Source organism: Triticum aestivum, chromosome 4A, assembly GCF_018294505.1.
Source record: "Triticum aestivum cultivar Chinese Spring chromosome 4A, IWGSC CS RefSeq v2.1, whole genome shotgun sequence".
NCBI lineage: Eukaryota > Viridiplantae > Streptophyta > Magnoliopsida > Poales > Poaceae > Triticum > Triticum aestivum.
The window spans coordinates 75,149,282-75,221,370 of record NC_057803.1 but is presented as its reverse complement, the minus strand read 5'-3'; the positions used below and the strand labels follow the sequence as shown (position 1 = coordinate 75,221,370).

General features: G+C 47.5%; 2 protein-coding genes and 1 long non-coding RNA gene across 3 annotated transcripts in view; 1 reads left to right on the top strand and 2 right to left on the bottom strand.

The window, feature by feature from the left end:
• Positions 1-9,088, bottom strand: part of LOC123081780 (protein NRT1/ PTR FAMILY 8.3) — an 11,446-nt gene extending 2,358 nt beyond the window's left edge. Inside the window, exons 1-3 of the mRNA XM_044504310.1 lie at positions 8,986-9,088; positions 8,162-8,271; positions 257-356 (exon numbers count right to left, since the gene is read on the bottom strand). Coding sequence (XP_044360245.1) covers positions 257-356; positions 8,162-8,230 — 169 coding nt within the window. The 5' untranslated portion in view covers positions 8,231-8,271; positions 8,986-9,088. The remainder of the gene's footprint in view (positions 1-256; positions 357-8,161; positions 8,272-8,985) is intronic.
• Positions 9,089-39,805: 30,717 nt separating this feature from the next.
• On the top strand, positions 39,806-42,189 carry LOC123085230 (glutamate decarboxylase 1). Its single transcript, XM_044506855.1, has 6 exons — positions 39,806-40,047; positions 40,165-40,369; positions 40,467-40,667; positions 40,749-40,963; positions 41,049-41,355; positions 41,450-42,189. Exons 1-6 carry the CDS (start codon positions 39,962-39,964, stop codon positions 41,936-41,938), a joined length of 1,503 nt encoding a protein of 500 aa, XP_044362790.1. The 5' UTR covers positions 39,806-39,961; the 3' UTR covers positions 41,939-42,189.
• Positions 42,190-44,197: 2,008 nt separating this feature from the next.
• On the bottom strand, positions 44,198-45,441 carry LOC123081779 (uncharacterized). Its single transcript, XR_006438787.1, has 2 exons — positions 44,993-45,441; positions 44,198-44,861 (listed from the first exon to the last, which is right to left on the bottom strand). It is a non-coding gene; the product is annotated as an uncharacterized lncRNA (long non-coding RNA).
• Between the last annotated feature and the right edge of the window lie 26,648 nt (positions 45,442-72,089).

Sequence of the window (72,089 nt, the reverse complement as noted above, 5' to 3'; positions counted from 1 at the left end):
TTCTATTAGATCTTGCACGTAAAATTCTAGTGTCACATTCAACAAGAGTTTGGTTCAGTATCTGAAGAGGCAAAATATCTTCACAAACAGTATGTTGGGACTGGATGTATGTATATCAGTATATGAAACTTTTAGTATGAAATATGAGTGTGGCTGTTCAAGTATTTGTTCTTTGGCAAAATGTATAGAAGTATCTAACCATCACATTTCTATGCTCTCACAGTAGAATTATGCACGCGCATTGCGTTTTACTGACCTATGGTTAAGGAGGAGGCCTTCCAGTTCCCTGTATGTTTTCTGGAAGCAGGATGTCCACTGATGCCAACAGATCCATCACCTGTATATTCTGTGGTACTCTGCATTTCACAGTAAAGCAACAGTAACCATAATGATAAGAAAATCTCGTCCATCTAATTTTGCAAAGATGTTGCAATAGAGAAATGTGAATTGAAGTAATTTAATGGCAATGGCCGACAAATTAATATGAACAGAAGGAGGACTGATAATTGAGAAAAAAAAACTACTAATACAATTACGAATTGGGAGTAGTTAGTCTCAAAACAGATTTGCTTCAAAAGCAGAAAAGGTAAAAATGTGTCTGTTTTTTTTTGCATTTTATCCCCCATGTACTGTTTCTATAACACATCCAAAATCCACTTAAGAATATATAACACTGAATTTAACTTTGGAACTTTATTCCAACAGAACAGTTTTCATCTTTTATTTTGACTTGCAACAACGTGGCACCAAATTCTAAAATTTATTCGGACACCGACTGAAACCAGTATTTTCCCAGCATTTGATGCGGTCAGCAGGATAAACTGCGTGCACACACCGTACCAAAATAATCATGTGCTTATGAACTATCATGGACAGAGGCTGAATCAATTCATGTGAACAAATGAGTACATATCTGACAACAAAGATTGGCACAAGCAAGGCTGGTAAGTTGTAAGCACTTGATCGACGAGCAAGGGAGATGTCTCCTTGCCGCGTGCGCACGCTCTTGTCTGGCGACTCGGGGGGCGATTCCGCGGGCGACGACGCTAGCGGCCCCGCGGCGGAGGCGGAAGGCTGGACGGTGGTGCGACCTGCTCAGGGGTGCGCGCGGTGGAGCGCGCCGTCTAGGGAGCGGCCCCCCGCCCCATCCCTCTCCGGCAGCAGGTTCTAGGCTCTGGAGGGGATCGACTCCGACGGCGACGACGACGAGGTAAGTAGTGAGGTAAGTGATGGTGGTGGTGGTTCGCCGAGGCCCCGTGCGGGATGCTCGGTGGGTGACTTTGTCGCCCGTGCGGAGGAGCTGGGGGGCTCTCTCATGGCTGGTCGCCGGCGTGCGTTCGCCCCTGGTGGACGTGGCAGACGCTGCCTTGCACCGCGGATCTGGCGCCTGCCGAGGGACGTGGATGCGGGCCCTGAGGGTCGCTCGTGTGCCCTGCCGGAGGAGGGGCGCCTCGATCTGGCATTGGCCGCGCCGCCTTCGGGCTCGGTGAGCTCGCCGGAGCCGACAGGGGTCGGCGACGGCGGCGGGGTTGACCCTGCAAGGGAGACGCGGACCCTGGCGTCGCCCGGGCCGGCTCCTCTGCTGGGCCTGTCGGACTGGCCCAGTTTGCCAGTGCGTGGGCTAAGGGGCCCATTGGCCGACCCAATTGCGTCTTTGCCAGTAGGGACGCAGGGGCGCTCCTCAGCGCTTGGGCCTGGTCAGCCTGGCCCGGTAGCTTTACGCCCGCAAGGGGTTAGGCCCGGGCCCATTGCGACGGTGGATGCGCGGCCGCTTCCACCTATTAATAGGTGGCTGTGGCTGCCGAAGGGTGCCCTAGATCTGTCGCTAGGGTTTCCCGCATCACATTCGCAGGTGCGGCGATTCAGGCATCTCGCTCGTCGTCTGCTCCGCTCCGCCACTCCCCTCCCACTCACTTGCTCGTTCACAACCGCGGTGCAGATGGGATCCCGCCGCATGGAGAAGCCACCCATGTCACCTCCGATCCCGGCGGCTGAGCGTCAGCGTGAACAAGATCTGAGGGCGAAGGCGCTCTCCAAGGTCTCGGCGCCTCCGGCGGAGGAGGCGGGCTGGGGGCTGCCGTCCCCCTGGTGGCTCGCGGAGCAAGAGCGGAAGAAGCTGGAGGAACGCGAGCGCAAAAAGAAGAAGAAGGAGGAATATCGGCGCCGTGGGCTGGAGCAGAAGCAAGAGCGCAAGAGGAAGGAATCCCTCCTTCCTCCGAGCGGCGAGCGGGCTAGGGATCCAATCGCCAAGAAGCAGAAGCAGAAGGGGGTTGGCTCGGCGCTACCGCTGCTGGTGGCCGGGCCGTCGGCGTCGAAGGGTTCGGCCGACGCCCCGATCCCAGTGGAGGAGTCCGACGAGCCAGAGTGCTTCAAATGTGGTCGGGTGGGCCACTACCAGAACATGTGCCACTTCAAGCCTTTGTGCGTCGTCTGCCACGAGGAGGGGCATGCGTCGGCGCACTGCCCCACGCGCGGGCGGCCTTTGCTGCTGCAGATCATGGGCAACGCCATCCCCGGCGAGGGCTTCTTCTGCCTTCCCTACGTGGAGACGGAGGGCGAGGAGGTCTGTGCCCCGGTGGTGATGGACGCGGCGTTCATCTCGGCGGCGCCCGGCGAGCTGTCGATTCCCATCTTGGAGGCGGAGCTCCCCCACCTCTTCGAAGGGGAATGGGTTTGGCAGGTGACGGCCGTCGGGGACGACATGTTCTCCGTCGTCTTCCCCAACAAGGTCATGCTGCGAATGGCGACGCGAAGCGGCAAACTATACCTCTCTCTCAACGACATCATGGCGGAGATCAAGGAAGCGATTCAGGAGACGCCCAAGGCCGAAATCATGCCGGATGTGTGGGTCAAGCTCTGGGGAGTGCCGCCCAAGCACCGTCGTGTGGACCGACTTATGGCAGGGACAGTGATGATCGGGCGCCCGATGGAGGTGGACAAGGCGTCGTTGGCGGGGCTGGGTCCCGTGCGGATGCGCTTTGCGTGCCGCTCCCCGGCTAAGCTCAAAGGGTATGTCCAAGTGTGGTTCAATAGTGAGGGCTTCAACATTCGGCTGGAGGCCGAGGCGGGTGGCAGGCAGGGGGGTGCCCCTCCTCCCCATTCCCCTGCAAACGTGGACAAGGGGCCTGATGACATGGACAAGGACAAGGACAAGGACAAGGACAAGGACAAGGACACGAGCATGGGTGATGACTCCATCGACACCGCGACTTGGGACAAGCTGGGCCTCAAGGACAAGACTTCCGAGGCCGTGGCCCCGACTTCGGGGGCCGCAAAGGATCTGGAGGAGCGCCAAGTGATCGTGGGCAGCAACTAGACGGGCTTCAATCAATATGGCTCCAACATGTCCCTCGGCCTCGACCTCGACAAGGGCATTTCGGCTTCGTGCGATTCGGAGGGCCGCTTCATGCTCGTCTCCCCGGTGGCTACGGAGGTGGGTGGGCTACCCATGTCTGCGCGCGGTCTTGGCAGCGGCGGGGTGCGGCTCCACAAGAAGACGTCGGGCCACAAGACTCCCCCGGTGGCGCCGACGAGCCCTCCCTCGGCTCGTGCGGGCACGCCTGTCTCACACCGGCCGGTGGTGATGGCGTTGGCCTCCCCTGGGGGTCCGATTGGTGGGCCCTCGCCGGCGGCCCCCCTCCTCCCTCCGACGCGCTCCGGGCGGAGGTGACCAAGGAGGTGCCCATCTCCACGGCCAAGCGCTCCAAGGCGGTGGTGTCGACCCCGGTGGTGCAGGAGCGGGCAAGTTCGCGGTCAAAGGGCGCCAAGGGCAACCTCCCTGCTCTCCAGCGCGCTCAACTCTTGGTGGCCCAAAAGAACATGGAGACCAAAGGTAACCCCCTACCCCGCTTTACGATTTTTGATGATTATTCGGATGAGCGCCTAGGGGGTATTTTAGCGGATAGTGGGGTTGACCTGTCTGATGAGGGGGAGGCTCGAGAGCTTTTATCTCTCATCCGCTCTAAGGAGATCGCGCAGGCCGCGCTCGCCCAGGCAGCGGCGGCCCGTGTTGCGCCAGTCCCAGAAGAAGCAGGGGCTTCTCTGGTGCCAGTTGCGCGGCCCGATCGGGTGGACACAGCAGCAGGGGTTGCGCCGTCCCCCTCAGCCCGTGGTCCTGTCAAGACACGGCGTGTGGCCAAAGCGGTTACCGCTCGCGGTATCCGCCTCCGCAATCGCATAATTTAATGCATTTCATCTTCTGGAACATCCGAGGCTTCGGCCACGTTGGGAGGCGGACCCAGCTAAAAGAGTTCATTCGCGCTGAGGATATCGATGTAGTTGGCTTGCAGGAAACCATCAAGGCTGAATTCTCTCATCGAGACCTGCTAGCCATCGACCCGCTCGAGCGCTTCGCGTGGCAATGGGTACCTGCGGTGGGCCACTCGGGGGGTCTGCTCCTTGGCATCAGCCATGTTTGCTGCGAAGTGGTGGCATGGGATGCCGTCTGTTTCTTCGTGTCGGCACACGTCCGCCATCGCGCGACACTCCGCGAATGGGAGGTCATCGTGGTTTATGGCCCGGCCGATCACTCGCACTTGCATGAGTTCTTGGGGGAACTGCAGGAGAAGGTAGCGGCCTTGGGTGTGCGTAACTTACCACTGATAATCGGTGGGGATTTTAACTTAATCCGTTCGGGAGCGGATAAGAACAACGGGATTATTAACTGGACAAGGGTGTCCATGTTCAATAACGCAATAGCATCAATGGCCCTTAGGGAAGTAGCCCGCGTGGGCGCACGTTACACTTGGACAAACAAGCAGCTTACACCAGTTCGGTCAGTGCTCGACCGAGTTTTTATGTCCGCGGAGTGGGAAATGCTTTTTCCCATGTGCTCCCTACACGCTGAAACGAGGATCGGGTCGGACCACGTCCCTTTAATCCTCTCCTCGGGGGAGGATCGGTTTAAAACGAAGCCCACGGTTTTTCTTTGAAACTGCGTGGTTTGAGCACCCGGAATTTGAGCAACTCTTCCTCTCCAAATGAGAGACTTGTGTTGCCCGGATAGGGCACACGCGAGGGCCCATGAATTTCTGGATTGCCGCAGGGGCGGGGATGCGGGCGGCTCTCAAAGGCTGGGGGGCCAACCAGGGTCGTGAGGATAAGCTGCTCCGAGCGCGCTTGGCGGACCTCGCCGTGGATGCTGCGGACTCACAGGTCTTCTCGGAGCAAGACTGGGCTCAGCGATACGCTGTAGAGGCCCAAGTTGAGTCCCTCCTACGTGCGGAGGAGGAGTACTGGCGTAGGCGGGGTGGAATCAAGTGGACGCTCAAGGGGGATGCGAATACAAAATATTTCCATGCCTATGCTAACGGCCGGCGACATAAGTGCGCCATTCTGAGACTGCAATCTAAGCAGGGGCTCCTTTTGCGGCAACAGGATATTGTACGTCACATTTATGACTTCTACATCCAGTTGATGGGCTCTAGGGAGGAGTCCAGGGCTCGGCTGCGGTCGGATGTTTGGGATCCCGCTCTGCGGGTCTCGGACGAGGAGAATGAAGGCTTGGGCCTCGCCTTCCTTCCCCAGGAGATCGACCAGGCGGCCCTTGGGATGAAATCTGACACAGCCCCGGGTTCGGATGGGTGGCCGGTGGCGATGTTCAAAAGGTTCTGGCAAGTACTCAAAGGCCCTATTTTCGAAGTATGTAATGGGTTCATCCGTGGCACAGTAGACATCTCTCGCCTTAACTTTGGGGTTCTTTCGCTTATCCCCAAAGTTCAGGGCGCGGACAACATTAGACTTTTTCGCCCAATAGCGCTTATCAATGTCCCGTTTAAAATTTGTTCTAAGGCTTGTTCTACGCGCTTGTCTCCGGTGGCTCATCGTATTATTAGTAGGAACCAATCGGCTTTTATTCGTGGTCGCAATATCTTGGAGGGGCCGTTGGCCCTCCAAGAGATCGTTCACTCGCTCAAACACACTCGCCAGCCGGCAATTCTTTTGAAATTAGATTTTGAGAAGGCGTACGATCGAGTGAACTGGGAGTTTCTCCGACAAATCCTTCTGGATCGAGGATTTTCATCGGTTTGGGTTCACTGTATGATGCAATTGGTCTCGGGAGGCCAAACGGCGATAGCGGTGAATGGAGAAGTAGGGAACTTCTTCCGCAACAAGCGTGGGCTGCGTCAAGGGGACCCAGCCTCACCGTTGCTTTTCAACTTTGTGGCGGACGCCTTGGGCGCCATGCTAGACAAAGCTCGCGATGCTGGCCACATCAGGGGAGTGGTTGGTAACCTGATCCCTGGAGGGGTGTCACACCTGCAGTATGCGGATGACACTCTACTCCTTTGTGAGCCGGACACACACAACATAGCAACGGTTAAGGCCATCTTGCTGTGTTTTGAACTCATGTCTGGACTAAAAATTAACTTCCACAAATGTGAAGTGATGTCCATAGGGATGGACGCGGCCGAAAGTGAACGGGTGGCCAACTTGCTCAATTGCAAACTTGGAAAGTTCCCGTTTACCTACCTCGGCCTCCCGATCGCAGAGAAGAAATGCTCGACTGCCGATTGGGAACCTCTCAACACTAAGGTGGCGGACTGGGTATGTCCGTGGAGAGGTCGATTTATGTCTTCAGGGGCAAGACTAATCCTTACTAACTCCAGCCTCTCGTCCCTACCCATGTTTGCCATGGGTATGTTCTTGTTGGCTGATGGGGTCCACACGAAAATGGACACACCGCGGGCACGTTTCTTTTGGGAAGGAGCGGGTCCAAAACGGAAGTACCACATGGTTAAGTGGCAAGCCGTATGTAGACCTAAAGCCCAGGGGGGCCTCGGGATCATCAACTCTAAGCTGATGAACATTGCACTTATGTGCAAGTGGATCTGGAAGCTGTCCCAGGGAGGGACCGGCCTCTGGATTGACCTCCTTCGTGCCAAGTACTTCCCGCATGGGAATTTCTTTGAGGCAACACCTCATGGGTCCCCCTTCTGGACCTCCATCCAATCCCTCAAACCATACTTCGCCAGGGGCGCGAGGTTCACGGTTAATAACGGCCACTCCATACGGTTTTGGCACGACGTTTGGATCGGCCAGCAGCCTCTTTGGTCTGAGTTCACCCTTCTCTATTCCATCGCGGTTGAGCCCAACCAACTGGTCGCTTCGGCTCTTAGTACCTCTCCGCCTCCCATCTACTTCAGAAGGGAACTTTTGGGGCCGGAGCTGCCAGAGTGGGATCGCCTGCGGGCTCTGATAGCGAATGTGCGTTTGTCGGACTCCGCAGACGAGGTCTCCTGGAGACTTTTGGGCTCTGACAGGTTCACTGTCAAGTCCCTGTATAGAGAGTTGTGCCGCGGCCATGCCTCTATGGCAGCCACGGGGCTTTGGAAGGCGCGAATCCCGCTAAAGATTAAGGTCTTCCTATGGCAATTATGCCAAGATCGCCTTCCTACCTCTATCAATATTGCTAAGCGCAATGGCCCTGCTTCCGGCCCTTGCGCTTTGTGTGATAACGCGGAAGATGCTGACCACGTGTTCTTCCGGTGTCCTTTGGCGCGCTTTTCTTGGAGCGCGGTCCATGAGGCCGCTGGGGTGGATTGAGATCCACGCTCACGCTCTGAGCTTGTGTCATACCTATCTTCGATCCCGGGCTCTTTACGCCGGATAATGTGGACGTGTGCCTCGGCCATGCTGTGGGCCTTATGGCATATTCGTAACAAGTTTACTATTGAGGGAGTGTTTCCCTCTCACCCCGCTGATGCTATTTTCAAATGCATCTTATTCTTGCAGCAGTGGGCACCGCTGGGAAGACAACAGGACTCTGATCTCCATCGACAAGCTATCGCACGTCTCCGCTCCGTGTACTCGGCGTCCCGAGCCCCGTCACCTCCGTTTGCTGCTTCATAGGGATGAGCAGCTCCTTTGGTCTTGGTTAACCTTGAGCCTGCGTGCTCGTTAGTCTGGCTGGCTATGCCATGTAATGCACTCTATTTCGTCGTCTTCGCCATTTTGGCATGCCTTAGAACATGGTTGCCTAGCTTCGGTTTCGTTCGTTTATTTGGTTTGTTCCATTTGTGCACGCTGCCTATGTTGAGGGCTTTATTAATTTAAAGCCGGACGTCTCTGACGTCTATGTTTTAAAAAAAAGTTGTAAGCACTTGCACTTGCAAGGGAAGCGCACGCGGGGGAGAGGGAGGGAGAGGGAGAGAGCACAAACCTCCTGTAACGAGCTGCCTCCATCCAGCAGAGGGCTCTTGTCAAATCGATCCGTGGAGTCCATGACCATGTTCTTCTTGCAGATGCAGGGGAAGAAACGAGCTTGATGTCCTGAGAAAGCAAGAGGAAGGAGAAGATAACATGAAAAGGATGGAGGAGCTGCAGGTCGGATGCCTCAATCAACATATATCTGGCCCTACAATGATGCACCGAAATAGAGTAAGCAACAAATGATCGCCAGCGGCTCCAACAGCAATGGAACCGTGTGAGGAGGATGCTCGTTCCAACCGCTTCACACGTCGCAATCATCGAGTATAGTATAGTCAAACGTGCTGCACATCATGGGACATATATAATTATAATGTACTCCTACATGAAGATATGGGCGATGAAACATACAGCTGGTACATATCTCTAATTTTTATGCCGGGTATCTATAAACATGCATTTCTCTTTTGACATATGGAGCTCATTTTTCTTTTTGTTTTACTCTTAAGAAGGGGCTATCATTGGTACTATGGTGTTGGCAGGTGTGCCAGTGCCACCCAACCCCCCTCGAACCCCATCGTGGTGGGTCTCACAAGTCACAAGTCAGCTGAGAGACGACCAACGAACTACTCTCTACTTCGAAAGGAAAATTACGGCATGCTGCTGCCCGGATTTCTTCCAAACCGAGGAAGAAGATGCAGCAGCGAGCGCCGTGGAGTTCCCCACTGCACCACGCAGCACAGTCGGAAGAGCCTTGCCTTGCCAGATCAACGAAGAAGCACATGGAAATAGTACGTACTCGGAGAAGAACTGCTACAAGCTTGGTGAGTTGCTCACCGCGTGGGCGCAAGATCGAACTGGATTGAGCGGAGAGACCGGAGCGCGAGCGACTGCAGGACGAGGCGTGGGGCGAGAGGACAAAGGGGGCGCGGGGCGAGGAGACGCGCCACGCAGCACTCCCCCGAAATATCTGTTGACCCTGACCTTCATCCAACAATGTATATGCGTGGATGACGTGTCGTCTGACCTATGGTACATCATGGCAACACTATAGGCTACACAACGTATAAAGCAATATTGAGTAAATGAATGAATCAATGAAAAGCATAGCAAGAAGAAACAAAACTTACTTTCTCCATGGTTGCCGGGCGCAATGGCCACATTGCCTCCAATCGATCAACCGCGGCATAAAACTTCATCTCGGAGTTCTGAATAGTGTACCATCGATACGCTAACGGCCTCACATTGCGTTGATGGATGGTGTGCATGTCGTAGGGCATAAAGTGATTTCGTGCACCATGCACCCGCTACCAAAAGACCCCGTCCCTTGCGCTCCTGCCTAAGAAGTTTGCAGATACGGCCAACCATGCATTGCACAAAAACTCATCCTCCTTCAGTACCCCGCCATCTTTCTTACTCTAAAAAACTACATGAAGTTTGAAAATAAGCTCAATGGCATTCCATCGAACACCTGTCGGGCGTGGTATCCGCCCTGAATGGTGTCGACAGGGAGGCGGAGCATACCTTACCGTGGACGGATCCTGGGTGGAAGATGTTGTGGTACAAGGCGAGCGGGCGCGTGGGTGGTGGTTTCGGACGTCCGGCAATACCTTAGTGGCGACCGGAGAGGTACAACGACGGCGTCGAAGGAGGAGGGCGCGGATGCAAAACAAGGGGGGTAGGGGCGAAGTGGAAGAAAATAGGACCGAGAGGGGGTTTGAGTGGGCCAAGGGCGTCGTCCTGCGTGGCGGTGGTCCGGACTCCCACAAAGCCCCTCCCCCCAGTTTGCGGGAAAACGAATGTCCGGACCACTTCGCAGATTGATAGGATACCTCGTTGGATGACATAATGGGTCTGGATTGACGCACGCATTTTTGAGGGTCGACGTTGGAGATGCCCTGATGAATCACTTTCAAAAAAGTATTTGGGAATGCCCTCTGGTGTTGGTACTTCAAAAAATGGGTCTTTCAAATATTTGAAGGGTATAGTTTGGAGCAAGGTCAAGGGATGAATGGAGAAGTTACGTTCTGCGCAAGGGAAAGATGTCCTCATTAAGTCTGTCATTCAAGCAATGTATGTTTATTCTATGTCTTGCTTCAAATTATCTCGAGGGCTATGCCAACATATAAATTCTCTAATATGTAAGTTTTGGTGGGGTAGCCGACAAGGCAAAGAAAGACGGCGGCTTGGGTTTCTTGTGAGGTCATGACTAGACCTAGATTTCTAGTGGGTCTAGGATTCAAAGATATTGAGCTTTTTAACCTGGCTCTCTTAGGATGACAGACATGTAGTATTCTTCAGGATCTCGAGTCCCTTAGTGAAAGAATTCTCAAGGCTCACTATTTTCCTTTTACAGATTTTTTGCAAGCTTTTGGGGATCTATCATTGAGGGATATATTGTTGCAAGGCTTGATTCGAAGGATCCATGACAATACATCAACAAAAATTTGGCACCACAATTGGCTCCCACGTGATCTTAATATGCGGCATATTACATACTTGACGAACGACCGCCCATCTCTGAATTGATGATCCCACACACGGCTTATTGGAACTGGGAGAAAATCATGAGCACCTTCATCTCCTTCGATACGGAAGCAATCTTGTCAATTCCATTATGTACAAGACCGATCTTTGATTTCTGGGCCTGAAATTTGGACAAGAAGGGTATCTTCTCAGTCAAATCTGCTTACCGCATGCTAGTGAACACAAAAATGAGACGGGAAGCTTGGCTAAATGAGAGAGCAAATTCATCAACTTCAGACGCCGAGATCTTAGTGTACCATGTGGAAGATCCAAGTGTCGGCAAAAATCAAAATTTTCCTTTGATGCATGGCCAGATTATCTCTGCTACCGTCGACGTTGTGTGGCATCGCAACATGGCGTCGGTTAATAATTGCAAACTTTGTGGCAGACCGAATTCTTGGAGGCACTCTCTGTTGGAATGCAACATGAAAAGATGTGTGTGGGCACTAGATGATTCAGACCTCATTGATCTTCTACAAAACACCGAACCCATGCGAAATGATGGATCGTTTCACTGTCTGACTCATTGTCGCATGATGTCTTTGTTTCGGTTCTACTCCCTCCGTTCCAAAATAGATGACCCAACTTTGTACTATCGTTAGTATAAAGTTGGGTCATCTATTTTGGAACGGAGGGAGTAGTAATTCTCTGGGTAATTTAGCATGCCTGCCGTAAGGTGATAACGAGGAAAATTTCCAAAGCCCTCAGGCGACACATAATTTTAGTCGAAGCTATCTACGTGACCTGGAGGCATCAAGGACACCCCAAAACCCCTCCTCAAGTGACAACTACTGTTGGTCGTGCTCGCTGGATCTCACTACCAGCGGGTTATACAAAGTTGAAAGTAGATGGGGTTGTGTCCGGAACACTTGCATCCGGTGCATCAAGTGCAGTTTGCAGGGATGCCGATGGCATTTTATATTGGAGCTGCAGCTCTTATTCGAGCGGGTGTAGGTGATCAGTCGGTCCCCAAAGCAATGGCGTGTCAGGAAGCTCTGACACTTGCTAAAAGATCTTTCACTGAAAAACATAATTATAGCGACTGATTGCAAGGAGGTGGTACAGAACATCACATCAGGCACGGGCGAAGAAATGGAAGCATCATTCGGGAGATCGTTGTGGCAGCTCGGGAATTTACCTCTTGCTCTCTTTATCTTTGAGGGTAGAGAGGCGAATACAAAGGCTCATATCCTCGCAAAACATGCTCTAGGAATAAATTAATAAAATAGTGTGGTTTGCCTAAAAAATCCGAGCTAATTCATGGCTAACAGCATTCGAGCTAAGCTGCAAGAACCGTCTCCGTCATCACAGTTTCATCCTCATATCCGTCTTGATCTGATGAGGATAGATCCATGAAGTTCTTGTAGAAGTACCTCGATTGTGTCTGAATCCATGTTGTTTGCCTCAGAGTAAGGAAAATTCAAAAAGTGGCTATGGCATTTGGTTGAACAATTGTCCGGCGTGGTATGCACCACGGACGACATCTGCAAGGGTGGAATGGCATTGACAGAGCGAGCATGTCGCCCTGGTCTAGCGGTGGAGGTTCGTCAAGGCCTGAGCGGGCAGCCGGAGTGTCACAACGACGGTGGCGGGCTGGAAGGGAGTGGAGACATAGAAGGGAGGAGAGACAGAGTGCGGAAAACATGGATCCATGTGGGTTTTTTTGGTAGGCCGGGTGTGTGAGAGGCCTATGCGGCGGTGGTCCGAATGCCTGCAAACTTCCTCAGCTTTGCAACTGGTTTGTTGGATTTGGGACATGCGGATACGTCCGCGGATATTTTAGGCCCGTCGTTGGATGGAACAATAATCTGAGCATCACGGTCCACATATTTAGAGCGGTTTGATACACAGAGTTGGAGTTGCCCTAAATGCGTGGGTAAATTTTCATGTCATCAACCATGGAATGTGGCATTTTTCATCATTGTTTTCATATTATTAATATAACTAAATCTCATTGTAATATACTCAAAACCGTGCAGATTTAATATACTGTTATATAGCCAATTCCCACAGTGTAAGAGCAACTTCAAAGGGCCGACTCATTTCGTCTGCCTGTGTCCGTTTGGATCGGCGCGGACAAAAATGGCGGCCCATCGCGCCGACCCAAAGCCAAATCACGTCCGCGTCGCGTCCGCGCCGACGCAATTGCGGCTCAAATTTACGCCTCAAATGCGTCGGCGCGGACGCCGAACTGACGCTTCGCACGCCCATTCGCTATCCGTCGCGTCCCCACATGGCGGCCGTTCAACTACCCGCTGCCCATGCGGTCAGCTTAATTTATGACCTCGGGCCCACACGTCAGTGACGGCGCTCGTTCTTTTTTAAGCCGACCGTGCGGCGGGATCGTCCTCATCCAAACTCGGCGTCCACATCTGCCAACCTTTGCTCCCTCGTCGCCGGCAAACCCTAGCCACCACAACCACAGCGAGATGGGCCTCTTCTCCGACACCACCGGCAACAAGGCCAAGGGCAAGGCCACCGCCACCCCTTTCCCCTCAGAGTTCCTCCCGCCGGCGCCGGCGCCTCGCCGGCAGAGGCAGCGTGTGAACGTGCCAGTGCAACGGGCGGAGTGGCACTGGCAGCACCGCCAGCCTCTGTCGTATCCCGACGTGATGCTGCCGCACGACTGGCATCTGGATCCAGATAGGATCCCAGTGCCGGCGGCGCCGCGATCGGCTCGGGCTCACGCGGAGGAGGTGCGGCTGTTGGAAATATGCCCTAGAGGCAATAATAAAAGCATTATTATTATATTTCCTTGTTCATGATAATTGTCTTTATTCATGCTATAATTGTGTTATCCGGAAATCGTAATACATGTGTGAATACTTAGACACCAACATGTCCCTAGTAAGCCTCTAGTTGACTAGCTCGTTGATCAACAGATAGTCATGGTTTCCTGACTATGGACATTGGATGTCATTGATAACGAGATCACATCATTAGGAGAATGATGTGATGGACAAGACCCAATACTAAACATAGCACAAGATCGTATAGTTCGTTTGCTAGAGTTTTCCAATGTCAAGTATCTTTTCCTTAGACCATGAGATCGTGTAACTCCCGGATACCGTAGGAGTGCTTTGGGTGTACCAAACTTCACAACGTAACTGGGTGACTATAAAGGTATACTACGGGTATTTCCGAAAGTGTCTGTTGGGTTGACACGGATCAAGACTGGGATTTGTCACTCCGTATGACGGAGAGGTATCAATGGGCCCACTCGGTAATGCGTCATCATTATGAGCTCAAAGTGACCAAGTTTCTGGTCACGGGATCATGCATTATGGTACGAGTAAAGTGACTTGCCGGTAACGAGATTGAACAAGGTATTGGGATACCGACGATCGAATCTCGGGCAAGTAGCATACCGATTAACGAAAGGAATTGTATACGGGGTTGCTTGAATCCTCGACATCGTGGTTCATCCGATGAGATCATCGAGGAGCATGTGGGAGCCAACATGGGTATCCAGATCTCGCTGTTGGTTATTGATCGGAGAGCAATCTCGGTCATGTCTACATGTCTCTCGAACCCGTAGGGTCTACACACTTAAGGTTCGGTGACACTAGGGTTGTAGGGATATGTATATGCAGTAACCCGAATGTTGTTCGGAGTCTCAGATGAGATCCCAGACGTCACGAGGAGTTCCAGAATGGCCCGGAGGTAAAGAATTATATATAGGAAGTGCTATTTCGGCCGTCAGGACAAGTTTCGGGGTCACCGGTATTATACCGGGACCACCGGAAGGGTCCCGGGGGTCCACCGGGTGGGGCCACCTATCCCGGAGGGCCCCATGGGCTGAAGTGGGAAGGGATCCAGCCCAAAGTGGGCTGGGGCGCCACTTCCCCTAGGGCCCATGCGCCTAGGGTGGGGAAACCCTAAAGGGGGGGCACCCCCTTGCTTGGGGGGCAAGCCCCCCACCCCTTGGCCGGCGCCCCCCCCCTAGGCCCCCCTATATATAGTGGGGGGATGGAGGACCTCTTACCTTTGCCTTTGGTGCCTCCCTCTCCCTCTCCAACACATCCTCCTCCTCCATAGAGCTTGGCGAAGCCCTGCCGGAGTACTGTAGCTCCATCATCACCACGCCGTCATGCTGCTGCTGGAGCCATCTTCCTCAACCTCTCCTTCCCCCTTGCTGGATCAAGAAGGAGGAGACGTTACGCTGACCGTACGTGTGTTGAACGCGGAGGTGCCGTCCGTTCGGCGCTAGGATCTCCGGTGATTTGGATCACGTCGAGTACGACTTCCTCATCCCCGTTCTTTGAACGCTTCCACGCGTGATCTACAAAGGTATTTAGATGGAATCCAATCACTCGTTGCTAGATGAACTCCTAGATGGATCTTGGTGAAACCGTAGGAAATTTTTTGTTTTCTGCGACGTTCCCCAACAATGGCATCATGAGCTAGGTCTATGCGTAGTTCTCTTTGCACGAGTAGAACACAATTTGTTGTGGGCGTAGATGTTGTCAACTTTCTTGCCGCTACTAGTCTTATCTTGCTTCAGCGGTATTGTGGGATGAAGCGGCCCGGACCAACCTTACACGTACGCTTACGTGAGACCCGTTCCACCGACTAACACGCACAAGTTGCATAAGGTGGCTGGTGGGTGTCTGTCTCTCCCACTTTAGTTGGAGCGGATTCGATGAAAAGGGTCCTTATGAAGGGTAAATAGAAGTTGACAAATCACGTTGTGGCTTTCACGTAGGTAAGAAAACGTTCTTGCTAGAACCCTATTGCAGCCACGTAAAAAACTTGCAACAACAATTAGATCACATCTAACTTGTTTTTGCAGCAAGTGTTCTATGATGTGATATGGCCAAAGTTGTGATGAATGATGAATGATATATATGTGATGTATGAGATGTTCATGCTATTGTAATAGGAATCACGACTTGCATGTCGATGAGTATGACAACCGGCAGGAGCCATAGGAGTTGTCTTTATTTTTTTGTATGACCTGCGTGTCATTGAGAAACGCCATGTAAATTACTTTACTTTATTGCTAAACGCATTAGCCGTAGTAGTAGAAGTAATAGTTGGCGAGCAACTTCATGGAGACACGATGATGGAGATCATGATGATGGAGATCATGGTGTCATGCCGGTGACAAGATGATCATGGAGCCCCAAGATGGAGATCAAAGGAGCTATGTGATATTGGCCATATCATGTCACTATTATTATTTGATTGCATGTGATGTTTATCATGTTTCTGCATCTTGTTTACTTAGAACGACGCTAGTAAATAAGATGATCCCTCATAATAATTTCAAGAAAGTGTTCCCCCTAACTGTGCACCGTTGCGATAGTTTCGTTGTTTCGAAGCACCACGTGATGATCGGGTGTTAGATTCCAACGTTCACATACAACGGGTGTAAGACAGATTTACACATGCAAACACTTAGGTTGACTTGACGAGCCTAGCATGTGCAGACATGGCCTCGGAACACAGAAGACCGAAAGGTCGAGCATGAGTCGTATAGAAGATACGATCAACATGAAGATGTTCACCGATGTTGACTAGTCCGTCTCACGTGATGATCGGACACGGCCTAGTTAACTCGGATCATATTATACTTAGATTACTGGAGGGATGTCTATCTAAGTGGGAGTTCATTGAATAATTTGATTAGATGAACTTAATTATCATGAACTTAGTCTAAAATTTTTATAATATGTCTTGTAGATCAAATGGCCAATGTAGTCCTCAACTTCAACGCATTCCTAGAGAAAACCAAGCTGAAAGACGATGGCAGCAACTACACGGACTGGGTCCGGAACCTGAGGATCATCCTCATAGCTGCCAAGAAAGATTATGTCCTACAAGCACCGCTAGGTGACGCACCTGTTCTCCCTGCAGAACAAGACGTTATGAACGCTTGGCAGGCACGTACCGATGACTACTCCCTCATTCAGTGCGGCATGCTTTACAGCTTAGAGCCGGGGCTCCAAAAGCGTTTTGAGAGACACGGAGCATATGAGATGTTCGAAGAGCTGAAAATGGTTTTCCAAGCTCATGCCCGGGTCGAGAGATATCAAGTCTCCGACAAGTTCTTCAGCTGTAAGATGGAGGAAAACAGTTTTGTCAGTGAGCACATACTCACTATGTCTGGGTTGCATAACCGCTTGACTCAGCTGGGAGTTAATCTCCCGGATGACGCGGTCATTGACAGAATCCTTCAGTCGCTTCCACCGAGCTACAAGAGCTTTGTGATGAACTTCAATATGCAGGGGATGGAAAAGACCATTCCTGAAGTATTTGCAATGCTGAAATCAGCAGAGGTAGAAGTCAAAAAGGAACATCAAGTGTTGATGGTGAATAAAACCACTAAGTTCAAGAAGGGAAAGGGTAAGAAAGCTTTCAATAAGGACGGCAAGGGAGTTGCCGCGCCCGGCAAGCAAGCTGCCGGGAAGAAGCCAAAGAATGGACCCAAGCCCGAGACTGAGTGTTTTTATTGCAAGGGAAGTGGTCACTGTAAGCGGAACTGCCCCAAATACTTAGCGGACAAGAAGGCCGGCATCACGAAAGGTATATGTGATATACATGTAATTGATGTGTACCTTACCAGTACTCGTAGTAGCTCCTGGGTATTTGATACCGGTGCGGTTGCTCACATTTGTAAGTCAAAACAGGAGCTGCGGAATAAGCGGAGACTGGCGAAGGGCGAGGTGACGATGCGCGTCGGGAATGGTTCCAAGGTCAATGTGATCATCGTCGGCACGCTACCTCTACATTTACCTTCGGGATTAATTTTAAACCTTAATAATTGTTATTTAGTGCCAGCTTTGAGCATGAACATTGTATCAGGATCTCGTTTAATTCGAAATGGCTACTCATTTAAATCCGAGAATAATGGTTGTTCTATTTATATGAGAGATATGTTTTATGATCATGCTCCGATGGTGAATGGTTTATTCTTAATGAATCTCGAGCGTAATGCTACACATGTTCATAGTGTGAGTACCAAAAGATGTAAGATTGATAATGATAGTCCCACATACTTGTGGCACTGCCGCCTTGGTCACATAGGTGTCAAACGCATGAAGAAGCTCCATGCTGATGGACTTTTAGAGTCTCTTGATTATGAATCATTTGACACGTGCGAACCATGCCTCATGGGTAAAATGACCAAGACTCCGTTTTTAGGAACAATGGAGCGAGCAACCAACTTATTGGAAATCATACATACTGATGTGTGCGGTCTAATGAGTGTTGAGGCTCGCGGTGGCTATCGTTATGTTCTCACCCTCACTGATGACTTGAGTAGATATGGGTATGTCTACTTAATGAAACACAAGTCTGAGACCTTTGAAAAGTTCAAGGAATTTCAGAGTGAGGTTGAGAACCAACGTGACAGGAAAATCAAGTTCCTGCGATCAGATCGTGGAGGAGAATACTTGAGTCACAAGTTTGGCACACACTTAAGAAAATGTAGAATAGTTTCACAACTCACGCCGCCTGGAACACCTCGGCGTAATGGTGTGTCTGAACGTCGTAATCGCACTCTATTAGATATGGTGCGATCTATGATGTCTCTTACCGATTTACCGCTATCTTTTTGGGGCTATGCTTTAGAGACTGCCGCATTCACTTTAAATAGGGCTCCGTCGAAATCCGTTGAGACGACACCGTATGAATTATGGTTTGGGAAGAAACCTAAGTTGTCATTTCTAAAAGTTTGGGGATGCGATGCTTGTGTCAAGAAACTTCAACCTGAAAAGTTCGAACCCAAGTCGAAAAAATGCGTCTTCATAGGATACCCTAAAGAAACTATTGGGTATACGTTCTACCTCAGATCCGAAGGCAAGATCTTTGTTGCCAAGAATGGATCCTTTCTAGAGAAAGAGTTTCTCTCGAAAGAAGTAAGTGGGAGGAAAGTAGAACTTGATGAAGTATTACCTCTTGAACCGGAAAATGGCGCAACTCAAGAAAATGTTCCTGAGGTGCCAGCACCGACTAGAGAGGAAGTTAATGATGATGATCATGAAACTTCAGATCAAGTTGCTACTGAACTTCGTAGGTCCACAAGGACACGTTCCGCACCAGAGTGGTACGGCAACCCTGTCTTGGAAATCATATTGTTAGACAACGGTGAACCTTCGAACTATGAAGAAGCGATGGCGGGCCCGGATTCCGACAAATGGCTAGAAGCCATGAAATCCGAGATAGGATCCATGTATGAAAATGAAGTATGGACTTTGACTGACTTGCCTGTTGAGCGGCGAGCCATAGAAAATAAATGGATCTTTAAGAAGAAGACAGACGCGGATGGTAATGTGACCATCTATAAAGCTCGGCTTGTCGCTAAGGGTTATCGACAAGTTCAAGGGGTTGACTACGATGAGACTTTCTCACCAGTAGCGAAGCTAAAGTCAGTCCGAATCATGTTAGCAATTGCCGCATTCTATGATTATGAGATATGGCAAATGGACGTCAAAACGGCATTCCTTAATGGTTTCCTTAAGGAAGAATTGTATATGATGCAGCCAGAAGGTTTTGTCGATCCTAAGAATGCTGACAAGGTGTGCAAGCTCCAACGCTCGATTTATGGGCTGGTGCAAGTATCTCGGAGTTGGAACATTCGCTTTGATGAGATGATCAAAGCGTTTGGGTTTATGCAGACTTATGGAGAAGCCTGTGTTTACAAGAAAGTGAGTGGGAGCTCTGTAGCATTTCTCATATTATATGTAGATGACATACTTTTGATGGAAAATGATATAGAACTCTTGGATAGCATTAAGGCCTACTTGAATAAGAGTTTTTCAATGAAGGGCCTTGGAGAAGCTGCATATATATTAGGCATCAAGATCTATAGAGATAGATCAAGATGCCTCATAGGTCTTTCACAAAGCACATACCTTGATAAGATATTGAAGAAATTCAATATGGATCAATCTAAGAAGGGGTTCTTGCCTGTGTTACAAGGTGTGAAATTGAGCTCAGCTCAATGTCCGACCACGGCAGAAGATATAGAAGAGATGAGTGTCATCCCCTATGCCTCAGCCATAGGTTCTATTATGTATGCCATGTTGTGTACCAGACCTGATGTAAACCTTGCCGTAAGTTTGGTAGGAAGGTACCAAAGTAATCCCGGCAAGGAACATGGACAGCGGTCAAGAATATCCTGAAGTACCTGAAAAGGACTAAGGAAATGTTTCTCGTTTATGGAGGTGACGAAGAGCTCGTCGTAAAAGGTTACGTCGACGCTAGCTTCGACACAGATCTGGATGACTCTAAGTCACAAACCGGATACGTGTATATTTTGAATGGTGGGGCAGTAAGCTGGTGCAGTTGCAAGCAGAGCATCGTGGCGGGATCTACATGTGAAGCGGAGTACATGGCAGCCTCGGAGGCAGCGCATGAAGCAATTTGGGTGAAGGAGTTCATCACCGACCTAGGAGTCATACCCAATGCGTTGGGGCCAATCAAACTCTTCTGTGACAACACTGGAGCTATTACACTTGCCAAGGAGCCCAGGTTTCACAAGAAGACCAGGCACATCAAGCGTCGCTTCAACTCTATACGTGAAAATGTTCAAGATGGAGACATAGATATTTGTAAAGTACATACGGACCTGAATGTAGCAGATCCGTTGACTAAACCTCTCCCTAGAGCAAAACATGATCAACACCAGAATTCCATGGGTGTTCGATTCATCACAATGTAACTAGATTATTGACTCTAGTGCAAGTGGGAGACTGTTGGAAATATGCCCTAGAGGCAATAATAAAAGCATTATTATTATATTTCCTTGTTCATGATAATTGTCTTTATTCATGCTATAATTGTGTTATCCGGAAATCGTAATACATGTGTGAATACTTAGACACCAACATGTCCCTAGTAAGCCTCTAGTTGACTAGCTCGTTGATCAACAGATAGTCATGGTTTCCTGACTATGGACATTGGATGTCATTGATAACGAGATCACATCATTAGGAGAATGATGTGATGGACAAGACCCAATACTAAACATAGCACAAGATCGTATAGTTCGTTTGCTAGAGTTTTCCAATGTCAAGTATCTTTTCCTTAGACCATGAGATCGTGTAACTCCCGGATACCGTAGGAGTGCTTTGGGTGTACCAAACGTCACAACGTAACTGGGTGACTATAAAGGTATACTACGGGTATCTCCGAAAGTGTCTGTTGGGTTGACACGGATCAAGACTGGGATTTGTCACTCCGTATGACGAAGAGGTATCACTGGGCCCACTCGGTAATGCATCATCATGTTGGGGAACGTAGCAGAAATTCAAAATTTTCCTACGCGTCACCAAGATCTATCTATGGAGAAACCAGCTACGAGTAGAAGGAGAGTGCATCTACATACCCTTGTAGATCGCTAAGCGGAAGCGTTCAAGTGAACGGGGTTGATGAAGTCGTACTCGTCGTGATTCAGATCACCGATGATCCTAGTGCCGAACGGACGGCACCTCCGCGTTCAACACACGTACAGCTCGACGATGTCTCCCACGCCTTGATCCAGCAAGGAGAGAGGGAGAGGTTGAGGAAGACTCCATCCAGCAGCAGCACAACGGCGTGGTGGTGGTGGAGGAGCGTGGCAATCCAGCAAGGCTTCGCCAAGCACCATGGGAGAGGAGGAGGAGGGAGAGGCAGGGCTGCACCAACGAGAGATCAAATCGCGTGTTATGGGCAGCCCCATGCCTCAATATATATAGGGGGGAAGGGGGCTGCGCCCCCTTTAGGGTTTTCCCACCCCCTAGGGGCGGCGGCCAGCCCTAGATGGGTTTTGGGGTGCGGCCAAGAGGGGGGGAGGAGTCCATCCTCCCCAAGGCACCTCGGAGGTGCCTTCCCCCTTGAGGACTCTTCCCTCTAGGGTTCCCTAGGCGCATGGGCCTCTTGGGGCTGGTGCCCTTGGCCCATGTAGGCCAAGGCGCACCCCCTACAGCCCATGTGTCCCCCCCGGGGCAGGTGGCCCCACCCGGTGGGCCCCCGGGACCCTTCCGGTGGTCCCGGTACAATACCGATGACCCCGAAACTTGTCCCGATGGCCGAAACAGGACTTCCTATATATAAAGCTTTACCTCCGGACCATTCCGGAACTCCTCGTGACGTCCGGGATCTCATCCGGGACTCCGAACAACATTCGGTAACCACATACAAGCTTCCTTTATAACCCTAGCGTCATCGAACCTTAAGTGTGTAGACCCTACGGGTTCGGGAGACATGCAGACATGACCGAGACGTTCTCCGGTCAATAACCAACAGCGGGATCTGGATACCCATGTTGGCTCCCACATGTTCCACGATGATCTCATCGGATGAACCACGATGTCAAGGACTCAATCGATCCCGTATACAATTCCCTTTGTCTAGCGGTATTATACTTGCCCGAGATTCGATCGTCGGTATACCGATACCTTGTTCAATCTCGTTACCGGCAAGTCTCTTTACTCGTTCCGTAACACATCATCCCGTGATCAACCCCTTGGTCACATTGTGCACATTATGATGATGTCCTACCGAGTGGGCCCAGAGATACCTCTCCGTTTACACGGAGTGACAAATCCCAGTCTCGATCCGCATAAAACAATAGATACTTTCGGAGATACCTGTAGTGCACCTTTATAGTCACCCAGTTACGTTGTGATGTTTGATACACCCAAAGCACTCCTACGGTATCCAGGAGTTACACGATCTCATGGTCAAAGGAAGAGATACTTGACATTGGCAAAGCTCTAGCAAACGAACTACACGATCTTTTGTGCTAGTCTTAGGATTGGGTCTTGTCCATCACATCATTCTCCTAATGATGTGATCCCGTTATCAACGACATCTAATGTCCATAGCCAGGAAACCATGACTATCTGTTGATCACAACGAGCTAGTCAACTAGAGGCTCACTAGGGACATATTGTGGTCTATGTATTCACACGTGTATTACGATTTCCGGATAATACAGTTATAGCATGAATAAAAGACAATTATCATGAACAAGGAAATATAATAATAATACTTTTATTATTGCCTCTAGGGCGTATTTCCAACAGTCTCCCACTTGCACTAGAGTCAATAATCTAGTTCACATCGCCATGTGATTAACACTCACAGGTCACATCGCCATGTGACTAATACCCTAGAGTTTACTAGAGTCAGTAGTCTAGTTCACATCACTATGTGATTAACACTCAATGAGTTTTATGTTTGATCATGTTGCTTGTGAGAGAGGTTTTAGTCAACAGGTCTGAACCTTTCAGATCCGTGTGTGCTTTACAAATCTCTATGTCATCTCCTAGATGCAGCTACCACGCTCTATTTGGAGCTATTCCAAACAACTGTTCTACTTGGAGCTATTCTAAATTGTTGCTCCATTATACGTATCCGGTATCTCTACTCAGAGCTATCCGGATAGGTGTTAAGCTTGCATCGACGTAACCCTTTACGACGAACTCTTTTACCACCTCCATAATCGAGAAAATTCCTTAGTCCACTAGTTACTAAGGATAACTTTGACCGCTGTCTTGTGATCCATTCTTGGATCACTCTTGTACCCCTTGACTGACATGGCAAGGCACACCTCAGGTGCGGTACTCAGCATGGCATGCTGTAGAGCCTATGTCTTAAGCATAGGGGACGACCTTCGTCCTTTCTCTCTATTCCACCGAGGTCGAGCTTTAAGTCTTAACTTCGTACCTTACAACTCAGGCAAGAACTCCTTCTTTGACTGGTCCATCTTGAACACCTTCAAGATCATGTCAAGGTATATGCTCATTTTGAAAGTATTATTAAGCATTTTGATCTATCCTTATAGATCTTGATGCTCAATGTTCAAGTAGCTTAATCCAGGCTTTCCATTGAAAAACACTTTCAAAATAACCCTATATGCTTTCTAGAAATTCTACATCATCTCTGATCATCAATATGTCAACAACATATACTCATCAGAAATTCTATAGTGCTCCCACTCACTTCTTTGGAAATACAAGTTTCTTATAAACTTTGTATAAATCCAAAATCTTTGATCATCTCATCAAAGCGTACATTCCAACTCCGAGATGCTTACTCCAGTCCTTAAAAAGATCGCTGGAGCTAGCATACCTTTTAGCATCCTTAGGATCGACAAAACTTTTCTGATTGTATTGCATACAACCTTTCCTTACGAAAACTAGTAAGGGAACTTGTCTTGACATCCATCTGCCAGATTTCATAAATGCAGCTAATGCTAACATGATTCCGACGGACTTTAAGCATCGCTACGAGTGAGAAAATCTCATCGTAGTCAACTCCTTGAACTTGTCGGAAAACACTTCGCCACAAGTCGAGCTTCATAGATGGTGACATTACCATCCACGTCCGTCTTCTTCTTAAAGATCCATTTATCTCAATGGATTGCCGATCATCGGGCAAGTCCATCAAAGTCCATGCTTTGTTCTGATATATGGATACTATCTCGGATTTCATGGCTTCTAACCATTTGTCGGAATTCGGGCCCACCATCGCTTCTCCATAGCTCGTAGGTTCATTGTTGTCTAGCAACATGACCTTCAAGACAGGATCACCTTACCACTCCGAAGTAGTACGTGTCCTTGTCGTCCTACGAGGTTTGGTAGTGACTTGATCCGAAGTTTCATGATCAATATCATAAGCTTCCACTTCAATTGGTATAGGTGCCACAGGAACAACTTCCTGTGCCCTGCCACACACTAGTTGAAGAGACGGTTCAATAACCTCATCAAGTCTCCACCATCCTCCCACTCAACTCTTTCGAGAGAAACCTTTCCTCGAGAAAGGACCTAATTCAAGAAACAATCCTTTATTGCTTTTGGATCTGAGACATGAGGTATACCCAACTGTTTTGGGTGTCCTATGAAGATGCATTTATCCGCTTTGGGTTCTAGCTTATCAGCCTGAAACTTTTTCACATAAGCGTCGTAGCCCCAAACTTTTAAGAAACGACAACTTAGGTTTCTCTAAACCATAATTCATACGGTGTCATCTCAACGGAATTACGTGGTACCCTATTAAAGTAAATGTGGTTGTCTCTAATGCCTAACCCATGGACAATAGTGGTAATTCGATAAGAGACATCATGGTACGCACCATATCCAATAGGGTGCAACTATGATGTTCGGACACACCATCCTCCTACGGTGTTCCAGGCGGTATTAATTGTGAAACAATTTCCACAATGTCTTAATTGTGTGCCAAAACTCGTAACTCAGATATTCATCTCTATGATCATATCATAGATATTTTATCCTCTTGTCACGACGATCTTCCAACTTCACACTGAAATTACTTGAACTTTTCAATAATTCAGACTCGTGATTCATCAAGTAAATATACTCAACATCTACTCAAATCATCTGTGAAGTAAGAACATAACGATATTCACTACATGCCTCAGCACTCATTGGACTGCACACATCAAAATGTGTTACTTCCAACGAGTTGCTATCTTGTTCCATCTTACTGAAACCGAGGCTTTTCAGTCATCTTGCCTATGTGGTATGATTTGCATATCTCAAGTGATTCAAAATCAAGTGAGTCTAAACGATCCATCTGCATGGAGTTTCTTCATGCATATACACCAATAGACATGGTTCGCATGTCTCAAACTTTTCAAAAACGAGTGAGTCCAAAGATCCATCAACATGGAGCTTCTTCATGCGTTTTATACCATTATGACTTACATGGCAGTGCCACAAGTAAGTGGTACTATCATTACTATCTTATATCTTTTGGCATGAAAATGTGTATCACTACGGTCGAGATTCAATAAACCATTCCTTTAGGTGCATGACCATCGAAGGTATTATTCAAATAAATAGAGTAACCATTATTCTCCTTAAATGAATAACCGTATTGCGATAGACATAATCCAATCATGTCTATGCTCAACGCAAACACCAAATGATAATTATTCTGGTTTAATACTAATCTTGATGGTAGAGGGAGCGTGCGATGTTTGATCACATCAAACTTGGAAACACTTCCAACACAGATCGTCAGCTCACCTTTAGCTAGTCTCCGTTTTATTCCGTAGCTTTTATTTCGAGTTACTAACACTTAGCAACCGAACCGGTATCTAATACCCTGGTGCTACTAGGAGTACTAGTAAAGTACACATTAACATAATGTATATCCAATATACTTCTATTGACCTTGCCAGCCTTCTCATCTACCAAGTATCTAGGGTAATGTTGCTCCAGTGGTTGTCCCCTTTATTACAGAAGCACTTAGTCTTGGGTTTGGGTTCAACCTTGGGTTTCTTCACTAGAGCAGCAGCTGATTTGCCGTTTCATGAAGTATCCCTTCTTGCCCTTGCCCTTCTTGAAACTAGTGGTTTCATCAACCATCAACAATTGATGCTCCTTCTTGATTTCTACTTTCGCGATGTCAAACAACGCGAATACCTCAAGGATCATCATCTCTATCCTTGATATGTTATAGTTCATCATGAAGCTCTAGCAGCTTGGTGGCAATGACTTTGGGGAAACATCACTATCTCATCTGGAAGATCAACTCCCACTCGATTCAAGTGATTGTTGTACTCAGACAATCTGAGCACAAGCTCATCGATTGAGCTTTCTCCCTTAGTTTGCAGGCTAAGAAAATCGTCGGAGGTCTCATACCTCTTGACGTGGGCACGAGCCTGAAATCCCAATTTCAGCCCTCGAAACATCTCATATGTTCCGCGATGTTTCGAAAACGTCTTGGTGCCTCTACTTAAACCATTTAACTGAACTATCACATAGTTATCAAAACGTGTATGTTCGATGTTTGAAACATCCACAAACGACGTTTGGGGTTCAGCACACTGAGCAGTGCATTAAGGACATAAGCTTTCTACTGTTCGCATAATCGCTACTATCAACTTTCAACTATTTTCTCTAGGAACATATCTAAAACGGTAGAACTAAAGCGCGAGCTACGACATAATTTGCAAAAGGTCTTTTGACTATGTTCAGGATAATTAAGTTCATCTTATGAACTCCCACTTAGATAGACATCCCTCTGGTCATCTAAGTGATCACATGATCCGAGTCAACTAGGCCGTGTCCGATCATCACGTGAGACGGACTAGTCATCATCGGTGAACATCTTCATGTTGATCGTATCTACCATACGACTCATGCTCGACCTTTCGGTCTCCGTGTTCCGAGGCCATGTCTGTACATGCTAGGCTCGTCAAGTTAACCCTAAGTGTTTTCGCAGTGTAAAACTGTCTTACACCCGTTGTATGTGAACGTAAGAATCCATCACACCCGATCATCACGTGGTGCTTAGAAGCGACGAACTGTAGCAACGGTGCACAGTTAGGAGAGAACACTTCTTGAAATTTTGTAAGGGATTATCTTATTTACTACCGTCGTCCTAAGTAAACAAGATGCATAAACATGATAAACATCACATGCAATCAAATAGTGACATGATATGGCCAATATCATTTTGCTCCTTTTGATCTTCATCTTCGGGGCTCCATGATCATCATCGTCACCGGCATGACACCATGATCTCCATCATCGTGTCTTCATGAAGTTGTCACGCCAACGACTACTTCTACTTCTATGGCTAACGCGTTTAGCAATAAAGTAAAGTAAGTTACATGGCGTTCTTCAATGACACGCAGGTCATACAAAAATAAAGACAACTCCTATGGCTCCTGCCGGTTGTCATACTCATCGACATGCAAGTCGTGAATCCTATTACAAGAACATGATCAATCTCATACATCACATATATCATTCATCACATTCCTTTTGGCCATATCACATCACATAGCATACCCTGCAAAAACAAGTTAGACGTCCTCTAATTGTTGTTGCATGTTTTACGTGGCTGCTATGGGTTTCTAGCAAGAACGTTTCTTACCTACGCAAGACCACAACATGATATGCCAATTGCTATTTACCCTTCATAAGGACCCTTTTCATCGAATCCGTTCCGACTAAAGTGGGAGAGACTGGCACCCGCTAGCCACCTTATGCACCAAGTGCATGTCAATCGGTGGAACCTGTCTCACGTAAGAGTACGTGTAAGGTCGGTCCGGGCCGCTTCATCCCACAATACCGTCGAAACAAGATTGGACTAGTAATGGTAAGCATATTGAACAACATCAACGCCCACAACTACTTTGTGTTCTACTCGTGCAAAGAATCTACGCAATAGACCTAGCTCTGATACCACTGTTGGGGAACGTAGCAGAAATTCAAAATTTTCCTACGCGTCACCAAGATCTATCTATGGAGAAACCAGCTACGAGTAGAAGGAGAGTGCATCTACATACCCTTGTAGATCGCTAAGCGGAAGCGTTCAAGTGAACGGGGTTGATGGAGTCGTACTCGTCGTGATTCAGATCACCGATGATCCTAGTGCCGAACGGACGGCACCTCCGCGTTCAACACACGTACAGCTCGACGATGTCTCCCACGCCTTTATCCAGCAAGGAGAGAGGGAGAGGTTGAGGAAGACTCCATCCAGCAGCAGCACAACGGCGTGGTGGTGGTGGAGGAGCGTGGCAATCCAGCAAGGCTTCGCCAAGCACCATGGGAGAGGAGGAGGAGGGAGAGGCAGGGATGCACCAACGAGAGATCAAATCGCGTGTTATGGGCAGCCCCATGCCTCAATATATATAGGGGGAAGGGGGCTGCGCCCCCTTTAGGGTTTTCCCACCCCTAGGGGCGGCGGCCAGCCCTAGATGGGTTTTGGGGTGCGGCCAAGAGGGGGGGAGGAGTCCATCCTCCCCAAGGCACCTCGGAGGTGCCTTCCCCCTTGAGGACTCTTCCCTCTAGGGTTCCCTAGGCGCATGGGCCTCTTGGGGCTGGTGCCCTTGGCCCATGTAGGCCAAGGCGCACCCCCTACAGCCCATGTGGCCCCCCCGGGGCAGGTGGCCCCACCCGGTGGGCCCCCGGGACCCTTCCGGTGGTCCCGGTACAATACCGATGACCCCGAAACTTGTCCCGATGGCCGAAACAGGACTTCCTATATATAAATCTTTACCTCCGGACCATTCCGGAACTCCTCGTGACATCCGGGATATCATCCGGGACTCCGAACAACATTCGGTAACCACATACAAGCTTCCTTTATAACCCTAGCGTCATCGAACCTTAAGTGTGTAGACCCTACGGGTTCGGGAGACATGCAGACATGACCGAGACGTTCTCCGGTCAATAACCAACAGCGGGATCTGGATACCCATGTTGTCTCCCACATGTTCCACGATGATCTCATCGGATGAACCACGATGTCAAGGACTCAATCGATCCCGTATACAATTCCCTTTGTCTAGCGGTATTATACTTGCCCGAGATTCGATCGTCGGTATACCGATACCTTGTTCAATCTCGTTACCGGCAAGTCTCTTTACTCGTTCCGTAACACATCATCCCGTGATCAACCCCTTGGTCACATTGTGCACATTATGATGATGTCCTACCGAGTGGGCCCAGAGATACCTCTCCGTTTACACGGAGTGACAAATCCCAGTCTCGATCCGCATAAAACAATAGATACTTTCGGAGATACCTGTAGTGCACCTTTATAGTCACCCAGTTACGTTGTGACGTTTGATACACCCAAAGCACTCCTACGGTATCCAGGAGTTACACGATCTCATGGTCAAAGGAAGAGATACTTGACATTGGCAAAGCTCTAGCAAACGAACTACACGATCTTTTGTGCTAGTCTTAGGATTGGGTCTTGTCCATCACATCATTCTCCTAATGATGTGATCCCGTTATCAACGACATCCAATGTCCATAGCCAGGAAACCATGACTATCTGTTGATCACAACGAGCTAGTCAACTAGAGGCTCACTAGGGACATATTGTGGTCTATGTATTCACACGTGTATTACGATTTCCGGATAATACAGTTATAGCATGAATAAAAGACAATTATCATGAACAAGGAAATATAATAATAATACTTTTATTATTGCCTCTAGGGCATATTTCCAACACATCATTATGAGCTCAAAGTGACCAAGTGTCTGGTCACGGGATCATGCATTACGGTACGAGTAAAGTGACTTGCCGGTAACGAGATTGAACAAGGTATTGGGATACCGATGATCGAATCTCGGGCAAGTAGCATACCGATTGACGAAGGGAATTGTATACGGGGTTGCTTGAATCCTCGACATCGTGGTTCATCCGATGAGATCATCGAGGAGCATGTGGGAGCCAACATGGGTATCCAGATCCCGCTGTTGGTTATTGACTGGAGAGCGATCTCGGTCATGTCTACATGTCTCCCGAACCCGTAGGGTCTACACACTTAAGGTTCGGTGACGCTAGGGTTGTAGGGATATGTATATGCAGTAACCCTAATGTTGTTTGGAGTCCCGGATGAGATCCCAGACGTCACGAGGAGTTCCGGAATGATCTGGAGGTAAAGAATTATATATAGGAAGTGCTATTTCGGCCGTCGGGACAAGTTTCGGGGTCACCGGTATTGTACCGGGACCACCGAAAGGGTCCCGGGGGTCCACCGGGTGGGGCCATCTATCCTGGAGGGCCCCATGGGCTGAAGTGGGAAGGGATCCAGCCCAAAGTGGGCTGGGGCGCCACTTCCCCTAGGGCCCATGCGCCTAGGGTGGGGAAACCCTAAAGGGGGGGGGCGCCCCCTTGCTTGGGGGGTAAGCCCCCCACCCCTTGGCTGCCGCCCCCCTAGGAGATTGCATCTCCTAGGGCCGGCGCCCCCCCCCCCTAGGGCCCCCTATATATAGTGGGGGGGATGGAGGACCTCTTACCTTTGCCTTTGGTGCCTCCCTCTCCCTCTCCAACACCTCCTCCTCCTCCATAGAGCTTGGCGAAGCCCTGCCGGAGTACTGCAACTCCATCACCACCACGCCGTCGTGCTGCTGCTGGAGCCATCTTCCTCAACCTCTCCTTCCCCCTTACTGGATCAAGAAGGAGGAGACGTTACGCTGACCGTACGTGTGTTGAACGCGGAGGTGCCGTCCGTTCGGCGCTAGGATCTCCGGTGATTTGGATCACGTCGAGTACGACTTCCTCATCCCCGTTCTTTGAACGCTTCCGCGCGTGATCTACAAAGGTATGTAGATGCAATCCAATCACTCGTTGCTAGATGAACTCCTAGATGGATCTTGGTGAAACCGTAGGAAAAATTTTGTTTTCTGCGATGTTCCCCAACAGCTGCGCCCGCGAGCGCTGCTGACGCGGAGCAGCGCCGCGACCCCGCCTACACAACCGACTCGCCCAACTGGACGAGGTGGTTCGCCTTCAAGCACGAGGAGGCGAGGCGACGGGGCGTGCGCGAGGTCGACCGGAGGTCGCCGCCACCGACGCTCGTCGTCCGCGAGGAGGACCAGACGGCGAAGGACGCCTACCAGGCGGCCCTTGCGACCGTCTATCGGGAGAGTGAGGAGGACGAGCGGCGCAGGGCGGAGGCGGAAGAGGAGGCTCGGTACAAGGCGGCAATGGCGCAGGCCCTTGCCCTCTCCGCGGCGGGCGACAACGTGGTGCCGCCGGTGGCCCCGCCGTCCCCCATCAAGCCGGAGCCGGAGCGGGAGCCGTCCCCCATCGAGTGCTACTCCTGGAAGGGAGTAGTGCGCAAGTGGGTACGCGCGCCGCCGGTCTGGATGGGAGCGACGCCGGCGCAGGAGCAGACGTACCTCGAGCACTGGCGCAAGATCAGGGTGGGCGAGGAGCGCCGCGACGGTGAGTACCTCGAGATGCTCGAGCGCGACCACGAGGAGGAGCAGCGCGAGGCCGAGGAGGAGGCGCGGCAGGCCGCGGCTGCACAGGCGGCCGCACACCCTCCCGTGCCGGCACTGCCTGCGCCGGCACTGCCCGACATGACAGCGCTATGAAACACGGCGTTCGCCTGGGCCGGGCCGGCGCCGACGCTCATCGACCTCACTGACCCCGAGGACGACGACGACGACGCCTAGGGCAGCGCGCCGCCGTCTGGATGGGAGTGACGCCGGCGCAGGAGCAGGCGTACCTCGAGCACTGGCGCAAGATCAGGGTAGCCGAGGAGCGCCGCGACGGCGAGTACCTCGAGATGCTCGAGCGCGACCTCGAGGAGGAGCAGCGCGAGGCCGAGGAGGAGGCGCGCCAGGCCGCGGCTGCACAGGCGGCCGCACCCCCCCCCCCCGCGCCGGCACTGCCCGACATGACGGCGCTCTGAAACACAGCGTTCGCCTGGGCCGGGCCGGCGCCGACGCTCATCGACCTCACGGACCCCGAGGACGACGACGACGCCTAGGGCAGCGCTCCGCCGGTCTGGATGGGAGCGACGCCGGCGCAAGAGCAGGCGTACCTCGAGCACTGGCGCAAGATCAGGGTGGCCGAGGAGCGCCGCGACGGAGAGTACCTCGAGATGCTCGAGCGCGACCTCGAGGAGGAGCAACGCGGGGCCGAGGAGGAGGCGCACCAGGCCGCGGCTGCACAGGCGGCCGCACCCCCCCCCCCCCCCCCCCCCCGCCGGCACTGCCCGACATGACGGCGCTCTGAAACACGGCGTTCGCCTGGGCCGGGCCGGCGCCGACGCTCATCGACCTCACGGACCCCGAGGACGACGACGATGCCGCCTAGGGCAGCGCGCCGCCTCGTAGTTTAGGCCATTATATATTTTTTAAATGCAAATGTGGACGCGTGGTCTCTCGCCGGCCTTCATGGCCAGCTTTAATGTTTAATGGGAGAAGTATATTTTTCATCCCTTAACTCTTTTAAACGTATAGAAATGGTCCCTCAATTAGAAAACCAGCAAAATTTGGTCCCTTAACTATTCAAACCGGATAAATTTAGTCCCTCATACCGCTTTGACTGTTTTTTTTTTCTGACATGGAGTGGTTTTGACTAAAACTAGATACATCCTATAGGCTGGGCCGTCACATCAGCGTGTACAAATGTGCAGGGTCCCACATATCAGCCTCAGGAAGAAAGAATAATAGCTTAAAATAAAATGTATGCCACATGTTTCGAACTTAATACCGGAAGCAGGCCAGATCAGTAGGTAACCACCATACCACGGATACTATGTAGTATTACACAGACAAATATAAAATCTTTTGTAGTTTTGCATATATTAAACATGTTCGTTGTACAATGATATTAACTCATTTAAAAGTGATTTATTTTTTTCAGTTTCAATCCTCTGCACATATGTTTTTTTCTGTACTCATGTGCACAATGAAGTAGCTATATTGTCTGCGTGTCTTTTATTTTTTTACACCACATACTGTTCAAATTTCGACCACTAACAGGCTGGTCCCACAGTTCCAAACAACAACCAGTCCACGTCAGCAAATAATCAACCAAAGTGGTATGAGGGACTAAACTTATCCGGTTTTAAAAATTGAGGGACTACAGTTTGCTGGTTTTGGAGTTGAGGAATCATTTCTATACTTTCGAAAAAATTGAGGGACAAAAAATATACTTATTCCATGTTTAAGTAATGATGTTTCTCTTTTTTAATATGTATGTGTTTATTCTTTTACGCCGTTAAAATGGGTTCAGGCGAATGTTGAGCGTACGCGTCGATTCAAATGCGAAAGCGGGCATCTGTGTTCGTCTAGCCGACCCAAACAAACAAAAAACGGACGAAATCGTCGTCCGTTTGAATCAGCCGGAGTTAGCTCTGCGGGTAATGTAATCCAGTGCGCTGAGCAGAGTCGCGTCTCGCGCAGATTGCCACCAGTAGCGGTTAGCGGAAAACCGGCCACCGGCCTGCGCAGATTGTCGACACGCGCACTCGCATCGGCGTGTCTGTTGCGCCACCGCCCACTCTGCAATGAGCCTCCCTCCCTGCCTCTAGGTACTACGACCTAGTACGAGCCTATGGCGAACTGTGGTGTCGCTTTGGTTTTGTGCCTCTGCTTTCGAATGGGTCTCAAGTTGTGCTTCCGATCCTCGTCTGCGCGCGGTGCGATGACCGACAAGAGGTCAGCTCAGCAGCCCCCGGTATGGGAGGGATGCCGTGGCTATGCAGTGACAGTGTGCTGAACAAAAGAGCCAACTTAAATCAGGGATGGCAGATTTCGGAAACAACATAAAGCCATGGATCGCGGGTTTCACAGAACTCAAATCTCTGAAAGACAACTGTGCCACCAAAGTGTTAATTGGGCTATTAATTTGTTACTTTTCCTCGAGCATGCTAGAGAGAAATGGCCTGTAGGATTTTTTTTTAAACAAGGCAAAAGATTTGCCATTTCATTGATTAAGGAAGAAGATTTAGACAAAGCCACACATCGGCCCAAAAAATAGTCTATTCTCACGGTATTATAGTACTCAAGTGCTTGGCGCCCGCCAAAGTCCACAAGGACAACTCCTCTTTAATCTTGATAATAAGGACAACAGAAGGAACGGCCGTGTTGCGGAAGATTCTAGCATTGCGCTCCGACCAAATCTTTCAAGAGATGAGCATCATCAACAAAGCAAGCGCCTTGGAGGATTCACTACGAATATGAACGTTTTCAGTCCACCATTCCCACACCGAGGCCCTCGTCGTCCATGCAGCGGTATTGATGCGAGTCATGCCAAGCCACGGGAGAATATCATTCCACACACGACGGATGAAATGACGTTGAAACAGTAGATGATTCGTTGATTCCTGACTTTGCTTGCAAAGAGGGCAAAGACCGCAGTTGGGCCATCCATGACGAATAAGGCAGTCTGATGTCCAAATCCTATTTTGAAGCACAAGGCAAGCGAAAAATTTGCACCGCGGAGGAGCCCACACCTTCCACGCCGAATGGACCATATCCGACGTAATAAAGCGCCTCATGGGGTGTTTGTTTCCAGGGACTTTTTTGTGTAGGGACTAGAAAAAATCCCTTTTAGAGACTTTTTTATCAAACGGGAGGGACTTTTTAGGGACTAAACTAGACATTTGGGACTAAATGAAGAAGACTCTCAAGGTGAGTCTTTTTGGGGACTTTTTTAACAATGCTCCTCCATGCATTCATTGGCCCGCCCCCCCTCCCCCCCCCCCCATGATGTTGTTTGATTGTTATTTCTCTATATACTAGGGGCAACATGGTCATTTAATAATCTTTAGGAAGAGACTAGGGACTTTTTAGTCTCTGAAAACAAATAGGGAGAGACTTTTTAGGGACCAGAGACTTTTTAGTTGGGACTAGAAAAAGTCCTAACTTATGAATCAAACAGGGCCTCAAATGGCCTGTAAGATCGTTGGGCTTAAAAATAATGACCAGTACGATTGTAGCATCTCCATCGACAAAGTTACACCCCTCAAAAAAAATTCAACAAAGTTACAAAGAAGATTACTTTTCAAGCAATCCAAAAAGGGCGCGACCATGAGATGCCAGTCTAGAAAAGTTGAAGCGACACGGGCGGTTCAAGTTAAACGACGGTGCGTAAAAAAGTCATCGTATTCCTTGCTTGTTGGCAAGAAGCGAACAATTCACACCAGTAATTCAACGTGGTATCCCCTTAAAAAAAGGTAACTCAACGTGGTCTCTCTCAGGTCCCACCTGGGGACGGCAGGCAGACGCGGCGCGCTGCCGTAGAATGTTTCTGCTTTCGGTCGTAACCGAGCCAGAAAACCGGTGGCACCTCCCCGGGATGATTCTATTCGGCTGCCGTCTACCGGCAGCCGCGTCCCTTCTTTACCTCCGACGACTCCAGCGACAATGTCGGGAGCTGCACGCACGATTCGCCCCTTTCGGTGGCTTCACACGGAACCACCGGAGTTTCCCGCGGGCGATGTCGCCGGTTTTGATTGCGCGGCAGGGAATTCTCGATTCTGATTCGAGCATAGCACGTACGTATACATCAGTTAAGCACGCAATTGGAAGAGCAAGAAATTTTCCAACGCCTTTGCTCCGTAATGTTTTTTTTTTTTTGCAGTGAAACCTGAGAGCTTTATTCAAACAAAGGAGCTCCTACGATCATCCGCCAACAGGCTCGTGACCAGGAACGAGGGTTCTGAGTCCAACCAACTCTCAGTCACCATAAGCGAGCAGGCACGCTTCGCACATAAGTGAGCCGGAAGATTAGCTGTCCTACTTACATGTTAAATAGTAAAAAAATCAAACGACATAGTAAGCTCTCCAATCTCTACCAAAATAGAAGCCACAATCGAGCGAGTGTTGTGGCGATCGTTCCAGAGATTCACAATCTTCAGGCAGTCCGTCTCCATGATCACATGTGAGTAGCCCCTGAGACTTGCAAATAGGACTCCCTCTCGTAGTGACAAGGATTCGGCGACGAGCGGATCGGTAATACCAACCTGCGGTTTGCACCAGGCTGCTAGAAGGGTTGTCGAAGAGCAGGCGACACCTCGCGCCCCTGCCACTCCTGAATCGGTTGCTCCGTAATGTATGGAGGCCATACAGCATGTAGTATGCACGTAGCCCGTACGTCGAGCCCTTCCAAAACTTGCGTACATACTCGCAGGACGGGAAAGGGAATCCGCTTCTCTTCTCTTGGACGGCAAGGCGCGCGCGCGGGATGCCGCCGCCGCGTCCGCCCGCCCGCCCGCCCGCGGGGAGGCGCGACTGGTGACGGCGGTTTCGCCTGGTCCGGTCCGGTCCGGGAAAAGGAAAACCCGCGGCAGGCAGGGGACGTCGGTCGGTGCTGGACGCGGTCACTGCACCCGCACCGCGCGCGCGTGCGACGTGACTCGGACGCCACGGCGAGGCGGCGGTGGTTTCGGCTCGGTCCGCAGGCGTTCCATGGTAATCGCCGCTCGGTTTCAGGCATCCCGTCCCGTCAGCACGATCCCCAATAGCCGCGCACATTCCTTATCTTGAGGGGATAGCCGTTCCATATACAGTACACATAGTACATTCCTTTCTAAAAGCCGAACTTTGTAAAGTTTGAACAGGCTTATATAGAGAAAAAAAACACCTATATTTAGAAATGCCGAATCAAATAAATATCATTACATACGACGCGAGAGATGTTTTCGCACTACTATATGTGTTTGGTATTTATTTTACATACAGATAGTTTTGTCTCTAAATTTGGTCAAAGGTATCCAAGCTTGACTTTTTAAAATAATACTAATATGTGTGTGCTACATTGTGAAATGGAGGGAGTCATATTTATTCTTATCTTAGTTCGAAATGTACAGCTCCTGTTAGATTATTGCGGTACCAGTACATGTTTCGTGATACGAAAGTACCTCTGCAATATAACATTCCTTGTTAATTGGTTTGATACATACAATATTTTTAGTCTTAGTTCTTTGAGGGTGTAAAACATTTTACTATATTTTTTTAGAGAGAAGACATAGTGCCCGACTTTATAAATAAAGCCCAACGAGAAGAGTGAACATAATTTAGTACAACCAACGAACAAATTCTAAACCATAACACCCCTCCACCAAAGGGCAACATGGCACGCAAGCCAGCAAGAATGAAAAATAAATGGAGAATTGCGCTCAAGGAGGCACCAACATAGGGGGGGGGGGGGAGATGGCAGAAGCACGGATCGTTGCAATCAGCGAGGCGACCGCTTCATCATCAATCGCGTTAGATAGTGCCTTCCATTGTTGTATAAGGCACCAATTTTAATCAAACAATCGGTCGGACAAATTCTAAACCATAACACCCCTCCACCAAAGGGCAACATGGCACGCAAGCCAGCAAGAATGAAAAATAAACGGAGAATTGCACTCAAGGAGGCACCAACATAGGGGGGGGGGGGGGGGGAGATGGCAGAAGCACGGATCGTTGCAATGAGCGAGGCGACCGCTTCATCATCAATCGCGTTAGACAGTGCCTTCCATTGTTGTATAAGGCACCAATTTTAATCAAACAATCGGTTGGACCGTTCGAAAACATAAGTTCAGCAGTAAACTTATTCCGAGTAGTCCAGAAGCACTAGGTAGAAGCGGCAAAAAGTCATCTAAAAAACATGAACAAACTGACCCGTATAGATCTTAATGCAGCCAAAAATATCCGAGAAACTAGATGGATTCTAGTTAGTGTTCAACCACAGTCAAACAAAACTCCAGACAAGCCAGTGCCATGAATACATGCAATAGCCGGCATGGCTAGAAGACATTAATGACACCCAATATTAATCATGGTAGCACACCTAGCTAAGTTATGAGCATCGGCTTTAGTCTCTCGCCTTGCATGAGAAAACTACACTTCATAAAAAACTTTCAGCATTTATTCTATATCCTGAATAATCATACTGCTTACGCCCTTATATTGCTCTTTCGGATGCTTGATCAATGCTGCACAATTGGTCACTACTTGTTGATTCCATTCGTTAAGATCACTTACCAAAGCTAGTGCTTCTCTACATGCCATAGCCTTAAGGGTCTCATGGATCGACCAAATCGCTTATTACGAAAGAATCCCGCCCCGGTGATTACTGGAGCTTACTTGGCCATAATCGTGCATTGAGAGTTTTAGTAGCAATGAGATGCTCGACGAGTTCTTCATCTAAAATTAGGATGAAGGCTAGCCTTGAGCATTGAGTCGGGAGTTGCACCTAACTTGTAGCTCGTGAGAACTAGGGTGTCGGCCAGGGCCTGTGCCATATCGAACCAGACCCTACAAACACAAAGAATGATCGATAATAATTCAAATTGAAGCAACATATTCCTCAAAATTCATACAAAAGGTCTACTTCAACAACATTTTCACATGAGGGTGCAAGAAGAAGAAAAGACACCACATGATCGTAACTATGTCCAGTTCTTAGTGCTAGTAGATTCATTTTTCTTGGAACAAATGTTGTGCACAAAACAACGTCCGATTGATAATTGGTATAACAAAAACAATACGTATAGTCTTGAGGGGTGGGGGCAAATGCTCCCCCCCCCCCCCCCCCCCCCCCCCGCGGCAAGAGTTGCTGGCCAAGAATGGGCAAAGTGAAGAGCACATATGTTACCGGCAAATCGCTGCCAAAACCCTTCCTAAGCACTTGCTAAGCATCGCTCCACCGATGGCTCTAGCTCACTCCAAAGTCCCAGCCCCGGATAAAGGCAGAGGTCCTTGCTCCCAAGATGGGCGATCTATGCCATGGTGGCTGGTTGTCAGTCCAGAAAGTAACTAGCTTAACTCCTTACCTACATACCACCAAATCTCTACAAGAGCCCATGTAGGGGCGACAGGTAGGTGAGAAGCAGGTGAGGTCAGGCATCTCGGATCATTGGTGGTTGGGTCTATTTCTCATATCATCTTTTTTCTTCCGCCATTCCTCTTGCATCTCCTGTACTATCTCAAACATTTGCCAGAACTACACTTCCATTGGATTGATCGAATCGAGCAGAGCTAGAGTTCATAGCTATCCCGAGTGCTTAAGAAAATCAATCAGTTATAACTCAAATTGAAGCAACATGTCTGTAGAAATTCAGTTTGATGATCTATTTACAACATGACTCTACACGAGTATACTCAAGAAAAAGGAAAAGACACAATGTCATCGGAATTGTGCGTAGTCCTCACTGCTAGTACAGCCGTTTCGTTGGAACAAAAGGCCGATCATAATATGTCATTCCATTCTCAATAATTGATTCAACAAATGAAATATCCAGTCTTGGAGAGGGGGACATCCCACACCCCCTTGTGTTAAGATGGCATTCTGGGTTGGAGAGTGAAGCCCAGTGAATGCATGGTTAATTTGTTAATTGGTGTAATAAACATGACATTGTCGGCTTTAACCATGCCTTTTCTTTTTTGGTTGCGAGATCCCCCAACCCATTGTGTTGAACACTAGCATCCTCGGTTGGACAGTAATGCGCCTCAATAAAAAAGAAACAAGTGTAGAAACGGCCCAAATGCACGAGAAAGAGTCGGGTAGGTTATGTTTTAGACATGATCGATGTGCACCCTGTTTTGCCCATGGTTTTCGTTTAGTGGAAGACCGGCTCTGCCCGCGCTCGATGCGTAGGGACAGTACAAGGATATACCCCAACTACGTAGACTGGCAATTGGATTAATATTTGACATTTTTCGGCCAAAAAGATCTGATGTTTGACACGAGCTTGAAGCCTTGGTCGGGTCCAAGTCTAACCACAAAGTTAAGGCAGGCGACGTTCTGCTGGCGCTGCTCCTGCCAATTTCGCGGCGCAGGACGAATAGTAGCAGCGCACATGGACCGGGCCCGAGGCTGACCGGACCCTCTCCTTCCTCCCTTGACCTTTCCTTTTGGGAACGCGCGGCAATGGCAAGCAAACGCACCACCGCGCGGCCTTCGCCTTGCCCCCCTGCCCAAGAACTTCCATGTTTGCGCCCCTCGCCCGCGTATATATACCCCGGGTGCCGCCCCCGCCATAGCACACAACAACAGAGTCGAGTCATCGCATCCTATTGCGCCTGATAATCAACAGCTTAGCTAGAGCCGAGAGCGAGCAGCAGCAGCCATGGTGCTCTCCAGGGCCGCCTCCGACACCGACGTGTCGGTGCACTCCACCTTCGCCTCCCGCTATGTCCGCTCGTCCCTCCCGAGGTATGTATGCGCCTGCGTGCCTGTTGTTCTTCCTGTTCGTCGTCGTCTAATGGCTTCGATGTTCTTCGAGGAGTGATTGACCGGCTGGTGGATCTGGTGGTTGGCGCGTGCGTGCAGGTACCGGATGCCGGAGAACTCGATCCCCAAGGAGGCGGCGTACCAGATCATCAACGACGAGCTGATGCTGGACGGCAACCCGCGGCTGAACCTGGCGTCCTTCGTCACCACGTGGATGGAGCCCGAGTGCGACAAGCTCATCATGGCCTCCATGAACAAGAACTACGTCGACATGGACGAGTACCCGGTCACCACCGAGTTCCAGGTAACTGCCAGTCTCTGCTTCGAAGCTCTTGTTTCCACGCCGCCGACGCGCGTGCAGAGAATTGCTCTTATTCTCCTCGTGCGGCGTTGCATTGCAGAACCGGTGCGTGAACATGATCGCGCATCTCTTCCACGCGCCGCTGGGCGAGTCGGAGACGGCCGTGGGCGTGGGCACGGTGGGGTCGTCGGAGGCCATCATGCTGGCCGGGCTGGCCTTCAAGCGGAGGTGGCAGAACAAGCGCAGGGCCGAGGGCAAGCCCTTCGACAAGCCCAACATCATCACCGGCGCCAACGTCCAGGTTACTTATCAACCCTCTGCCTCGCGATCCATGGAAGAATTGAGAGCCAAGAAACCCATCCAAACATTTAAATTGATGCAGGTGTGCTGGGAGAAGTTCGCTCGGTACTTTGAGGTGGAGCTCAAGGAGGTGAAGCTGCGGGAGGGGTACTACGTCATGGACCCGGAGCAGGCGGTGGAGATGGTGGACGAGAACACCATCTGCGTCGCCGCCATCCTCGGCTCCACGCTCAACGGCGAGTTCGAGGACGTCAAGCGCATCAACGACCTGCTGGAGGAGAAGAACAAGCGGACCGGGTAAGCAATGCGTACAAGAGCAGAGCAGCCGCCGGAACAAGAAACAGAGTCGTCGCTCGTGGTGTGCTGAGTGTAGTTTTCGCAGGTGGGAGACGCCGATCCATGTGGACGCGGCGAGCGGCGGCTTCATCGCGCCGTTCCTGTACCCGGAGCTGGAGTGGGACTTCCGGCTGCCGTGGGTCAAGAGCATCAACGTGAGCGGCCACAAGTACGGCCTCGTCTACCCCGGCATCGGCTGGTGCGTGTGGCGCACCAAGGAGGACCTCCCCGACGAGCTCATCTTCCACATCAACTACCTCGGCTCCGACCAGCCCACCTTCACCCTCAACTTCTCCAAGGGCTCCAGCCAGGTCATCGGCCAGTACTACCAGCTCATCCGCCACGGCATCGAGGTAACTTCTTTGCCGATCTTCGTCCGTTCAAGCATCGAATTCCTTCCTTTGGTGAGCGAGCTCACGCGACGGAATGGCAATGGCGATGGCGCAGGGGTACACGAAGATCATGGAGAACTGCCAGGAGAACGCCATGGTGGTGAAGGAGGGCCTGGAGAAGACGGGGCGCTTCAGCATCGTGTCCAAGGACGAGGGCGTGCCGCTGGTGGCCTTCTCGCTCAAGGACCGCAGCCGGCACGACGAGTTCGAGATCTCCGACATGCTGCGCCGCTTCGGCTGGATCGTGCCGGCCTACACCATGCCGGCGGACGCGCAGCACGTGACCGTGCTCCGCGTCGTCATCCGGGAGGAGTTCAGCCGCACCCTCGCCGAGCGCCTCGTGCTCGACATCGACACCGTCATGGCCCAGCTCGACGCGCTGCCCTCCAAGCTCGCGCCCCCGGCGCTGCTGCCGGCCGCGCTGCCCAAGACCGTCGTCGTCGCCAACGGCCACGTCAAGAAGACGGAGCTCGAGACGCAGAAGTCGGTCACGGAGGCCTGGAAGAAGTTTGTGCTCGCCAAGAAGACCAACGGCGTCTGCTAGTCCCCAGATTAAGAGTCTCCAAAACCCAAATCATGCTCAGATCGTGAAGCTACCGATCTTACTTATTCGAGTGAAACTATATTATAGGTTGATTTAGGCCGAGTTTGTAACCAAAATTTTGCTGTGGCTTTTATGACTTGCGCAATTGCGCTGCAGTGATGGTACTATTTTTCTGTCAAATGGTTCTGCAAATTTATTTATTTTAGCTTCTGCAAATTTAATCTCTGAATAACAAAGGAATTGGATCGATAGTTATGGTGTTTTGTCTCTTGTTTTCCACAACAGAGAATTAACAAGATCGTTGCATGTAGCTTCTTCATCTAATCACTTTTCTTTTTTCCTTTTCTCTATTTCCTCCAAAAGTAATCAGGAGGATTCTAATCTTTTGGAAATTCTGAGACTCAAGAAATGTGCCGGTCTTCCGTGAAGCTTCTGAAAAAAAGTTTCCGCTATGTGGCGGCAAATGCTTGCTGTGAGTAAGATGGGGATGTTCTGCGCCTGGTTAAAAAAAAACATTTCAACCACAACACTAGTGGCTCGGCTTTTTAGACCCGATGTCACAAGAATTAGCTAACCCTAATACAAAATGGACTAGTTGATCCATTGTTTTAAGCATTTTTTTTACCTTTTTCGCTATTTGCCGGTGTTATTTTTTATGCTTGTGCGCTCTTCTTTTTGTACCATCGATCACCGCCGTACACCATTGTTATTTTGCTTTCCAGTCTGGTGTGGAACAATTTGTTGTCGCTTCTCATACCTTTTGGGTTCTTTGTCGGTATTTTATTTCTTTGTTTTACATTGATTTTGTTTCAGGTTGTTTATCTATATTTTTCATAACCATTGTACATTTTTGTATAAACATTTATCAAATACAAGTTACATTTTAGCAAAATATTTGTTTTCATGCTTACTTTTTTTTACATTCTACATTTTTTGTATACATAAGACATTTTTATATACATTTAACACACATGATTTCACATTTTTTGAATAGGTGTTAAACATTTCTCAAATACATCTGGAAATATTTTTTGAATGATAAGACACATTTTTTCCTAAACTATGAAAACATTTTTTTCTAAACTATGAAAACATTTTTTTACTTTTGTTTATACATTTTTTTAAAGAGTCAATTACATCGCAGGTGTCTGAACTTGGCAAAAAAAGTCAGTTTGATACTAAAAATTTGCGGGATACATTGAACCAGTGATAAAACTTGGCTCGTGCGTGCATGTACGGTGCTAATCACATCTATATACGTACATGATACTGACGTGGCACGCCAACATGGCGCGCGGGCCACCCGTAAGTGAATGGGGACGGGGCGAAGGAGTGCGGCCTGGTTTTTTTTCAGAAAGCACCTTGAATTTTTTTGTCATGAAAAAGGCCCTTATTTTTTTTCTTTTCTATAAAAAGCTCAGAAACATAACTTTGTCTCTATGACCCTTGGGGCCCACTCGTCAGGAAACAATATAAAGAGGAGATTAATATGAAACTAGTAAGATGCCCGTGCTACGCTACGGGTAAGAAATGATCAATAGAACATTTGTTTACTTATTAAGTTATAATTAAGATACCCGTGCGTCGCCACGGAACAAATTTTTTTTACTTTACTCGACATTTATCAAAGTGACCTTATATTGTTAATAGGCCCACAACCGATATACGGTTTCCAATCGATAACCCCTTGGTCCAAGACAAATATTTTCTCCTTCATTTTCACCTTGCAAGAAGACTTGGTATTCTTCCTACTCGGGTTTCTCAACGCTTACTTTATCCTAATATTGAGTGGTAGAGAGCATGAGGCAAATAGAAATCCATCCACACTCATTTGGTGATTATGATTATGCTCGACCAACTTTATTTCCGAGTCCAAATCAATCTATCTCTTCGGCTCCTCTTTTCTTAGCACGGGCTTCACCTGCAGTCTGCACCATTCTCCGCTAGAAAAGGGGACACATTAAACATCTCAGTTATACTGCGTACCTAACTTTAGTATCAATAATGGAAGAACAACAATGCAGAAATATCAATAGTGGTCCCCGCAAATATGCGCAATGAAAGTACGGTGACTACTATCCTTCGGCTCAAGTCGATGGGCTCAACATGTTAGCACATTATCTCATTCCTCCACCTGCTCATGTCGAGTCATCTGATCATCTATGCTTGTCTATGAGGTATGAGCATTATATGATGCACCATGCCATCCATGGAAAAAATGTAATGCCAATGGTAAATCACGCATCCGAAAAATTGATGTTGTAACATTCTAAACCACTTTCATGATTTGAAAAAAAAAACACAAGTACCTTAAAGCATATAACACAACCTACAATACATGCAGTCCAGGCACACGACCCAGTCCCAAAAGTTGTGTCTTTCGCCTTAGCTCTAGAACCTGCTCCATGCAAGACAATGATGAATCCTCTCAACGCATTACAAGTTTACAACAGCACACGCATGGCGCATCCAGCAGCCGGACTCCTCCTCCCAATATTTGTTATTGTTGGCTTGCTCATGGCGTGCGCTGACATTTTTCCCTCAAAAGTAAAAAATAAACACGTACACACTCACGCCGTCACGCGAAGACACCAGAACCAGCTGAAAACTTGAAGAAAGGACCTCCAAACAAAGAAGAATAGAACCACATCCCTGAAGGCCCCAAAGAGAGCCAGCACGCCTCTGGCCGCCGCCACCGAGATGACCGTGGACGAATCCATTTGTGAGCAGGAGAAGCGCCTGGCAAGAATCTGGGTTGTGATACGGAACAGAAGTCAACATGAACGGAGGCACCAAACTGATGAAGGCCATCGATCGGGGAGGACACACCCTGCGCTCCACCGCCTCTGGATCTCCTCCGGCGAGAAGGGCCACTAGATCATCTGTCCAGCTAGCTACAAACTGGTCTCCAGAACAGCCGCCTCTGTAAGTCGCCGCAAACCAAATCTTAGGCGGCCATCACCGCCACATCACCTGTACAACTACTCACACACCCCGTCGGCAGCTCTAGCGCGTGAACCATCGAGGCGGGGACAGGGCTAGAGGAAAAAATACCAGAGTCGATGGTGTAACTGTCGCCTCAGCAGAACCGCCAGACCACACAGGCCCATAGGCTCCTCGCCATCGCCGGCGAGATGGGGTAGGAGCCAGGACCGCTTTATTGGACGCGACACGCCGCCACCATCCGAGCGCCGCCCAACCAACCCGTATCTACACGCAGGCGGAGTGCTGGAGCTCCCCCCACGCCTCAGGAGGTCAGACGGCCATCGGAGGCGAAGAGGAGCGACGAGATCATCGGCGGAAGAACTGAAGTCGCCTCCCGGTCGCTTCTTTTTCACCTTTATACTGTAGCAGGGGGAGGAGAGAATCACCCGGCTGAAGTGGGTTGCCTCATGTACGTTGGATGAAGATCTGATGGTCTAAACTGATGGATGGCAGGCACACCATCACCACCAACTGAGAATTTTATAGTAGTAGAGAAACTGTGTCCGCCATGGGTTGAACCAGCGACCTCAACCCAACAACACGGCAGACTAGCAATCACACCAAGTATTTATTATTCCTAAATTCTAAAAAGTGCATATGAACTAATTAGAGGAAACGAGCGGCCGGCCTTACACATGCATGCATGTAGTTTTGTGGTCTAAATTTTGTCTTTATTCGTGATGTGACATGTATTACTAGGATGGTCACATGGGTAAGACACGACATTATTTCATAGATGCACATGTCCATTTATTCGGGTTTTCAAAATTTTAAAAAGCCATATTTTTAAACCGTGCTTCGGAATTTAGATCCCTTTTCACTATTGGAATCCTCGCGATGAGATCTTTGAAACTAGATCCTGCATAGGTATGTTTTGACGAATTTTTTTGATGCCAATTTTGATGCTATATTGTGCAACTCTATTACTGTATTGTGCAACTTTATTACTATATCGTGTAACTTTTTTCCAAAACTAATGTTTGGAGCTGCACCTTTGTATGAGGTTGCAACCCAGCAATCATGACAACTTTGATGTGCAACTAGTCTATTGCCTCGACAAAAGTCGATGTGCAACCTTTTCTTGTAATGTAGTCTAAATGCACACATATTGATGTTTAGTTGGCTTGTAATGTAGTCTAGTTGCACACACATTGATTTTTAGTTGGCTTGTAATGTAGTCTAGTTGCACACATTGATATTTAGTTGGCAGGAAGACTAGTTGCACACACATATGCTCAGTTGACTTGTAATTTAGTCTAGTTACACACACATTAATGTTTAGTTGACAGAACACTAGTTGCACACACATATACTCAGTTGGCGCGGCAATCTAGTCTAGTTGCTCACACATTGATGTTTAGTTGATAGGACTTATTAGCACACACACATATGCTCAGTTAGCGCGACAATCTAGTCTAGTTGCACACACATTGTTTAGTTGGTAGGAAGACTAGTTCGTCGAAACTGTCACAGCCCTAGAATGTTGTTTGTAAATAGTTGCATCTTCATCCAGGCATCATATTTAAATTTCTGAAACTTGAACTGAGGAATTTTGGAAGCCTCAAAAACTTAAATAAAAGAGGGGCAAAGAACCCTGGTAAATGCATTCAATATTTTCAAAATGGCCTTAAATAATGTTGGTTATATTTTGGCAAGGGTTTTGCACCAAACCAAAAATAATGAACATTTTTGAGGAATATTTTGAGCACTGAATTTAAATTATTACTTTATTTGCATTTGGAACTATATTCATAACTTGTATAGAATATATTTCCAAATACCCTGAAACATTTTATGTGCTTTTGGAAAAGTCCATTAAGCAGCATAAATATTTTCAGAGGAGTTTTTGGCATTGTTTGAATTATTTTTAAATTCAAACAGTGGCAAAACAGATTAAATAAAAGAAAACAGAACTGAAATAGAAATAAAAGAGAGAGAGAGAAGGAAGTTACCTGGCCTCACCCGTGCAGCCCACCAGAGCCGGCCCAGCTCCTGTGCTGGTCCAGCACTGTGCGGCCCAGCCCACCGCAGTCGCCACCGTCTTCAACCTCCTGCCAGTAGGCAGGAGGGCGTGTGCCCGACGCGCGCGCGCATGCGCCGGCCACCTCATGCTTGCCGCTTGCTCCTGGACGTCGCTAGGTGCGCCACGCCACCCCCTCGGACCCCTCTCACTCTTCCTCGAGGCCCCGCCCCTCTGCTCCCTCTCTCTCGCCCGAACCCGAACGCAGCCATCGCCGCCGACTAGAACCACCGCGGCCACAGGTCCTCCCTCGCCTCTCCGACGCGCCCCCGAGCTCCGCCGTGACGTCCCCGTCCCTACCACGGAGCCACAAGACGCCGGACGCCCTGGAGCGCCGTCACCGACGCCATCTTCTTCCTCTGCACCGACGGCCGTCGTCGCTTGATTCGCCGCCCACAGAGCGTCCCCGGCCTCGCCCTCGCGCTCGTTGGACTCGCGGTGAGCCGCTGACCCGTTCCCCTCTTCTTCCCATGCCGTTTGGCCGCTCTAGCCATTGCTTCCGCCGGACCCGAGAGCTCGCCGCCGTCGTGCCTCGTCACCGTCGTGGCCAGAGCCATCGTGGCTCAAAGCCGGGCACACCACCGTGCTCCAAACCTCACTAGGAGCACGTAGAACCCACCAGCTTCCCCTCCCGAGCACCACAACGCCAAACCCGCAGGTGCCCGAACTCCGGCCGCCGCCTTGGAGCTCGCCGCCGTCGACTCAGGCCACCCCAGCTCCTCCCGTTCGCTCCATTAGATGCGCTGCTTTGCCAGCTAGCCGTAGTCGCAAACCACGAGTAAAACGGTGCCCTGTAGCGCAAACCCGACGCGGACGCCGCCGCGAACTGAGGTTGCCGGCGGTTAAACGCCGGCAGCTGACGTGGCGCTGATTTAGTTAGCACTAATGACCACGCTAAACACCCCCACAGCCACTGACTGTGGGCCCCACCCCTGGTCAAACCCCAGTCAGCGCTGGGTTTGACCGGGATTAGGTCCTGTGTCACTGACGTGTGGCCCCCACACGTCAGGTTTGACCCGAGCCAGCCCAGTTGACCCTGCTGACGTCACCGTGACGTGGTGCTGACGCCATAATTCATTTCTGGATTTATATTATTCAGGAAATTCCAGGAAATTGTAAAAACTTCTAAAAATCATAGAAATTAACCGTAACTCCAAATTAAATAATTTATATATGAAAAATTATCAGAAAAATTCAAGGAATCCATCTGTACCATTTTCATGCATGTTTGAACAATGTTTGTCCTCTGTTTTGGACAAAACGTTTAAAGGGCATTTAAATAATCACATATGGAGTTTGAATTTGAATCTTGTATTCAAACCAACTTCATTTAATCTGTTGCTAGTTGCATTAGCTCAAAACACATTCATATTGCCATGTCATGAGCATGCATCATATTGTGCATTGCATTGATTGTATTTCTTCCTTGTTGCCGGTATCTGTTCCCTCCCGGTAGACGATGTTCCGACGTTGTGATCGTTGACACTGATGAAGACTCAATGTTATCTTCAGAAGTGCCAGGCAAGCAAAACCCCCTTGTTCATTCCGATAAAATCCCACTCTCTCGCTCCTGCTCTCTTTTACTGCATTAGGACAACATCGATTCATCTGTTACTTGCTGCGGTAGCTGAACCCCTTTATCCTCTGCATGACCTGTCATTGCCACAGTAAATAGATAAAACCCACTAGCATGAGTAGGAGTTGTTTGAGCCCTGATGTGCCTACTCATTCATGCTTGTTTGTCATGCCTGCTACTGCTTAGAGTTGAGTCAGGTCTGATTCATCCGGGATGAATCAGAGGTGTGTGAACATGTCCTACGGTGTGTGAGCTAAGCGTGTGAACACGATTTGGTAAAGGTAGCGGTGAGAGGCCATGTAGGAGTACATGGTGGGTTGTCTCATTGCAGCCGTCCTCAGGAACTGAGTTCTGTGTTTGTGATCCATGATTCAGCTACTACCACGCATTGGGCCCGAAACCAATGGACCCTCTCGGCTTCTTAATCACCCTTGTCCTCTATCCAGGAGTTGCAAGTAGTTTCTGGTGTTTGTAGTATGCTGGAGGCCGTGCGCAGCGCTGACCGTAGGGGTGGGCTGTGATGCGGTAGGCACGTGGCCGGGTAAACCGGGCGCCCGTTTGGTGTCACGGAACCCTGTTCACATCGTTTGGGGCTGTGAGCGAAACTCCGGCCGGATCTCCTCATGGATGGAACCCGAATAGGCGATAAACCTGGACTAGAGACTCGAGTGTTTAGGCAGGCCGTGGCCGACACCCACGTTGGGCTTCCGCTTGATGGTTGCCGAGTACATGTCGTGTAAACGGCGGTAAGTGGTGAGAGCGTGTGTGAAGAAGTACACCCCTGCAGGGTTAATATGATCTATTCGAATAGCCGTGTCCGCGGAAAATGACTTCTGGGTTGCTTATATCAGTTCATAGACAAGTGAAAGTGGATACTCTAAAATACGCAAGATAAGCGTGAGTGCTATGGATGGCGTTCTCGTAGGGAGACGGGAGCGGTTCCATAGTGGTGTATTGGTTGGTGAATATGTGGACTCATGTGCGCCACCTCAAAAGAGTTACTCGCAGTCGTAGTTTAGGATAGCCACCGAGTCAAAGTTGGCTTGCTGCAGTTAAACCCCACCATCCCCTTTGTTGATAATGATGCATATGTAGATAGTTCTGATGTAAGTCTTGCTGGGTACATTTGTACTCACGTTTGCCTATTTTATGTTTTTGCAGAGAGACTTCGGTCTCACTAGTAGTTCCACGTGGACTTCGACGTTTAGCTTGTTACCTCAGCTACGATCTTGTGCCTCGGCAGGATTGGTAGATAGTCAGGCTTCTCAGCCTTTTTCATTTATAGATGTCTGTACTCAGACATGTTAAGCTTCTGCATGTGCTTTGACTTGTATGCTCTGAATGTTGGGTCGTGAGACCCCTGTTTGTAATATCTCGCTCCTCGGAGCCTATTGAATAAATACTTGAGTCGTAGAGTCATGTTGTGATGCCATGTTGTATTTGCACATATCGAGCATATTGTGTGTATGTTATTGAAATGCTTGGTATGTGTGGGATCTGACCATCTAGTTGTTTATCTTTAGTAGCCTCTCTTACCGGGAAATGTTTCCTAGTGTTTCCACCGAGCCATGGTAGCTTGCTACTGCTCCGGAACACTTAGGCTGGCCGGCATGTGTCCTTCTTCGTTCCTGTGTCTGTCCCTTCGGGGAAATGTCACGCGATGAATACCGGAGTCCTGTTAGCCTGCTACAGCCCGGTCTACCGGAGTCCTGCTAGCCCAGTGCTACAGCCTGGATTCACTCGCTGATGACCGACACGTTCGATGCTGGGTCATGGATGCCTGTCCCTGTAAGTTTGTGCCACTTTGGGTTTACGACTAGCCATGTCAGCCCGGGCTCCTTATCATATGGATGCTAGCGACACTGTCATATACGTGTGCCAAAAGACGCAAACGGTCCCGGGCAAAGGTAAGGCGACACCCGTGGGAATACCGTGCGTGAGATCGCAAAGTGATATGAGGTGTTACATGCTAGATCGATGTGGCATTGAGTCGGGGTCCTGACAGAAACATCCCCATGCGAGATCCAATTTTGAAGAGCACGTCGCGAGGATTCCAGTGGAGAAAACGGATCTTAATTCCGACATGCGGATTAAAAGTTATACTTTTTTTAGTTTTTTTTGAAACCACGAATTAAATACACCAAAGAATAAAACGCATGCATCGAATAAATGATTGTGCAAACATTTAAAAACCAGGTGAAAAGTTTTCTTAATTAGAATGATTAATTAGAAAGGAGACACAAAATTTCCAATTTAGACCGGCCGCTCGGTGTAGGCTAAGCGAGCAACCGGCTGCTTGCTAGACTTGGCCTTTATTATTTGCTGTCAACCTTTTTTTGAGACAAATTTGCTGTCTACATGGGATAGCTAGTCCTAAAATCCTATGAGCGGACACGCATTGCTGTCAACTTTTTTCTAGACAAATTTGCTGTCTACATGGGATTTTTTTTGAGCTGTCTATAGGCTGCACCGCTGCAGTTACCACGGCCCATTTCTCACATGTTAGTTTTTTAATTCAAAAATATAATTATAATTAATATTTATGATGTTGTCTCAAAAAATATATTTATAATTTTAATTATATATATATATTCAAATAATACATTAACAATTTTCAGAATTACATGAAACATTATATTAAAAAATAATAATTCTCCCTTGACAATGACGAGTGATGGTATCTGGAAGTCATTCATCTTATCTCTGCAGCAGGAGATTCTTCACGGGACAGAAGTGTGAATACGTGTAGATAGCCTAAAAATACATGAATGTTTTTCTGAATCATTGAAATATTTTCATAATTCCTGAAAATTATTGTAAATAATACATATTATTAAAAACATAAATATTATTCTAGTTATATAAATAATTTTAAACTATCACGTATATTTATAGAATTACACGAATATTCTTTTAAATAAGAACATTTATTACAATTATATGAAAATTATTTTAAATAAGTATATTTTATAAATTACATAAAATTATTTTAAATAATTTATTTAATGTGTATTTAAATTATTTATAATTTACTCCCTCCGTTCGGAAATACTTGTCTTAAAAATGGTTGTATCTAGAACTAAAACAAGTCTATATACAACCATTTCTAGGACAAGTATTTCCGAACAGAGGGAGTACATGATAGAACATAATCATATATTTTTATAGTTTTTGAGAAACAACACAACATAATTCTAAGAAAGGAATAAACTAACATTTGGAAAATAGGCTGCGGGGACAGGCGCCCATTTAAGCCTTATGTGCGTGCTTGCCTATAGTTAATTAGGACTAGCTATCCAATTTAAATGTGTTAAAAAAAGCTATCCAATTTAAACAGCAAATTACACCTGGTATGTTCGGAGGTCCGTGGCGCAATATTTTTCATATTAATTTCCTCCATGTAATGTATCCTGACGGGTGGGGCCCAATTGTTATACAGATGTGTAGTGTTGTTTCATTTTTTAAGCAAAACAATTTTAGGGGCTTTTTTGAGAAAAATAAAATTCCAGCACGTCTTCGCAAAACAAAAAATACAGGCCACAAGCCCTCGTCCACAGCTCCCCGTCACTGACGGGTGGGGACCGTGCCATGTTGGCTCACCACATCAACAGCATGTGCGTATACAAGCATAATTAGCATCGTAGATGCACGCCCAAATCAAGTTTTGTCACCGGTTCAATGTATGCTGCAAGTTTTAGCATCAAATTGACTTTTCTCGTCAAGTTCAGGCACCTGCGCGTCCAAGCCAAGTTTTGTCACCTGTTCAATGTATGCTGCAAGTTTTAGCATCAAATTAACTTTTCTCGCCAAGTTCAGGCACCTGCGGTGTAATTGACTCTTTTTTAAATGTCACCAACATATTTTTAAAACTTATGAAAAAAAATGAAAAATACTTTTAAAAAATGTACGAAACTTTTTTTAATTACATGATATTTTTTGGTGTATAATATTTTTCTAAATGGCACATGCATTTTTTTTCAAATGTGTGAGATGTTTTAAATGTCATTAGCACTTTTCTTATATATCAGAAACATTTTCTATACATGTAAATATTTTTTTCAAATGCAAGATAAAGATTATTTATAAATATTTGCAAATAAATGTGAAACAAAAAGGAAAAGTGTGTAGAAGAAACGGAATGGAAAAACAAAAAACACGTGTGACGTCGTCACAACATCAGCGTAACGTCGCACATTATTATAGGGCCAGCCCAGTACCGGTGCAAGGCCAGCTAGTGTCTCGCAAGAGGCGGGACATAGGTACGCCCAATGCGAAGAAAACTCGGTCTCCAAATTGGGGTTTGGACTTCTAGGCGTGAAATTTAATCGTTCACTTTTGGTGAACAAAATTCGGTAGAATCAACAAAATGAAACATTTTTTCCTAAAAAAATAAATGAAACATTTTTTTCATAAGGGTAAATCTGAGAACAGGTTAATAACCGGACCATAACTAAGCTAGACACGTACAAGTACCTCTCTAAACCAAACATGAACCATAACCAGGTAATATTATTTTCAGCCAAACCAAAACCGCACCCAATATTTATTCCACCCAAACCGGTACACACCCACTACATAACCATGAGTTTAAACCCAATACATAACCGTATTCAACTGAAGTTTAACCGTGACATGCCAAACAATAATTTCAACAATATTTTAACAGTGACATAACTGTTTTCAACTGCAGTTTTACAGTGACATGTCCTTTCTGAATAGGCTACTGCTTAGGCTACATTCTCTGCCACACTGAAACAGAACAAAGTAGAAAGTCCATCTATTTTCTACATGACTAGCAACTGGGCAACGCATTTGAAAAGAGAGCAATTTAGACATAAGTACAATTATGCTACTGGCTGCCAAAAGAGCATCAAACAAACAGTGGCAATAGAACAAACAAGCAACATTGGCAGAATCACCAGAATTGTGTTGTTGCTCCCTCGGCCAATAAATATGCATCTTCATCGCCGGCATATGTGAGATGACTTTGCTGCTTGATAAGGTCTGTAGCTCACAAACCAAACCGCAACACATTCGCACCACCATGCTATATGTGAGATGACTTTGCTTCTTGATAAGGTCTGTAGTTCAAAAACCAAGCCGCAACACATTCGCACCACCATGCTAAACCACTGTTGCATCACAGAGAGAGTTCTATCAGATCATAACTTTTTGAGAATTGAGAACCATAATCAATCAGCCATGTGGTCTAAAGTAGTAACATATAGAGATCACGATTGCAGTTTCCACATAATCCGACAAAAGATTGGACAAAACCACAATTCCATATAAAAATGCCTGGCACCGCATCAACAGTAACATATGAGGCTCTATCTATGCTTTGAACTTTAATCCTACCCTGCCAGGAGGATGACGTCCATCTCTTTATCCTATTATCTTGTGGAAGAACCCATATGGTTTTTTAATAGTATTACTGTGTCAGGTTGTGGAAAAATGCTTGTGGGCGATGGTGACATGGCAGCGGCTGATGGATGAACTTCATTCACTGGCAGCCGCTGACAGGAATGCATTCAGTGTGAAAAAATGTGGTAGCTAGAATGCCACAATCTAGTTGTATACAGCAAAAGATTGGACAAAACCACAATGTTCTACAGACTAGTGTTGGCAATGTTTACTTGCTTAGCGACAGTGGTTTTGCTTGTCCAATCACTATAACGGAAAAAAGGAGCAAGGCAAAGGCAAATCGATGATCAAGATCATATTTTTACCTTTTCTTGGTTTCAAGTTTTTAGCTGTGTGCTTACTGTCCATCTCCCGCAAATGAAACAAAGGATTAATTTAAAGGCATATGAACACTTCTATACTGCAAGTTTTATATATCACATTTTACACAAGTAGTAGAACCAAAATGTAATTGGTTAGCTCACCCTCCTTTGGTTCGAACAACCAATCTTTAACACAAACAAACACTTCTAGCATATCAGGGTTCAAAGAGCTTCTCTTGTCGCCTAGTATCCACTTACCACAACTGAAGGTTGATTCAGATGCCACTGTGCTCAAAGGAATTGCAAGAAAGTCATGGGCCATAGATGCCAATATAGGAAACTTTTCGACATGCCTCTTCCACCAACCCAAGACATCAAAGTCATCACCGGCCTTCTCGGATGCTTCTTCCAAGTATGCATCAAGCTCGGATTTTGTGTACACGTGACCTCCGACCAGGCCTGCCTCCGACGAGACTTGTGCTGGGCAAACTCTTCTTCCAACTTCCTTTTGTTGGAAATATGCCCTAGAGGCAATAATAAAATGGTTATTATTGTATTTCCTTGTTCATGATAATTGTCTATTGTTCATGCTATAATTGTATTAACCGGAAACCGTAATACATGTGTGAATACATAGACCACAACATGTCCCTAGCAAGCCTCTAGTTGACTAGCTCGTTGATCAATATATGGTCATGGTTTTCTGACCATGGACATTGGATGTCATTGATAACGGGATCACATCATTAGGAGAATGATGTGATGGACAAGACCCAATCCTAAGCCTAGCACAAGATCGTATAGTTCGTCTGCTAAAGCTTTTCTAATGTCAAGTATCATTTCCTTAGACCATGAGATTGTGCAACTCCCGGATACCGTAGGAATGCTTTGGGTGTGCCAAACGTCACAACGTAACTGGGTGGCTATAAAGGTGCACTACGGGTATCTCCGAAAGTGTCTGTTGGGTTGGCACAGATCGAGACTGGGATTTTTCACTCCATGTAAACAGAGAGGTATCTCTGGGCCCACTCGGTAGGACATCATCATAATGTGCACAATATGACCAAGGAGTTGATCACGGGATGATGTGTTACGGAACGAGTAAAGAGACTTGCTGGTAACAAGATTTAACAAGGTATCGGGATACCGACGATCGAATCTCGAGCAAGTACTATACCGGTAGACAAAGGGAATTGTATACGGGATTGACTGAATCCTTGACATCGTGGTTCATCCGATGAGATCATCGTGGAACATGTGGGAGCCAACATGGGTATCCAAATCCCGCTGTTTGTTATTGACCAGAGAGATGTCTCGGTCATGTCTGCATGATTCCCGAGCCCGTAGGGTCTACACACTTAAGGTTCGATGACGCTAGGGTTATAGGGAAAGTATGTACACGGTTACCGAATGTTGTTCAGAGTCTCGGATGAGATCCTGGACGCCACGAGGAGTTCTGGAATGGTCCAGAGGTAAAGATTTATATATGGAAAGTTGTTGTTTGGGTTCCAGGAAAAGTTTGGTTTTTTACGGTATTGTACCGGGAAGCTTCCGGAAGCTTCCGGAGGATTCCGGAGGTCCAGAAAATGTTCCACCACATCCAATACAGCAGCATGGGCTGTAGGGGGGCTCCCTAGCTTTAATGGGCCAGGGGCACCAGCCCCCCAAGGCCCATGCGCATGGGAGAGGGGAAACCCTAAGGGGGAGGGCCTCCACTTGACTTGGGAGGCACTCCTCCCCCCCTTGGCCGCCGCCCCAACCCTAGATGGGGGCCGCCCCCCTCTCTCCCAACCTATAAATAGTGGAGGGGTGGGAGGGAGGCTTGACCCTTGCACCTGGCACAACCCCTCCCCTCCAATACCTCCTCCTCATCTCTTGCAGTGCTTGGCGAAGCTCTGCTGGCGTGCCACGCTCCTCCACCATCACCACGCCGTCGTGCTGCTGCTGCACGGAGTCTTCCCCAACCTCTCTCTCTCTCCTTGCTGGATCAAGGCGCAGGAGATGTCACCGGGCCGTACATGTGTTGAACGCGGAGGCACCGTTGTTCGGTGCTTAGATCGGATTCGGCCGCGATCTGAATCGCTTCGTGTACGACTCCACCGACCGCGTTCTTGTAACGCTTCCGCATTGCGAGCTTCAAGGGTATGAAGATGCACTCCCCTCTCTCATTGCTAGTCTCTCCATAGATTGATCTTGGTGACACGTAGGAATTTTTTTGAATTTCTGCTACGATCCCCAGCAGTGGCATCATGAGCTAGGTCCATGCGTAGATTCTATGCACGAGTAGAACACAAAGTAGTTGTGGGCGATGATTTGTTCAATTTGCTTACCGTTACTAGTCTTATCTTGATTCGGCGGCATCGTGGGATGAAGCGGCCCGGACTGACCTTACACGTACACTTATGTGAGACTGGTTCCACCGACTGACATGCACTAGTTGCATAAGGTGGCTAGTGGGTGTCTGTCTCTCCCACTTTAGTCGGATCGGATTCGATGAAAAGGGTCCTTATGAAGGGTAAATAGAAATTGGCATATGACGTTGTGGTTTTGCGTAGGTAAGAAACGTTCTTGCTAGAAACCCATAGCATCCACGTAAAACATGCAACAACAATTAGAGGACGTCTAACTTGTTTTTGCAGGGTATGCTACGTGATGTGATATGGCCAAAAGGATGTGATGAATGATATATGTGATGTATGAGATTGATCATGTTCTTGTAATAGGAATCATGACTTGCATGTCGATGAGTATGACAACCGGCAGGAGCCATAGGAGTTGTCTTTATTTATTTATGACCTGTGTGTCAATGAAAACGCCATGCAATTACTTTAATTTATTGCTAACCGTTAGCCATAGTAGTAGAAGTAATAGTTGGCGAGGCAACTTCATGAATACACGATGATGTAGATCATGGTGTCATGCCGGTGACGATGGTGTTCATGCCGCGCCTCGAAGATGGAGATCAAAGGCGCAAGATGATATTGGCCATATCATGTCACTTTATGATTTGCATGTGATGTTTGTCATGTTTACATCTTATTTGCTTAGAACGACGGTAGCATAAATAAGATGATCCCTCACTAGAATTTCAAGAAAGTGTTCCCCCTAACTGTGCACCATTGCTAAGGTCCGTTGTTCCGAAGCACCACGTGATGATCGGGTGTGATAGGTTCTAACGTTCGCATACAACGGGTGTAAGCCAGATTTACACATGCAATACACTTAGGTTAACTTGACGAGCCTAGCATGTACAGACATGGCCTCGGAATACGGAAGACCGAAAGGTCGAACATGAGTCGTATAGTGGATACGATCAACATGAAGATGTTCACCGATGATGACTAGTCCGTCTCACGTGATGATCGGACACGGCCTAGTTGACTCGGATCATGTATCACTTAGATGACTAGAGGGATGTCTATCTAAGTGGGAGTTCATTGAATAATTTGATTAGATGAACTTAATTATCATGAACATAGTCAAAAGGTCTTTGCAAATTATGTCGTAGCTCACGCTTTGGTTCTACTATTTTAGATATGTTCCTAGAGAAAATTTAGTTGAGAGTGTTGGAAATATGCCCTAGAGGCAATAATAAATTGATTATTATTATATTTCCTTGTTCATGATAATCGTTTATTATCCATGCTAGAATTGTATTGATAGGAAACTCAGATACATGTGTGGATACATAGACAACACCATGTCCCTAGTAAGCCTCTAGTTGACTAGCTCGTTGATCAATAGATGGTTACAGTTTCCTGACCATGGACATTGGATGTCATTGATAACGGGATCACATCATTAGGAGAATGATGTGATGGACAAGACCCAATCCTAAGCATAGCACTAGATCGTGTAGTTCGTATGCTAAAGCTTTTCTAATGTCAAGTATCATTTCCTTAGACCATGAGATTGTGCAACTCCCGGATACCGTAGGAGTGCTTTGGGTGTGCCAAACGTCACAACGTAACTGGGTGGCTATAAAGGTACACTACGGGTATCTCCGAAAGTGTCTGTTGGGTTGGCACGAATCGAGACTGGGATTTGTCACTCCGTGTGACGGAGAGGTATCTCTGGGCCCACTCGGTAGGACATCATCATAATGTGCACAATATGTGATCAAGGAGTTGATCACGGGATGATGTGTTACGGAACAAGTAAAGAGACTTGCCGGTAATGAGATTGAACAAGGTATCGGGATACCGACGATCGAATCTCGGGCAAGTATCGTACCGATAGACAAAGGGAATTGTATACAGGATTGATTAAGTCCTTGACATCGTGGTTCATCCGATGAGATCATCATGGAACATGTGGGAGCCAACATGGGTATCCAGATCCCGCTATTGGTTATTGACCGGAGAACGTCTCGGTCATGTCTGCATGTCTCCCGAACCCGTAGGGTCTACACACTTAAGGTTCGATGACGCTAGGGTTATAAAGGAAGTTTGTATGTGGTTACCGAATGTTGTTCGGAGTCCCGGAAGAGATCCCGGACGTCACGAGGAGTTCCGGAATGGTCCGGAGGTAAAGATTTATATATGGGAAGTCCTGTTTTGGTCACCGGACAAGTTTCGGGGTCACCGGTATTGTACCGGGACCACCGGAAGGGTCCCGGGGGTCCACCAGGTGGGGCCACCTACCCCGGGGGGCCACATGGGCTGTAAGGGGGTGTGCCTTGGCCTATATGGGCCAAGGGCACCAGCCCCAAGAGGCACATGCGCCAAGGGATAAGGAAAGGAAGAGTCCTAAAGGGGGAAGGCACCTCCGAGGTGCCTTGGGGAGGAGGGACTCCTCCCTAGCCGCACCCTTCCTTGGAGGAAGGGCCAAGGCTGCGCCCCCCCTCTCCCTTGCCCCTATATATATGTGTGGGGTGGGAGGGCAGCCATACCTTTGCCTTTGGTGCAGCCCTCCCCTCTCCCAAGTCCTTCTCCTCTCCCGCGGTGCTTGGCGAAGCCCTGCAGGATTGCCACGCTCCTCCACCACCACCACGCCATTGTGCAGCTGCTGGATGGAGTCTTCCTCAACCTCTCCCTCTCTCCTTGCTGGATCAAGGCATGGAGACATCACCGGCCTGTACGTGTGTTGAACGCGGAGGTGCCGTGCGTTCGGCACTTGGTCATCGGTGATTTGGATCACGACGAGTACGACTCCATCAACCCCGTTCACTTGAACGCTTCCGCTTAGCGATCTACAAGGGTATGTAGATGCACTCTCCTTCCCCTCGTTGCTAGTTTCTCCATAGATAGATCTTGGTGACACGTAGGAAAATTTTGAATTTCTGCTACGTTCCCCAACAGTGGCATCATGAGCTAGGTCTTTGCGTAGATTCTATGCACGAGTAGAACACAAAGTAGTTGTGGGCGTTGATTTTGTTCAATATGCTTGCCGTTACTTGTCTTATCTTGATTCGGCGGCATCATGGGATGAAGCGTCCCGGACCAACCTTACACGTACGCTTACGTGAGACCAGTTCCACCGACAAACATGCACTAGTTGCATAAGGTGGCTGGCGGGTGTCTGTCTCTCCCACTTTAGTCGGATCGGATTCGATGAACAGGGTCTTTATGAAGGGTAAATAGCAATTGGCATATCACGTTGTGGTCTTTGCGTAGGTAAGAAACATTCTTGCTAGAAACCCATAGCAGCCACGTAAAACATGCAAACAACAATTAGAGGACGTCTAACTTGTTTTTGCAGGGTATGCTATGTGATGTGATATGGCCAAAGGATGTGATGAATGATATATGTGATGTATGAGATGATCATGTTTTTGTAATAGGAATCACGGCTTGCATGTCGATGAGTATGACAACCGGCAGGAGCCATAGGAGATGTCTTAATTTATTTATGACCTGCGTGTCAACATAAACGTCATGTAATTACTTTACTTTATTGCTAACCGTTAGCTGTAGTAGTAGAAGTAATAGTTGACGAGACAACTTCAAGAAGACACGATGATGGAGATCATGATGATGGAGATCATGGTGTCATGCCGGTGACGATGATGATCATGGAGCCCCGAAGATGGAGATCAAAAGGAGCAATATGATATTGGCCATATCATGTCACTATTTGATTGCATGTGATGTTTATCATGTTTATGCATCTTGTTTGCTTAGAACAACGGTAGTAAATAAGATGATCCCTCATTGAAATTTCAAGAAGGTGTTCCCCCTAACTGTGCACCGTTGCGACAGTTCATTGTTTCAAAGCACCACGTGATGATCGGGTGTTTGATTCCAACGTTCACATAGAACGGGTGTAAGACAGATTTACACATGCAAACACTTAGGTTGACTTGACGAGCCTAGCATGTGTACAGACATGGCCTCGGAACACAGAAGACCGAAAGGTCGAGCATGAGTCATATGGTAGATACGATCAGCATGAAGATGTTCACCGATGTTGACTAGTCCGTCTCACGTGATGATCGGACACGGCCTAGTTGACTCGGATCATGTAATCACTTAGATGACTAGAGGGATGTCTATCTGAGTGGGAGTTCATAAGATGAACTTAATTATCCTGAACATAGTCAAAAGGTCTTCGCAAATTATGTCGTAGCTCGCGCTTCAGTTCTACTGTTTAGATATGTTCCTAGAGAAAATTTAGTTGAAAGTTGATAGTAGTAATTATGAGGACTAGGTCCGTAAACTGAGCATTGTCCTCATTGCTTCATAGAAGGCTTATGTCGTTAATGCACCGCTCAGTGTGCTGAACCTCGAACGTTGTCTATGGATGTTGCGAACATCTGACATACACATTTTGATGACTACATGATAGTTCAGTGCGTAATGCTAAATGGTTTAGAATTGAGGCACCAAAGATGTTTTTGAAACATCGCAGAACATATGAGATGTTCCAAGGATTGAAATTGGGATTTCAGGCTCGTGCCCACGTCAAGAGGTATAAGACCTCTGACGATTTTCTTAGCCTGCAAACTAAGGGAGAAAAGCTCAATTGTTGAGCTTGTGCTCAGATTGTCTGAGTACAACAATCGCTTGAATCAAGTGGGAGTTGATCTTCCAAATGAGATAGTGATGTTTCTCCGAAGTCATTACCACCAAGCTACTAGAGCTTCGTGATGAACTATGATATATCAGGGACATATATGATGATCCTTGAGATATTCGCGATGTTTGACACCGCGAAAGTAGAAATCAAGAAGGAGCATCAATTGTTGATGGTTGGTGAAACCACTAGTTTCAAGAAGGGAAAGGGAACAAAGGGATACTTCATGAAACGGCAATTCAGCTGCTGCTCTAGTGAAGAAACCCAAGGTTGAGCCCAAACCCGAGACTAAGTGCTTCTGTAATAAGGGGAACAACCACTGGAGCAGAATTACCCTAGATACTTGGTAGATGAGAAGGCTGGCAAGGTCAATAGAAGTATATTGGATATACATTGTGTTGATGTGTACTTTACTAGTACTCCTAGTAGCACCAGGGTATTAGATACCGGTTCGGTTGCTAAGTGTTAGTAACTCGAAACAAAAGGCTACGGAATAAACGGAGACTAGCTAAAGGTGAGCTGACGATATGTGTTGGAAGTGTTTCCAATGTTGATATGATCAAGCATCGCATGCTCCCTCTACCATCGAGTTTGGTGTTTGCGTTGAGCATAGACGTGATTGGATTATGTCTATCGCAATACGGTTATTCATTTAAGGAGAATAATGGTTACTCTGTTTATTTGAATAATACCTTCAATGGTCTTGCACCTAAAATGAATGGTTTATTGAATCTCGATCGTAGTGATACACATGTTCATGTCAAAAGATATAAGATAGTAATGATAGTACCACCTACTTGTGGCACTGCCACTTAAGTCATATCGGTATAAAATGCATGAAGAAGCTCCATGTTGATGGATCTTTGGGCTCACTCGGTTTTGAACGGTTTGAGACATGCGAACCATGTCTATTGGTGTATATGCATGAAGAAACTCCATGCAGATGGATCGTTTGGACTCACTTGATTTTGAATCACTTGAGACATGCAAATCATACCACATGGGCAAGATGACTGAAAGCCTCGTTTTTCAGTAAAATGGAACTAGAAAGCAACTTGTTGGAAGTAATACATTTTGATGTGTGCAATCCAATGAGTGCTAAGGCATGTAGTGGATATCGTTATGTTCATACTTCACAGATGATTTGAGTAGATGTTGAGTATATTTACTTGATGAATCACGAGTCTGAATTATTGAAAGGTTCAAGTAATTTCAGGGTGAAGTTGAAAGATTGTCGTGACAAGAGGATAAAATATCTATGATATGATCATAGAGATGAATATATGAATTACGAGTTTGGCACATAATTAAGACATTGTGGAAATTGTTTCACAACTGATACAGCCTAGAACACCATAGTGTGATGGTGTGTCCGAACATCATAACTGCACCCTATTGGATATAATGCATACCATGATGTCTCTTATCGAATTACCACAATAATTTATGGGTTAGGCATTAGAGACAACCACATTCACTTTAAATAGGGCACCACGTAATTCCGATGAGATGACACCGTATGAACTATGGTTTAGAGAAACCTAAGCTGTCATTTCTTAAAAGTTTGGGGCTGCGACGCTTATGTGAAAAAAAGTTTCAGGCTTATAAACTCGAACCCAAAGCGGATAAATGCATCTTCATAGGACACCCAAAACAGTTGGGTATACCTCCTGTCTCAGATTTGAAAGCAATAAGGGATTGTTTCTAGAATCGGGTCCTTTCTCGAGGAAAAGTTTCTCTCGAAAGAATTGAGTGGGAGGATGGTGGAGACTTGATGAGGTTATTGAACCGTCTCTTCAACTAGTGTGTGGCAGGGCACAGGAAATTGTTCCTGTGGCACCTACACCAATTGAAGTGGATTATGATAGTGATCATGAAACTTCAGATCAAGTCACTACCAAACCTCGTAGGATGACAAGGATGCGTACTACTTCAGAGTGGTACGTAATCCTGTCTTGGAAGTCATGTTGCTAGACAACAATGAACCTACGAGCCATGGAGAAGTGATGGTGGGCCCGGATTCCGATAAATGGCTCGAGGCCATAAAATCCGAGATAGGATCCATGTATGAAAACAAAGTGTAGACTTTGGAAGAACTACTTGATGGTCGTAAGGCTGTTAGGTACATATGGATTTTAAAAGGAAGACGGACAATGATGGTAAGTATCACCATTAAGAAAGCTCGACTTGTCGTTAAGATGTTTTCCGACAAGTTCAAGGAGTTGACTACGATGAGACTTTCTCACTCGTAGCGATGCTAAGAGTCTGTTGGAATTATATTAGCAATTACTGCATTATTTATGAAATCTTGCAGATAGGATGTCAAAACATTGTTTCCTCGATGTTTTTTCTTGAGGAAAGGTTGTATGTGATACAACCGGAAGGTTTTGTCAAATCCCGAAGTATGCAAAGCTCCAGCAATCCTTCTAAGGAATGGAGTAAGCATCTCGGAGTTGGAACGTATGCTTTGATGAGATGATCAAAGATTTTGGTGTATACAAAGTTTATGAGAAACTTGTATTTCCAAAGAAGTGAGTGGGAGCACTATAGAATTTCTGATGAGTATATGTTGTTGACATATTGTTGATCAGAAATGACGTAGAATTTCTGGAAAGCATATAGGGTTATTTGGAAAGTGTTTTTCAATGGAAAGCCTAGATTAAGCTACTTGAGCATTGAGCATCAAGATCTATAAGGATAGATCAAAACGCTTAATGGTACTTTCAAATGAGCACATACCTTGACATGATCTTGAAGGTGTTTAAGATGGATCAGTCAAAGAAGGAGTTCTTGCCTGAGTTGTAAGGTATGAAGTTAAGACTTAAAGCTCGACCACGGCAGAATAGAGAGAAAGGACGAAGGTCGTCCCCTATGCTTAAGACATAGGCTCTACAGTATGCTATGTTGTGTACCGCACCTGAAGTGTGCCTTGCCATGAGTCAGTCAAGGGGTACAAGAGTGATCCAAGAATGGATCACAGGACAGCGGTCAAAGTTATCCTTAGTAACTACTGGACTAAGGAATTTTCTCGATTATGGAGGTGGTAAAAGAGTTCGTCGTAAAGGGTTACACCGTTGCAAGCTTTGACACTAATCCAGATTATTCTGAGTAGTAAACTGGATTCGTATAGTAGAACAGTTATTTGGAATAGCTCCAAATAGAGCGTGGTAGCTGCATCTAGGAGATGACATAGAGATTTGTAAAGCACACACGGATCTGAAAGGTTCAGACCCGTTGACTATAACCTTTCTCACAAGCACACCATGATCAAACCCAGAACTCATCGAGTGTTAATCACATGGTAAATGTGAACTAGATTATTGACTCTAGTAAACTCTTTGGGTGTTAGTCACATGGGGATGTGACCTTGAGTGTTAATCACATATCGATGTGAACTAGATTATTGACTCTAGTGCAAGTGGGAGACTGTTGGAAATATGCCCTATAGGCAATAATAAATTGATTATTATTATATTTCCTTGTTCATGATAATCGTTTATTATCCATGCTAGAATTGTATTGATAGGAAACTCAGATACATGTGTGGATACATAGACAACACCATGTCCCTAGTAAGCCTCTAGTTGACTAGCTCGTTGATCAATAGATGGTTACGGTTTCCTGACCATGGACATTGGATGTCGTTGATAACGGGATCACATCATTAGGAGAATGATGTGATGGACAAGACCCAATCCTAAGCATAGCACTAGATCGTGTAGTTCGTATGCTAAAGCTTTTCTAATGTCAAGTATCATTTCCTTAGACCATGAGATTGTGCAACTCCCGGATACCGTAGGAGTGCTTTGGGTGTGCCAAACGTCACAATGTAACTGGGTGGCTATAAAGGTACACTACGGGTATCTCCGAAAGTGTCTGTTGGGTTGGCACGAATCGAGACTGGGATTTGTCACTCCGTGTGACGGAGAGGTATCTCTGGGCCCACTCGGTAGGACATCATCATAATGTGCACAATATGTGATCAAGGAGTTGATCACGGGATGATGTGTTACGGAACGAGTAAAGAGACTTGCCGGTAACGAGATTGAACAAGGTATCTGGATACCGATGATCGAATCTCGGGCAAGTATCGTACCGATAGACAAAGGGAATTGTATACGGGATTGATTAAGTCCTTGACATCGTGATTCATCCGATGAGATCATCGTGGAACATGTGGGAGCCAACATGGGTATCCAGATCCCGCTATTGGTTATTGATCGGAGAACGTCTTGGTCATGTCTGCATGTCTCCCGAACCCGTAGGGTCTACACACTTAAGGTTCGATGACGCTAGGGTTATAAAGGAAGTTTGTATGTGGTTACTGAATGTTGTTCGGAGTCCCGGATGAGATCCCGGACGTCACGAGGAGTTCCGGAATGGTCCGGAGGTAAAGATTTATATATGGGAAGTCCTGTTTTGGTCACCGGACAAGTTTCGGGGTCACCGGTATTGTACCGGGACCACCGGAAGGGTCCCGGGGGTCCACCGGGTGGGGCCACCTGCCCCGGGGGGCCACATGGGCTGTAAGGGGGTGCGCCTTGGCCTATATGGGCCAAGGGCACCAGCCCCAATAGGCCCATGCGCCAAGGGATAAGGAAAGGATGAGTCCTAAAGGGGGAAGGCACCTCCGAGGTGCCTTGGGGAGGAGGGACTCCTCCCTAGCCGCACCCTTCCTTGGAGGAAGGGCCAAGGCTGCGCCCCCCTCTCCCTTGCCCCTATATATATGTGTGGGGGTGGGAGGGCAGCCATACCTTTGCCTTTGGTGCAGCCCTCCCCTCTCCCAAGTCCTTCTCCTCTCCCGCGGTGCTTGGCGAAGCCCTGCAGGATTGCCACACTCCTCCACTACCACCACGCCGTTGTGCTGCTGCTGGATGGAGTCTTCCTCAACCTCTCCCTCTCTCCTTGCTGGATCAAGGCATGGGAGACGTCACCGGGCTGTACGTGTGTTGAACGCGGAGGTGCCGTGCGTTCGGCACTTGGTCATCGGTGATTTGGATCACGACGAGTACGACTCCATCAACCCTGTTCACTTGAACGCTTCCGCTTAGCGATCTACAAGGGTATGTAGATGCACTCTCCTTCCCCTCGTTGCTAGTTTCTCCATAGATAGATCTTGGTGACACATAGGAAAATTTTGAATTTCTGCTACGTTCCCCAACAGAGAGTTGACAGTAGCAATTATGCGGACCGGATCCGTGAACTGAGGATTGTCCTCATTGCTGCATAGAAGGATTATGTCCTTAATGCACCGCTTAGTGTGCTGAACCTTGAGCGTCGTCTGTAGATGTTGGGAAGCATCTGACATACACGTTTTGATGACTACGTGATAGTTCAGTGAGTAATACTAACGGTTTAGAATTGTGGCACCAAAGATGTTTTGAAACGTCGCAGAACATATGAGATGTTCCAAAGACTGAAATTGGGATTTCAGACTAGTGCCCACGTCAAGAGGTATGAGACCTCTGACAAGTTTCTTAAGCCTGCAAACTAAGGGAGAAAAGCTCAATCGTTGAGCATGTGCTTAGATTGTCCGAGTACTACAATCGCTTGAATCAAGTGAGAGTTAATATTCCAGATGAGAAAGTGATAGTTCTCCATAGTCAATGCAACCAAGCTATTAGAGCTTAGTGATGAACTATAACATATCAGGGATAGACATTATGATCCTTGAGCAATTCTCGATGTTTGACACCGTGATAGTAGAAATCAAGTAGGAGCATCAATTGTTGATGGTTAGTAAAACCACTAGTTTCAAGAAGGGCAAGGGAAAGAAGGGATACTTCATGAGACGGCAAATCAGTTGCTGCTCTAGTGAAGAAACCCAAGGTTGAACCAAACCCGAGACTAAGTGCTTCTATAATGAGGGGAACGGTCACTGAAGCTGAACTACCGTAGATACTTGGTAAATGAGAAGGCTGGCAAGGTCGACAGAAGTATTTTGAATATACATTATATTATTGTGTACTTTACTAGTACTCCTAGTAGCACCAGGGTAATAAATACCGGTTCGGTTGCTAAGTGTTAGTAACTCGAAATAAAAGGCTACGGAGACTAGCTAAAGGTGAGATGACGATATGTTGGAAGTGTTTCCAAGGTTGATGTGATCAAACATCGCACGCTCCCTCTACCATCGGGATTGGTGTTAAACCGAAATAATTGTTATTTGGTGTTTGCATGGAGCATAGACATGATTGGATTATGTTTATCGCCACACGGTTATTCATTTAAGGATAATAATGGTTACTCTGTTTATTTGAATAATACCTTCAATGGTCTTGCACCTAAAATGAATGGTTTATTGAATCTCGATCATAGTGATACACATGTTCATGCCAAAAGATATAAGATAGTAATGATAGTACCACGTACTTGTGGCACTGCCATTTGAGTCATGTTGGTGTAACATGCATGAAGAAGCTCCACGTTGATGGATGTTTGGACTCACTCGTTTTTGAAAAGATTGAGACATGCGAACCATGTCTATTGGTAGATATGCATGAAGAAACTCCATACAGATGGATCGTTTGGACTCACTTGATTTTGAATCAATTGAAACATGCAGATCATACCACATGGGCAAGATGACTGAAAGACCTCGTTTTCAGTAAGATGGAACAAGAAAGCAACTTGTTGGAAGTAATACATTTTGATGTGTGTAGTCCAATCAGTGCTGAGGCACGCAGTGGATATCGTTATGTTCTTACTTCACAGATGATTTGAGTAGATGCTGAGTATATTTACTTGATGAAACACAAGTCTGAATTATTGAAAGGTTCAAGTAATTTCAGAGTGAAGTTGAAGATCGTCGTGACAAGATGATAAAATGTCTATGATATGATCATAGAGATGAATATCTGAGTTACGAGTTTGGCACACAATTAAGACATTGTGGAAATTGTTTCACAACTAATACCGCCTGGAACACCATAGTGTGATGGTGTGTCCGAACATCATAACTGCACCCTACTGGATATGGTGCATACCATGATGTCTCTTATCGAATTACCACTATCGTTTATGGGTTAGGCATTAGAGACAACCGCATTCACTTTAAATAGGGCACCACACAATCCCGTTGAGACGACACCGTATGAACTATGGGTTAGAGAAACCTGAGTTGTCGTTTCTTAAAAGTTTGGGGCTGCGACGCTTATGTGAAAAACTTTCAGGCTGATAAGCTCGAACCCAAAGCGGATAAATGCATCTTCATAGAATACCCAAAAATAGTTGGGTATACCTCCTATTTCAGATCCGGAAGCAAAAGTGATTGTTTCTAGAAACGGGTCCTTTCTCGAGGAAAAGTTTCTCTTGAAAGAATTGAGTGGGAGGATGGTGGAGACTTGATGAGGTTATTGAACCGTCACTTCAACTAGTGTGTAGTAGGGCACAGGAAGTTTTTCCTGTGGCACCTACACCAATTGAAGTGGAAGCTTGTGATAATGATCATAAAACTCCGGATCAAGTCACTACCAAACCTCATAGGTAGACAAGGATGTGTACTACTTCAGAGTGGTACGTAATCCTGTCTTGGAAGTCATCTTGCTAGACAACAATGAACCTACGAGCTATGGAGAAGCAATGGTGGGCCCGGATTCCGACGAATGGCTCGAGGCCATAAAATTCGAGAAAGGATCCATGTATAAAAAACAAAGTATAGACTTTGGAAGAACTACTTGATGGTCGTAAGGCTGTTGGGTGCAGATGGATTTTGAAAGGAAGACGGACAATGATGGTAAGTGTCACCATTAAGAAAGCTCGACTTGTCGTTAAGATGTTTTCCGACAAGTTCAAAGGAGTTGACTATGATGAGACTTTCTCACTCATAGCGATGCTAAGAGTCTGTTGGAATTATGTTAGCAGTTGCTGCATTATTTATGAAATCTTGCAGATAGGATGTTAAAACATTGTTTCCTCGACGTTTTTCTTGAGGAAAGGTTGTATGTAATCCTGAAAGATGCTGACAAGTATGCAAAGCTCCAGCAATCCTTCTAAGGACTGGAGTAAGCATCTTGGAGTTGGAATGTACGCTTTGATGAGATGATCAAAGATTTTGGGTTTATACAAAGTTTATGAGAAACTTGTATTTCCAAAGAAGTGAGTGGGAGAACTATAGAATTTTTGATGAGTATATGTTGTTAACATATTGTTGATCAGAAATGATGTAGAATTTCTGGAAAGCATGCATGGTTGTTTGAAAAGTGTTTTCAATGGAAAATCTGGATTAAGCTACTTGAACATTGAGCATCAAGATCTATAAGGATAGATAAAAAACGCTTAATAGTACTTTCAAATGAATACATACTGTGACAAGATTTTGAAGGAGTTCAAATAGATCAGCAAAGAAGGAGTTCTTGGCTGTGTTACAAGGTGTGAGCATTGAGTAAGACTCAAGACCTGACCACGACAGAAGAGAGAAAGGACAAAGGTCGTCCCCTATGCTTTAGACGTAGGCTCTACAGTATGCTATGTTGTGTATCGCACCTGAAGCGTGCCTTGCCATGAGTAAGTCAAGGGGTACAAGAGTGATCCAGGAATGGATCACATGACAGCGGTCGAACTTATCCTTAGTAATTAGTGGACTAAGGAATTTTCACGATTATGGAGGTGGTAAAAGAGTTCGTCGTAAAGGGTTACGTCGATGCAAACTTTGACACTAATCCGGATGACTCTGAGGAGTAAATCGGATTCATATAGTAGAGCAGTTATTTGGAATAGCCCCAAGTAGCGCGTGGTAGCTGCATATACAAGATGACATAGAGATTTGTAAAGCACACATGGATCCGAAAGGTTCAGACCCATTGACTGATAAACCTCTCTCACAAGCAAGATATGAACACACCGCATGGGTGTTGGATTCACTACAATCACATAGTGATGTGAACTAGATTATTGACTCTAGTGCAAGTGGGAGACTGTTGGAAATATGCCCTAGAGGCAATAATAAAATGGTTATTATTGTATTTCCTTGTTCATGATAATTGTCTATTGTTCATGCTATAATTGTATTAACTGGAAACGGTAATACATGTGTGAATACATAGACCACAACATGTCCCTAGTAAGCCTCTAGTTGACTAGCTCGTTGATTAATAGATGGTCATGGTTTCCTGGCCATGGACATTGGATGTCATTGATAACGGGATCACATCATTAGGAGAATGATGTGATGGACAAGACCGAATCCTAAGCCTAGCACAGGATCGTATAGTTCGTCTGCTAAAGCTTTTCTAATGTCAAGTATCATTTCCTTAGACCATGAGATTGTGCAACTCCCGGATACCATAGGAATGCTTTGGGTGTGCCAAACGTCACAACGTAACTGGGTGGCTATAAAGGTGCACTACAGGTATATCCGAAAGTGTCTATTGGGTTGGCACGAATCGAGACTGGGATTTGTCACTCCGTGTAAACGGAGAGGTATCTCTGGGCCCACTCGGTAGGACTCATCATAATGTGCACAATGTGACCAAGGAGTTGATCATGGGATGATGTGTTACGGAACGAGTAAAGAGACTTGCCGGTAACGAGATTGAACAAGGTATCAGGATACCGACGATCGAATCTCGGGCAAGTACTATACCGGTAGACAAAGGGAATTGTATACGGGATTGACTGAATCATTGACATCGTGGTTCATCCGATGAGATCATCGTGGAACATGTGGGAGCCAACATGGGTATCCAGATACCGCTGTTGGTTATTGACCAGAGAGATGTCTCGGTCATGTCTGCATGATTCCCGAGCCCGTAGGGTCTACACACTTATGGTTCAATGACACTAGGGTTATAGGGAAAGTATGTACGCGGTTACCGAATGTTGTTCGGAGTCCCGGATGAGATCCCGGGCATCACGAGGAGTTCCTAAATGGTCCGGGGTAAAGATTTATATATGGAAAGTTGTTGTTCGGGTTCCAGGAAAAGTTCGGTTTTTTCCGGTATTGTACCGGGAAGCTTCCGGAAGGTTCTGGAGGATTCCGGAGGGGTCCGGAGGTCCGAAAAATGTTCCACCACGTCCAATACAGAAGCATGGGATGTAGGGGGCTCCCTAGCCTTAATGGGCCAGGCGCACCAGCCCCCCAAGGCCCATGCGCATGGGAGAGGGGAAACCCTAAGGGGGAGGGCCTCCACTTGACTTGAGAGGCACTCCTCCCCCCCTTGGCCACCGCCCCAACCCTAGATGGGATCTAGGGGGGCCGGCCCCCTCTCTCCCCACCTATAAATAGTGGAGGGGTGGGAGGGCGGCTTGACCCTGGCACCTGGCGCAGCCCCTCCCCTCCAATACCTCCTCCTCGTCTCTTGCAGTGCTTGGCGAAGCTCTGCTGGCGTGCCACGCTCCTCCACCATCACCACGCCGTCGTGCTGCTGCTGGATGGAGTCTTCCCCAACCTCTCCCTCTCTCCTTGCTGGATCAAGGCGCGGGAGACGTCACCGGGCCGTACGTGTGTTGAACACGGAGGCATCGTTGTTCGGTGCTTAGATCGAATTCGGCCGCGATCTGAATCGCTTCGTGTACGACTCCACCGACCGCATTCTTGTAACACTTCCGCATTGCGATCTTCAAGGGTATGAAGATGCACTCCTCTCTCTCGTTGCTAGTCTCTTCATAGATTGATCTTGGTGACACGTAGGAATTTTTTTGAATTTCTCCTACGATCCCCAGCACCTTTTCCCTCTAATAGGTGATCCAATAGTGGTATTGCCTTGACTAGAAGGTGTCGAGTGTGCAGTGCTTGTCGCTGCAAGCAGCTCATATTCCTTGACATACTTTCTCACCCATTCTAAAGAAATCTCTACTTGTTTTGTAATCTGCTCCTCATTGGTAGACAAC

Bases quoted from the DNA above. Each gene is read 5' to 3' on its own strand.
- LOC123085230 (XM_044506855.1), top strand. From the start codon at position 39,962: ATGGTGCTCTCCAGGGCCGCCTCCGACACCGACGTGTCGGTGCACTCC. The intron at 40,048-40,164 runs GTATGTATGCGC...GCGTGCGTGCAG, and splicing joins GTCCGCTCGTCCCTCCCGAG to GTACCGGATGCCGGAGAACT. The intron at 40,370-40,466 runs GTAACTGCCAGT...GTTGCATTGCAG, and splicing joins CGGTCACCACCGAGTTCCAG to AACCGGTGCGTGAACATGAT.